Genomic DNA, 68,845 nt, shown 5'->3' on the forward strand with positions numbered 1-68,845 from the left:
CCCAACACACACACAAAAGCCAACTTTAGTTGTGTCTTCGCTAGTTCTCCATCCGTCTCGTCTCCCTCCCTCTTTTCTTCGCTATTACCTTCCAGTTCTCCTTTCCTCCTCCTCTCTCACTTCTCCACTGCGCCTTTCTCTGTGTCTTTGCTCCTCTGAATCTCTCCCTTTTCAGAGCCATTGTCTGAAGAGGAAATTTCCCGTCTCTTATTTACTCTGAATAGTGATTTTTGAAAAGTCTCTCAGTACCCGGATCTCCCCGCTTCAGCCCCCTTGCCTCCTCAAATGCACCCTTTCTTTTCAATCTTTCCTTCTCCTCAGAACACCTTTTTGGCTCCCTCAGTCTTTTCTCCTCAGCCTTCCTTTTTTTCCCTGTCACCCTTTTCGCCTCCTCAGTTTCCCCTTTGCTCTTCAGTTCAGTATTCTCTCTCCCTCTCCAATCTTCTCCACCTCCACCCCTCAGATTCCTCCGCCCATCTTTACCCCCGCAGACCCCATCCTCTGCTTCAGTTCCCACCACCACCACACCCCATTTTCCCCTCCCGCTAGATGAAAGAGAAAGGAGGAGGGGGCTTGAGGAACAGGTAGAGGGAGTGTGGTTCCTTGAGGGGAGGGAAAGGGTAAAAAAGCCGGGGAGAGGGAGACGGAAGCGGAGGCGAGGGGAGGGGCATCCTCACTCCCCAGCTGCGCCCCCCTTCCCCGCAGCCACGGAGCAATAAATCAGGGCCAAAGCGGTTTGGCCAATGGTAGAATGACTCGTAAATCGGCCTGTCAAGCTCAGCCAATGAGAGGCGGCGTTAAATCAAGTCCTGTCAGCGCTTGGCCAATGAAAGGCCCTGGGCTGACCATAAATCTGCCTGTAAGAGACAGCGAAAGAGAGAGAGAGTGCGAGCGAGCAAGAGCGGCGGGGGCGGGGGACTAGAGTGGGGGCGCGGGGAGAGCGGAGCAGGGGAGGAGGGAGAGAAGGAGCTTGGGAGAAAAAAGGCAATAACAGAGGTACAAGAGATGAAGACAGCCTACAGGAGAGACGGACAGATGGAGTGAGACAAAGAGAAGCCTTGAGAGATAGCGTCAGAAAGTCAGCGATAGAGCTTGGGCTCCCGCGCGAGACTGACAGAGATTAAAGAGACAAGGAGACAGACAGTGACTCACACTCAGGAGGGCTTCCAAATGCACATACTCCCTCGAGACAGGCGTGGGCTTCGCATCGTGAGGGACTTCATGCGTGGACACGCGCGCCATGCACACTCACAAGAGAGAAAGCCTGAGAGAGAATCTTAAATGCCTCTTTTCCCAAACTCAGCCCTTATCGAAATTAGGAGCCCGGGTGGATGTGTGGGCTGTAGAGGGTGAGAGAGGAGGAGGTTGCTTTCTCGCTAAGATCTGTCCTCTTAGGTCTCAGACTCCAGGGTTTCCTCCTGTGTCCCCTGAGTCATTTTTTCCAGTGATTGATAATTGGGAAGTCCCTCCTGAGGTCTAACCTCAATCCCTATTGTTGTTCATTTCTACTTGCTAAAGCTTTTGAATTGCCTTCAAGGAATATGAAAAGTAAGCCCTTTTATAACCCTTCAGAGAATTGTCAACTTTCAGAATTTAGAAGGTCTGAACAGGAAGGACTTTTAGGGATCATCTGGTCACTTGATTCTAGTTTTAGAAAGGCTGCTGTCCTACAGTAATTAGACATGTGGGCTGGTACTGAAGTCAGACTTTGCCCTCAAATCATGGTCATACACTTACTAGCCCTTCGACTTTAGATAAATTGCTGAACTCAAATTGTGCTTCAATTTTTTTTTTTTTTGTAAGCAAGAGAAGAGATAATAATAGATACCTCATGGTAAATTTTGTGGGGATTACACAAAATAATACATTTACAGGATTTCGGACAGCACTGGGACATATAAGAGTTCACTCTGCCCCTATCTTTGTACAGATAATAAAATCTGAAGCCCTGCTCAGGTTCACAGAGCTAATTATCAGAGAACCTTGACTGTAACCCTGATCTCTGTAGTTCTAGGTTGATGCTGTTTATTGGTCCTTTATTGTTCACCCTACTTGTCTGGGCCCTGCCTTGGTTGTCTGAATTTGATTCAGTTTAGGCTGCTGTGATTTTTGTAGAAGGACATGTTCCAGATTAGGAGGCAGGATTCCTGGGCCCTGGAGTGTGTTGAATGTGAGGATATAGATCTTTCCATCCCCACTGTAGTTTTGTGTCCTTGTCTGAATCTCTGTGGACTTCACTTTGTTCTCTCAAACCGTGGACTTCGGGGCAGGGAGGGGACAGCATGCAGCCAGAGCAGCATGGCTGTCAGCAGGACTCTCGCATTGCATCCCAGTGCCAGCACAGTGTCCACCCTGCTCCACTACCCTAACCAAGTAGACAATAAATACCTTCTGAATAATAAAGGCCTAATGCTTCACTTTTCTTCCTAAGCTTGATGTAAAGGGAACGGTACAGATCCCTGGGTCTCCACCCCTGCTGGACAGGAGGGGAGGGCGTCTGCTCCCAGTTCCTCTGACACCTTCTGTCTTCAACAGGGAAGCCAGAAAGGAAACACAGAGAACCAGCGTCACCTGGTGGCCACAGGTGCTTTAAGTTCAGGCTTGCGCGTGCACAGGGTGACAGGATGTTGCCAGACTAGAGGAAGGGAATAGTGTGATCTCCCCTCAGCCCGGCCCTGAGCCCTCTTCACTAGAGTCTCGGTTGTGCTTTCATAACCCAGGACGACAAGAGCAAGTCTGGGAGAAGTGACGGGTCACATGAATTAGTTCCAACCAGCATGACCGTGCTAGGGCAGCTACAATGCCTGCCTGCCCTTACCTCAGCTAAGCTCAGTTCCATTTCCACAGAGCAAGAGTCCTCTCCCACGACCATTCTCTTTGGATAAGGTAGGGGCCAGGGGGCTAGCTTCACCAAAGTGGCTATCAAAGCTGGTCTAAGAAAAATTTTTGAGCGGAAAAACACCTGTTTGTAGGGATGGGGTGATCCTGGCAGCAGTAGTTAGGGGTTGAGGACCACTTCTGGGAAGTTAAACAAAAAGACAGGCTAATCCTCTTAAAGTCACATGTTTTATAGATGAAGACTATGTCCCACACCCACTTTTTCTTGCCCCTGTTCTGACCTGTTTCCCCCCAAATCCTCCGCTATTAAGTTTCAGCAGCAAACCAACACTGGCCTATTTCCTTCTTCCCCCAAAGACCATACCTGAGCATTAAAAGGATGGAATTCATTTATTAATAACTAACAGTGCACCTTGGGCAGCCTAGGGCTGAAACATTAAGCAAGGGATGAAAAGGCCTCGTTTCAGGGTTGGGGAGAAGTTGTCTGTGAAAATGCCCACAGGTCTTACTTTCATCTACTGTCATACCAGCTGGCCACTCTAGTTCTGGAAGAAACAGTCCCAGACTCTGATGAGTGGGGAGACAGTTCTAACGGAATCTTCGGAAACTCTGGAGCCTGCGGAAACTCTGGGGCCCTCGTTTTAGGATGGAGCCATAAGCTTGGCGGAACTGGCGGTTCATGGCTGCATAGAGCACAGGGTTGATGCAACCATTGAGCCAGGTGAAGTTGGCAGCAAGCATGTGGACGACCCGTGGAGCCTGGAGCTTGGCATCCAGGATGTTGAGCAGCAAGAAAGGGATGTAGCTTAGGGCAAAGCAGAGGAACACAGCAAAGCACATCCGAGTCACCTTCCCAAAATCTGAGGGAGAATTCTGAGCTTTTGGGGCTCCTTTAGTTGGCCTGGCCTTGGCAGGTGCTTCTGGAGGGCTTTTCTCTGCCGTCTGCTTAGGTACCTTGCTGTCCCCCACTTCTGATGAGTCTCCTTCCAGGGTCTGGGTGGTGGCAGCACTGACTGGTTCAGACGAAATCCCCTCACTGGGCCCTCCTGATGCCATCCCGCTGTCCAGCTCCCTTAAACAACCAGGCATGGCCTCATCTGTCCCAGCCACGTGGTTGGAGGGGACACTTGCATGGTGCAGCTTGTACTGATCCATCGCCTGTGCTGCTCGCTTCACCTGGCGGTGGATGAGGCAATAGAAGATGCCAACACTGCTGAGCCCCAGCACAAAGAAGATGCCCATGAGGATGGTGGTGTAGGGCCGGCCTCGGATTCGGTCAAAGCTGCAGGTACATACTACGGGCACCAAGATATAGACAGGCCAGAGGGGGGCAAAGCTGGCCAAAGCTACCACCCAAGTGCCCACCAGTGCCAGCACTACCCCCTTGGCACTGAACACTTGGGGAAAGAGCTTAGGGTAGGCAATGAGGAGGTAGCGTCCCAGGGCGATGAGGCAGAGGGTGAGGATGGAGACAGCATTGGATGCAAAGAGGAGGAGCCCAAAAACCCTGCAGAAAGTGGCGCCGGTTCTCCAGTGCAGGTGGAGGTAGGTGTCCACAGAGAAGGGCTGAAGAATGGTGCAGTAAAGCAGGTCGGCCACTGTGAGGTTGGCGATGAGCAGGTTGAAGCGGGTACGGAGCTTGGGCTGGATGGCCAAGGCCAGCAGGGTGAGCACATTGCCCACGGTGCCTGTCACAGCCACCACAATCCCCCAAGTAACTGCAATGTAACGATAGGTCAGCACAGACTCATGGTAGCAGGAAAAGTTGGCATCAGAGGTGTTCCACATGATGGAGGCTGAAGGTGACGGGTAGAAGGAGAAGAGGGAGTCAGAACCTGACTCTGAACTTAGCTCTCTTGAACAACTCTGGGCTCCTGGACAACTGAAATGGTCTGGGAGCTCACCAGCCTCCTGAGCCACTCCCAGTCCCCTTCATCCCAAGATCCCTAACCCTCTTCTTAGGCTCCCTTAGTTCTTTCCCATTCTCAAAGATTTCCCCAAATTCTTATCTAAGTATCTCTTAGTCTCTGTCCACTCCAAGTTCCAAGCCTCATTCAGTATCCATCCATATACTCTCAGTAATCCCAGCACCCTCCAACATTTCTAATTCCTTTCCTGTCCTCTAAGACCACCCAGGAGTCCCCTCTCTATATTTAGGATACTGCTATATCGTCCCTTCTGCCCCTCTTCACTATACATGCATACAGGCCTCAGTTGTTTTTTTTTTCCCCTCTTTTTACAACCTTGGGAGATGAGGAGACAGAGAAAGCAAAAGTACATCCACCACAGAATTACTCACTTGAATCTCCCAGCCTTCAATTCTCTCTCCAGTGGAAGAAGAAATCGAATTCACTCAAAGGGCAGTCCTTTCTGGTAGGCAGTGAGGCTTCAAACAGGACATACCCTGCTTTCATATCTCCTATTACACTAACCTGAAAGAATAAGAAACTCCCCAGTTACTCAATCTTAGCCACATCCTTCCCGCCTCTGGTCCTACGCATTCTGCTTTGGCTGGTGAAAACTGGGCTTCTCTGTTGAAATTCTCCCGCTACTTACCCCAAAGCTGTCTCATTCCTTCCTGAGACCCAAGCTCTGTTTCCTTCCTCTCTTTGCATGGCAGAACACCTACCTATAAGATCATTGCCAAGAATTGTTGAGACATGGAGACAGACTATCTGGGCCACTTCTCAAGGGGCCAAAGGACAAGACCAAGTTCCAGGAACAACTCTAGGCACTCCAGAAGCCTTGGCTTTGTTTTGGGGGAGCGCTGTCTTTCCTCTCTCCAGAACTTGGAGATGGTTCAAGTTAGAGGGTCCCATGTTATATCCTAGCACATCTGAGAAAAGGAGTCAAGATGAAGAAAGCAGGGAAACGGAGCAGCCAGGATTCTGGCTTCATTCCCCACAGGGCTCATCCATTCACTCAACAAATGTGTATTTAATGCCTACTATTCACTGGACCTGACCTAGACACTGGGGATACAAAACGTACATGAGCTTGTGACTAGTCTAGTAGAGGAGACAGACTCGTAAATACATAAATGCTTAATTGGTTCTCTAAAGCAAGGGTGGGCCAACTTTGGCCTATGGGCCAAATCTAGCCTGCCATCTGTTTTTGTGTGGGCCATGAGCCGGCAATGTTTTTTCCGTTTTAAAATGGTTACATTTTTGAATAGTTATATAAATACCTACACTATATCCTCAATTTTGCCTCTTGGCCAGCACAACCTTAAATATTTACTATCTGGCCCTTTAAGAAAAAGTGGTAACTCTTGCTTTAAAGTGTATGGGGCTTAGAGAAAAGGAGCTAGCTGTTAAGGAGGAGGTCAGGAAAGGGTCCACAGAGAGATACCGGTGCTGGATTTTGAATGATGAGCAGGGGTTTTGGGAGAGATAAGTAGGACATTCTAGACAAAGGGAACAGGATGCATAGAGTCACAGAAGTTTAGGTAGAGGTGAACAAAGAGCGTGAGGTAGGGAGCAACAAAGATCCTAGAGAGGTGAGCAAGGCTGAGAACAAGGAAGGTCTTGTGTATCATGCTGAGGAGCTGGGAAGGTGATGGGGAGATTGGCACTGAGAGAACACGGGTGGCCGTTTGGCTCAGTTGGTTAGAACATGGTGCTAAAAATACCAAGGTTCCCAGATCGATCCCCACGTGGGCCACTTGCGGCCTCCTTTAAAAAAAAAAAAAAAGAGAGAGAGCGAGAGAGCAGTAAAGAGGCACCAGTTCAGATAAGAGTCAGGCAGGGCCAGAGTTAGGGCCAGGGCCAGTTTCATGGACATGCCACCTGTGTACTCGCACAGAAGCTTGGTTTAATGCTCTGTAGTCACTGTCTTGAGATCCTTTTTGAACAAGGGGCCCTGCTTTTTCATTTTGCACTGGGCTTCACAAATTATATAGCCAGTCCTGGTTAGGGCACTGATTGTGGGGATAAAGAACAGTGATAAGGATCTATAACAGGTTGTTAAGAGGTCAAACAGGATTTATTTAACGACTCATTGGATGAGGGATTAGAAAGAGGGAAGACTAGGATGAATCCCAGTTTTCCAGGTGGATGGTGGTATTAAGATAGGGAATGTGGGGAGCACAGCAAGTTGAGGGAAGAGGTAAATCATGAATTCAGTTTTAGACTAGATTTGAGGTACTTGTGGGACATACTAGTATCCTAGCCCCTCTCATCTTAATTCTTTCGAGCCCCTGTCTCTCTCCCTACATGTGGGCCAGCCCCTGCTTTTTCCCCACCTATTCTATAGGGCCAGTCTTGCCCCTCAGATTTCTGGATTTCCAGTCTCTGCTTTTTATTTTCAGCTAGATGGATGGGGTAGAGGGGTGGGAAAACTCAAAACTCCTTGTTGGGTTCCATTTCTCAACCCACAGTGAACTCCTACCACCAACTTCATAGGTGACACACTATGAAGTTGTCATAGGAGGCCCCTATTCCCCTCTCCTTCCTCTTTAACAGCCATCATCTTCCCTCCTCCTTTCTTCTGTAAAACTGGGAAGTGGGTAGAAAGGGGAAAGTGAACAAAGATGCACCTCAGGAGGACCCCATAGAGATTCTGGATTCTGGGCTGGCCTTTTTTGTTTGACTTTCTTGCCACCCAGCAGGGCTAGAGGGAGGGGTCAGAGTCACTGGCTCTCTTGGGAGTGTATGGATGAACTGAATTCTGGAGATAAAGAGGAGACCTCCCTCCCCTTGGGCCCCCCCTCTCCCCCCCCCCCCCGCTCTTATTTGAGAGAGGAGTGTGCTCTCCTGTCCCACAGACCATTAAGGGGACCAGATGAGAAAGTGTTCTAGCATGTCTGTAAGTAGCATGGTCCCAGTTTTTTGGTCTTGGATACATGAAATCTCAATGAACTTTTAAGAGACCCAAACCTGCTTATTTTGCAGGTGGGGAAACAGGTGGAGAGGGGAAGGACTAACGCAAGGACACTATATGGGGTGGAGCAGAGCCTAGAGCTCAGATTCCCAGCCCCTGTCCCCACTTCTTCCCATGACTTGCGTGTCGCTGGCGTGGGTTTCCCACCAGAAGCACTAAAGCCTTGATTCTTTCTTTTGTCTGAGACTGGGTCTAGACCTGTCTCCCTAGAATCAGAGACACACCGCAGGAGTCTTAGCGTCTCCTTTTTCATGTCCTTGGCGCCGCCTGGTGGAGTTGCGGGGAATTCTCAACATCCGTGGCTGCAATCCGAGACCTGGACTCAGAATGATTCACCAAGGCCAAGTTTACACTGGCGCTGGACGAGTGTGGGTGAGTGGGATGAGGAGCCTCTGCTCGCTTTGCTCAAGCTTCGGATCTTGCCCCTTCCTAACCCCCTCCTTCTTCTGGCCCCCTTTCCTGTGTGCCGGGCCCCCTCACCATACAGATACATATCCTGATGGAATTGCTCCCAAAAAAGGCGTATAAAAAATGAGAGTCTGAGTCTGGGAGACGGAGGGCAATGAATTCAGACTTTATTGTCAGGGAGCGGGAAAAGGGTAAGACGTGGGTGGGGGCCAGGGTTGCTACATCGTCAAGCAGAAAGAGTTGATGGGGAGGGGAAGGCCAGTGGGGGCCGGTCCCCATCCCGGGTTGGTGGCTGGAAGGACTGACGATACGGAAACCACGGGGGAGGGGGAGGTCACGCCCCCGCCCGGGTTGTACAGTGGTGTCTGATAGGAGGGGACAGCCATGAGGTCTAGGAGCTGGGATAGGATAGGGGAGGCTACAGACTCTGCGAATCCTGCGGAAAGGGGAGGGGCGGGGGCGAGGCTTCTATTGCTTTTTGCTCACAGTTTTGCGGAAGGCGAGGAGGGGGTGGGCTTGGACTGGACACCCCTTGCCCCCCTCGGTACCCCTTGGGCGATGGGTGCTGGTGAAAAGAATGGAATCCGGACTGGGGAGGATGAAGGCGAGGGAAAGGTCTGTAGGGGCATCTACTTGGTCCCACCAAAGTGCCAGAGATGCCCCCAAGTGCTGCCCCTGCGAAGGGCCCGGCTAGACCAGGGGCGGGGGCATGGAGCGGGGCGGGCACAGTGAGGTTGCAGGCGGTAAAACCAAAGTGCTTATGAGGGACCAAGGATCCCGCCTGCTCCCCTCCCCCTGTGGAGGATGGGGGTGTTCACGGAAGCGCTTCAGTTTGGGGGTAGGGGGCCGGAGTCCCAGAGTCCGCTTATTGCCAAGAAAATCCATTTCTGTCCCCCCGGACCCCGACCATGGCTTGTGAACCCCGTTTTGTGCTAGGTTTGGGGGGGAAGGGCTAGATGGACATGGCTTTTGGGGGGGTGTCTCCAAGGGGGCTCGGGGTGAGACGGCCCCCCCTTTTCTAGGGGAGAGAGAAGGGCAGGGGGCGGGGTTCCCTGAGATCTGGGGTATTCCCCCCCTTCTGAAGCCCCCCTCCCCCACTACCCCTCCCCTTTCCTGGAACCCCGTACCTCGGGGTGGGGGGGAAGGAGAGAGATCATTCAGGGAGTGCCGGGAGGAGGGGCGGGCTGGGAGCCCGGAGGCCTGGGTCCCGGCTGGAGGTGGGGGCGTTGAATGGAGGGGGTTCAGGGTTCAGGTCAGTAGGGGGAAAAAAGGATGGGTCCGTGCGCCGTTCGGATGGGCCCGGGGGCCGGATGGAGCAGGGGGTGGGTGATCGGCGGCCCCTGGAGAAGAGGTGCGGCTGGAGCCGGGCGCAGGGACAGCGGTGAGCCTGCTGCCGCTGCCATCACCGCAGCCACCGCTAGGGGGCTAGGGAGCAGGCCGCCGGCCAGGGACTTGGGCAGCTCCTTGGAGAAAGTCAGCGTGCCCTACAGCAGGGAGAGGCGCGAGAAGAAAGAAGGAGAAGTCATTCTTTGGCCTTGCAAACCTCACCTCTTGCCGGGCCGGCCCACGTCCCCTTCTCATCCCCGCTCCGGTCACCCCATCACCGAATTCTCCAGCTCCCAGGCCTCACCGCCAGCTCCGCAGCGCCCCTAGGCTTCTTGTGACGGCTCAGTAGTGGGTTGGGCTTCCCAGCCACTCCATCTCGGTGCCGCCGGCTGGAAATGTGCTGCGGAAGCCAATAGGTAGGAGGCTGTGAGCCACCAGGAAAAGAGCAATTGCCAGGAGGAGGTAGGGCTATGTGGCCGGTAATCAGACCCCAAGCAATTGGTCCCGCCCCTTCTGTGGCACCAAGGGCTGACCCTGAAAAAAAGCCCTCATCCAAACTCACTGTTCTCCCTCCCCACTTAGCAGGTGGAACTCCCCAGAATTCCTGGGAAGGGCTTTGACCCACCTGTTTCAGTTGGACCTCCGAGTTGACTTTGACGTTGCAGATCTCACAGTGGAAGGTTCGGTCCTGGGCAGGGGCCTCTGGTTCCCCCGGAGTGGGAGGCCCCAGCCTAGGGTAAGCTTTGATGGGGCCCAGGCCACTTCGGGCCTCCAGAATTGTCTTGTGCTTAGTACCTGGAACCCACAGAGGTCAGGAGGTAAGGAGTGGAGGAAAAATTCCCCAAGCCTACTAGGCTTCAAATACCCACATTCCCAGTTACAATTTGGGAGGGCATCAAGTGTGGGGTTTTCCCACAGGCCGCTTGGGACCCTCCCAGCCAAACACAGGGTGGGTCAGGGGACAGTCATAGGTCAAAGAAGTAAGATGGGGAGGGGGCCGAGGAAGTAAGGGCTAAGGAATGAGGGAAATGATTCGGGAGGGAGATAGGCTGGTAGCTCTGAGAGGGCACAGGGATAGGAGAAGCAGGGGAGTTAGGAGGTAGGGACAGGAGTGGGCTAAGCACAGGGGAGGACGGGGGCCAGGAGGGGAGTCCATACCTTTGTTATGCGCCTCAAGCTGGGACAGGGAGTTCACTGCCACCTTGCACAGAGCACAGTAGAGCAGCCGCTTGGCCTTTTCCTCCTCTTCCTTGCTACCCCCAGGCAGGGAAGCTGGGGCTGGAGTCCCCCCTTCACCCTTGGTGGCACCCTGACCAGTCTCCAGAATGCTGGGAGAGGATGGGGAGCCAGGCTGTTTCTCTGGGGATCCTGGGGCTGGACCCAGTCCATTCTCCATGGAAACTGTTGTTGGGGGAGAAACATAGGGGTCACCCCAGATGACTTTTGGAGAAGATTCTTTATGTGGAGGAGACCCACCCCCACTTCCTGGAGGGCAAGAGCCCAGGAGTCCCCACCCTGTGACAACATGCATGCTCTCATGCCCTGGGCCAGAGCCAGATGTGGTCCAGCTGCTGCAGGCTGGGTGTGAGAGTGCAATGCCTGGCTCATTCTGTATAAGCTGGGAATGGCTGAGTGGTCCAGCCCCACTGGCCTCCCCTTCAGGGTGAAGCTGGCAGCCAACCTAGCTGGGGGAGAGGCATGGAACAAGGATTCACCCCTCAATGGCCTGCCAGCTGGCCTGGGCTTCCTGCCCAGCCAGCCCCTTCCCAGAGTCCTGCCCAGTCCTCAGGGAGACATGCCAAAGAATTCTAGGAAGCGACAGAGGCAGGGCGAGTGAAGAGAGGTCGGAATAGACAGACACAGACATGGCAAAAGGGAAACAGAAACAGCAGAACCGGAGAGGGAAGAGACAGGGATGCGGGCTGCTCTATAATTCATGGCTCGATTAAAGATACACAGGCCCTAGGCCTCAGCGCTGGGTTCTGGCCTCTGTACAGGGGAAACTCTAGTACTCCCATTCTTGCTCCAGCAGCCGATCCAGTATCCGGGTCATGAGGAGGCTGGTGATGGGGGCAGGGAGCTGGTGGAAGGGGCCCTCCTGACCCCTGCTTGTCTATAGTGTGATCTTTCCCTTTATTTTATTTATTCATTTCTGACATCCTTTATGTCCGTTCCAATCCAGACAGCATACTCACATCTCAGTCTGGACAGGACTTCATAGCTTACAAAAGCAGGACAGGTATCATTATCTCCTTAGAGACATCTAGGAACTAAATGAGGTTAATATGCATAAAACATCTAGAATGGTGCTATTCAAGAAATGTTATCTACCTACCACCACCATCATCATCACCATCATCCCCATTTGACAAGAGAGATTATCAAATGAACCCAAGATGGTGAGGCTAAGACGCAGCCAGAGCAGTTAGAACCCAGCTCACCTGCCCACCCGATCTGTGCATCCTGGAGGGATGCAGGGTGTGTGTGTGTGTGTGTGTGTGGGTGTGTGTGTGTGTGTGTGTGGTGTGATGTGAGAGTAGGGCCTGGTTCCCAAGCTGGGGGTGCAGATGTTTGGTTCGCATTCTGCTTAGGGTGGCGCAGGAAGGACAGACAAGGATAAAGAGGAAATGGGTGTTGGGTCCCTTCGGAGTTGGCCATGACTGACATAGGATGTGGTAATTCCATAGTGGGGGTGGCTCATATCTTACTGTCTTGATATTCCTTCTTTCTAGTTTCTGGGCTGGGAGTATGGTTGAAAATGGCCACTAGCCATGAGAGAAAAAGAATTTCAGAGTTGCCTTTTGTAAACCTGGAAGAGACCGCTAAGATTTTAAAGTCTCATTCCTCTATTTCCCAGGAAAGAAAACTCTGGCCCAGAGAGGTGAAAAGATCTACCCCAGATCACCCAGAGAGTAGCCTGGGTTTCCTGGACTCTCAGTCTTCCCTGAGGGGAGCCCCAGTGGGCAGGCCTCAGGCATCCTGACTCTCCTCTGTCCCTCTTCCCAAGATGAAGGGGCCTCTCCCTGGATTTGATGGTTTTCTTTTTCTTGAGGAAGTTTGCCAGGTGGCCTCACCCTAGCCCCTCACTGAGTCACTGGGCGGTGGGGAGGACAGACAGGAGGGACTCTGTTGAGAGGAGCTGGGAGGAGGGGGGAGGTGACAGGATGGAAATTTTTCATCTCTGTGCCTGGCTCCAGGACTCACCTTGGCTGGGGGTGGGGGTGAGGTGGGGGCTGAGGAAGAGAAAAATGAAAGCAGAGGAGAATTCTGGGAAGTGGGGAAGAACAGAGGAGACCAGATCAGTTGAAGAATGTGGAGGAGTCAGACACACCTGGATGGGGGGCTGCACCATCCCCATTTGGAGGGGTGCTGCCCGGGGGAGCTGGGTCTCCCGGTTCCCGGATGCCAGGCTCCCTGCCTCGGGTCTTGGCAGCCTCAATGCCTTTGACTCTTCGGGCATGGCGATTACCCTTGTAGTGCGCCTCAGCCTGGCTCTTTAGGGATGGAGAAGAAATGGAAACTGAGATCACTTTTCATCTGACCCTTTTCCCCACAGAACTCCTTTAGGCCCTGGGGCGGTCTCAGCAGGCTGCAGTGAGTCTCTCCCTACACCAGTGAGATGTAAAGCCCCACACTGAGGAGCCATGCTTATTCTTGAGGCTCGGAATAGCTTCTCAAGTTTGAGTCACTGGGAACCTGGATCCCTACCTAGCCCAGGCTCCACCCCACTACCACACCCAGGGCGGGCCTGGTTGCTGATTCAGGCTTCCCACCTAATCCTGAGGTGAGGGAGAAGGATCCCACACCTACAGAATCCTAAATGGGAGGGCCTAGCAATCCAGCAAGCTAGCATCTCTTAGACTCTGCTCCTGTGTCCCCTGGCCCTGGGATCCAGGCTTTGCTGCTTGCACCCTCAGTCTGGGAGTCCCAGGAGCTCCGAGGCCTGGGATCTATACTGACTACTCCCCCCTGGGTTTCATTTTTCCTGAAACTTCTGCAGACACCCTGGAGGACCCTGGCCCCAAGCCCAGCTCTGGAGACAGAGACAGCAGCAAAGACAGCTGTCAAAACAGAACTGCTTGGTTGGGGAGGGAAGGGGAGGGAAAAAATAGGGGAGGGCTGCCTGCTATTGGCCCCCCCTGCCCCACCCTTCCCACTTCTACCCTCCACCAGTGAGTGGAGCCAGGGTTGGGAAATGGTATGCCTATGGCTGAGGTGAACGGGAGGCCTAACGCTGGGTTGCTCCTGGCTCCACCCCCCACCATGTGCACCCCCTGCTAAGAACATACAATCCTAGAACCACAAAGTCACCAAGACAGGAATAGAATAGAAATAAAAGGTGTGGATAGACAGAAAAAGAAGACTGACAGTCCAAGGATGGCGCGGTGGTGTGCAAAGCCTGGCAGCATGGTGTGTACATGTGTGGACTGGGTAGAAAAACAGAACATTCTTTATTTTCCCCTACTCAGCAGAATGAGGCTCTGCTGTTTTTCTCCGGACGCTCTTGGAAACTGCACCTCACAAAGCCCCCTCTAGACCCAAACAGAAGTCCCAAGGGAGCCTTGGAGGGAGGAAATCTGGGAGGCCAGACACCTAGGTTCTGAGTTTTGGGTGGCTTCTCCCCAAGGGAAAGTCCCATGGGAGGAAGTGGGGGCCAGGCCTTGTGTGTGATTTGGAAGGAGGAGGGTGGAGAGAGGAGGAAGCCAGGGGGCTAGAGGGAAGTGGGTGGGCCAGGGGAGGAGTTTAGCAGAGGCCAAGGAGGGCACAGGCTCTGGAGGGGACCCAATGAGCTAACTCAGCCCTGCACCCAAGGACCAGTAGGCCAGAGGCCACACTCCCACCCAGACACTTATGGTCACCTATGTTCCAAGAAGTTCTGTGCCAGGGATGCTCAGTCCCCAAGGGAGGGAGTGATCATCCTTAGTGGACTGGACTACCTCATGTGGAAATACACAGCCATCTCTTATCCTTTTCAAGTGCCTTCTAGTATCCCCTGCCCCTCCTGTGGTATCCTATGCCCTGCTCTCCCCCTGATATCCCCTGAATCCCTGCCTCTCACCCAGAGTTCCCAGCCTCTGTCCTCTCCCAAGACACCCTGGCTGCCCATGCTCCACTCATGGGGTGGGAGAGTGGCTGGGCTTCTTACCTGAGAATTGAAGCGGATCTGACAGACATTACAGGAAATGATGGGCCGCTTGGTCTTGAGCAAGGGTCCCCCAAAAGTGTGAGAGAGCACAGCCTTCTGCACAGGGTCCATCTGTGGAGGCAGGCTGGGGTGAGCCAGGAGCCCCAGCATAAACTCATGTCCATCATCCCCCCAGTGGCAGCAGCTGGGTTGAACGAAAGTCCCCAGAGCCTCCTCCCTGTCCCTCACTCGGAGCCTGTCATCCCTCATCCCCCCGCAGCCCAATCTTCACAGCCCTACAATGGACCTGAGGGATTGGCTGGCCCAGTGCTCCCATTTGACAGAAAGTAGAAGTGGTTTGCCTAAGGTCACACCATGAGTTCACAGCAGAGCTGGAACTTGAACCTGGACCCTGTCTCGGTCTATAATACCATGAAGATCCAACTGTCACCTTGACCTGTCTCCTACAGCCAGGCGGATCTTCCGAGGCCGACTGACAGGAAGTCTCAAAGCACCCCATATCCGAGGGCCTTCAGCTAAGGCCTTTTTTATCCTCCCCTCTCGAGCGAGACTGTCCACTAAGCCAAACTTCTGGTCCCAGGAGACACATTTCTCATTTTCCCATCTTTGGGCTCCAGGTTACCGTCACAAACTCATTCCCTGGACCTCTGTAAGGCACCAGCTTCTAGAGGAAGTAAAAGCACTCAGGAGAGAGAAGATGGCTCTAGCGAATGATGGGGCATAAGTGGGGGAACCTAAGAAGCTGGGCTGGCCCGAGGCAGCCTAGAGATCTTCTGAACTCTATCTCCCAGATCACAGGGCTTCTGACCCAGAGCTCCCAGGGGCAGGGCTATGGGGCTTGGTGGGATTAGGAACAGTCTCTGCCCCCACCCTGGGTCAGCAGATAGCTTTGCATTCTCCTGCCAAGAGTTCACACAAGGAGGGGAGAGGATGGGAGTTTCTGTCGGAGGCCTTCTGCTATCAGGGGATGAAGCCAGGGGCCTAGAAGCCTAAGCACTGCCTCACTGTGCAGTCCTCCTCCCTTCTGGCCCCGAAGGCAGTCAGGGAGAGGCAAGACTGGAATGCAGCTGAGGCTGAGCAGGGTTGCGTGCGCCTCTTGGACCTCTCATAAAAATGGAACCAAATTAGACCTGAAACCTTATCTTCCAGGTAGAAGGATCAAGTAAAAACATAGTTGTCGGGAACTTGGGGGTCCTTAGCTCTTCTGCTGAGTCCCCCCCTGTGCCCAGGACTTCATGGTTCCCAATGAGACAGTGGTGAGAGACAGGAACATGAACCAGGGGGAGGAGGGTGTTTCAAGTCTGGAAAACCCACACGTCCTGGTTCCCTTCTGCTCTCCCCAGTAGTCTCACTGGCTGGTTGGGGGTAATGTCAGGAAAGAAGCTTTAGCATCCCTGTGAAATGGGCTGCCCCATTTGGTAGTGGCAGAGGCAGGAACCATGACCAGGTTCAGATAATTGGTCTGACTGACAAGTGTCAATGTCTTGGCCTGTCCTTGCCTGGAAGCAGCCCCTCTCAGGGGCTCACTTTTCACCTTCTGGAAGTCTAGGACTATTCAAAGAAAAGCCAAACAGAGGAAGAAATGGGTGTGTCCGTGTGTGTGTCTGGGCAGGCTGTGATCAATCTGTGCATGGGTGGAGTGTGAAGGAGTGTCATGGGCTGTGTGTCTATCACTTATGTATCAACAATTCTGTGTCGGGGGTTCTGCCGACGCAATGAATGGTCAGGTTGTGTAATCTTCAGCTGTGTGTTTTTCTGTGTGAACGTATGATGTGTTTGGCAGAAAGAAAAACAGACCAAGTTGGAGACAGGCTTTAATCAGAAAAAGCCTGATGACTGTTCTCAGCTCCTGGTCTCCAGGTATCAGTCCTTCCTATCCAGAGACCCCCACAACTCTGTCCCAGGGTTCTCCTCAGTCCCTGGGCTTCCTCACATGCTGGGTGGGAAATGGAATTCAGCCCAAACAGAAACCCAATCTGGGCCAGGAAACCTAAGTAGATTCAGACAGTAGGGAGAGAAGAGTGGGATGAAGGGGGGAGACAGAGGCCCTTGGTTCTGTCTGTGTCCCACCCCAACGCCCCATCTGCTCCCCTGAGTGGCTGAGGACCCAGTGCCCCGAGGACGACCTGTGGGCTGACCATCCTAACATCCGCCCCCTGAGAATGGTCCTTATTCCACTTGAGTCCTTTCTCCAGAGTTAGAACCTTTTCTCTTGTACAACCAACCCCCTCCTCAGGTTTAAGTCCATAAATACCAACCGGGGGTGGGAGTGGGCAGAGAAGAGGGAAGCAACCCAGTCAGGTTGGTCCTTGCCACCCTCTGCTCCAGGAACTGAGGAAACACCAGGCCGAAGATGAGGGCTCCTGGGCCCAATCCCTGCGCAGGTGGAATGTGAGCCACTGAAGTGCTGCTTCAGGCCAAGGTCAAGAGGCCCTGGTGACCTAGATGAGGGCTCTCTGGGGAGGGGAGGAGGCCAGCATCTCCCAGAGCCCATTCCACTCCAGAGCCCCTTCCCTAGGAGTTTGGCCTAGACACTGCCTGGAAAAGTCCACAAAACGATCCCCTCCCACCTGCCCTCCAACAGCAGACACGAAGGGGAATTGCTCCCTGAAGCTGGGGCAAAATGAATTAGGAAGGGCAAGGGGGAGGGCAGGGGGGAAACCAGATCAGGAACGGGGGGGTAGGGGGGCTATGATTATATTTCCTTCCATTGCCCTTTATCTGATGGCACCTGCTGCCCCTTGTTTGACCACCCCATTTCCCCATCCCCCCCAAATAAAGGTGAAATGGGAAGGGGGTGGAATCTTAGGGATGGGAAGACCTGAGAGACAGGATAAATAGAAATAGGAAAGAGAGGGAGCGAGGGGTGTCCAAAGAGCAGGTGGAAGCTGGTGGGGGAGGGACGCTGGGAAGGAGAGAGGCTGGGATGGGGTCAGGGCTGGTTAAGAGGGATCTGAGCGGCTCGGTAATTTGAGGGTAGGTGTAGGATCTGACTGGAAGCCTGAAGACTTGGGGGACTCCAAGGATCTGAGAAGCAGAGACCGGGGTACCCAGTATAGTGGCAGCAGTCTGGGGGCGCCAGCTGGGATCCAGAGATTGGTTGGGGCCGTGCCGGTTGTGGGGGATGGGCCGGGTAACCCGAAGACTAGACGAAGGGAGAGGTAGCTAGCCCCGCAGGGGCGGGCGGAGATGTAGTGGGGGTGGGGGGCGCTGCGGCAGCGGCGGGAGCCAGGGAGAGAGGAGGGGCCGGGTGGCTTACCCTGCGGGACCCGGGGGGCCGCGGCTCCATGGCCCGGGGTGGCGGTCCCGGGCGGGGGACCCGAGCCTGGCCGGGCCGGGCAGGCCAGGGACGCGGCTCTTGTTGCCCGGGTGGCTTGGGGCTGTGCGGCCGGGCCAGCCCGGAGAAGGGGAGGCGGCACCGGCCGGGACCGGACCCGCCCTGGAGGCGGGGCCGAGGGCGGGCAGAGGGAGGGGGCGGGGATAGAGAGTCTAAGAGGGGATGAAGGGGGCTAGGGGGAAAAGAGGAGAGGAGGGGATGTCCATGTCCAGGCACTCATTCCAGGCAAGCCCTAGTCCTGGCGAGGGGCCACCTCGGCCTGGCGATGGGGCATTGACCAGATGACTTCAGTTCTCCTTCACTAGGGACCCTTGCTGGGTCTAGTGTCCCCACCTATACTATGGACGACCCTGTTTCTCTACATTTCAGGGTCGACCCTGTTTCTCTACATTGGACATTTCTCCTTTCTTTCATCCCTACCTCCTTGACCCTCTGTGCTCTACTGACAGCCTCTCTTCCTAGTCACCAGACCATCATTTCCCTGCTTCTTCTGGACACAGGCCCTTTGACATGTCACTTCCTCTACTAGGGATGGGAAACCAAGCCCAGGTACGCAGGTGTCAGGCACTGCTCTCTCAGTGACTCCTCTGAACGTTTGGAGCCTAGGGTAACACCGACCTCAGACTGGGGACATCGTTCGTTCCCAACCATTCCCCAGATCCTCCTCTCGCCCGCCACCTGCTGGAGAACCAGGCTCCCTAAGAATTTATGCTTCGTGCACTTGCTGCCCTCTGGCGGTCCAATGGGGGCAGCACTGGGGCACGAGAGGCAGGAGGACAGAGTAGCCCTCTCATCCTCTCTAGACAGGTCCTAAGATTCCCTGTCTCATCTCTGGATCTCATCCCCTCCCATTCCATCTAGGGCAGAGAGATAAGTGAAGCAGGGGCCTGGATATAGACAGAGGCTGTCTTTGGGAGACAGTGAGGGATGTCCAAGGGCAGAAGGACACACAATGCAGGGAGGGGTGTAAGGGGTAGGAACTGCCCAATTAGGAGAGAGATCTGGAGGCGCTAGTCCAGGGAGAGACTCTGCCATAAATAATACCACCACCACCACCTAATGTTGGTTGAGCCCTTAGAAAGTGCCAGCCTCTGTACTGAACTCTTTGCATGGATTATCTAATTTAATCTTCAAACCACTATTCGAAGTACTATTATTATCTTCATTTTATAGATGAGAGAATTGAGGTTAAATAATTTGCCCAAGGTCATAAGCTAGGAAGTGGCTGAACTGGGATTTGAATTTAAACCTGGGCAGCCTGACTCCAAAGCCATGTTCTTAACTGCTGCACAGGACTGCCAAAGGCCTGTCTGCAGCTTTTCTGCAGTCCTCATTCCCCTGCAGAATTTGACACTATTGATGCAGCCCGCCACACTCTCTCGCTTGGCTTCTCCAACTCTACAGGAACCCAGTTCTGTCCCCTCCCCCTCCATCTCCTTTGCTGCAGCTTCCTCCTGGTTCCCACTAATTCTGCTTATTCCCCAAGGCTGAGGCCTTGGCCATATTACCTTTCTCACTCTGATCCACCCTTAAGTTAAAATAATAGCAATAACATAATAATCATAACATCTAACACTGATTGAAGATTTTACTTTGTGCTAGGCAGTATGATTTTGCAATATGATTCTCACAACTTTGTGAGTTGGTACTATTACTCTTATTTAACAATGGGTAAAATTGAGGTTCAGAGTGATTAAGTAATTCGCCTAAGGTCACACAACCAGTACTTTTAGGATGTCAGTTCATATCCTGACAGATGCCAAAGTTGGTGCTGCTCAACACGCTGCTGCATTCTCCAGGCTTTAGATTAGGTCCTCTTCACTAGAAGCAGTGGAGCCATGAACCTTAGGGGAGTCAGGAACCCTGAATTATCCCTGTGAGGACAAAGGAGCTTTGTGACCTTGGGCAAATCAGTTAACTTCTCTGGGTCATGGTTTCCTTATCTATAAAATGGGGGAAATGATGGGAGACCAAAGGGTAAGTGTAAATCAGTTATTTACATGGGAACAAGGTAGTCCCAGCACCTTCTGTTCCAGTTACACGCAATCAATTGCACTTTCTCAAGTGCTCTTTCCTACCTCTTGTTCATGCTATTTGCTTCAGTCTGGAATGTTCTCTAAGGCTCCTTTTAGAATGCTGCTACTAATTCTTCAAAGCCCAAATCATGTCATCTGTTGCAGGTTCAACCCCTTTTTCCTTTCCTCTCTCTCTTGCTGTAGGGACCACCACATCCAGCAAGTCTTTCTTGACCCCCTCTTGGACTCCCATACAAGCTAAATGCCTCTGACACCTCTCTTCTCACACTATAGGGAAATGGTGAACTTGTTATATGTCCTACTAAACCGTGAACTCCCCAAGGGCATGGACTGAATCTTGTGTCCTTGACACCAGGTACAATGCGTGGCACATAGTAGGTGCTCAAAATATATATTTTTTTGTTCGCTTGAATCATTGTTAGTGTCTCTGTCACAATTTTATTAACTCTTCCTCTATTTTGCTTTGCAGATCACTGCATACGTATCTATATTTGTCCCTTGAATATAAGCTCCTTCAAGATTGGACTATATCATATTCACCCTCATGTCTCCATCGGATCTAGAACAGTACCTTGCTTATAGTCAGTACTCAATTTTCTCACCTGTAAAACAAGGACAAAATCACAGCTACCTCATAGGGTTGCTGTAAAGATTGAAGTATGAAAATCACTTTGTAAACTTCAAAGTGAAATGCAAATGTTGGTTTGGATTCTTTGGGAGGGATTTGGAGGAAGCAGCTGTAGTATCAAGAGAACCCTATTTGGAGTCAGAGGCTATGGGTTCAAATCATAGCTTAGGCACATACTGTGTCAATTTAGATAAATTACTAAAACTTTCTGAGCCTTAGCTCTTGTCTTCCCATTTATCAATCAGGAATAATAATGTCTACCTTTTTGGGTTGTGGTGAAGATTACATGAGATCATGCATAGAAACATCTACTGCAGTGCCTGGTGCATAGTTGACGCTCAGTACATGTTTGTAGCTGAATATGGTTCGACAGTGGGTTATTTGAGTTGAATAAGGCTGACTTCCTCCAAGCCTTTAGCTCTAGCCCAGTCTCCGGGCCCCAAGTTCCAACTTCTGTTAGACATACTTGCCTCCATATCCCAGTGGTGCACCAACTCACCATGTCCTACGGGGAGTTCAGCAGCTTCCCCCCAGGTCAGCTTCCTCCTGCAGCCCTCTGCCCCTGTCAAGGTGACTTCTTCCTCCCAATCACAGAGGCCTGAAGCCTGAAGTCATTCTTGATTCATCCTCTCTCTTCTCCCCAACCCCCAAACAGGAGCTGGTCTCCATGGTCTGTCAATATTTCCTTGGAAACACCTCAGCCATCTTCCTTTCCTCTCCATTCACACTGCCACTGTCACCACCACTGGCCCAGTCTGGCACCCAGGCTTTCCCGTAGGCCCACATGATTGGAACAGCCTCCTAATTGGCTACCCTCCTCCAGCCTCTGCTCCCTTTCATCCAGCTGCCCCACTCACCTTCAGCGAACACTGCTTTTACCAAGTCGCTCTTCTGCTCAAGCATGGATAATGGCTCTCTATTTCATATTGTATTAAGTCTAGACAACTTTACCAGCCCTCCAAGCCCTACCCCACTGACCCTACGCACCCAACTGTGAACTGCAGAGAGCTGGAACTTACAAACAGGCATGCGTACGCCCCTGCTGATGCCCTCTTTCTTGCTATCACTATATTTCTGGATATCCTATCATCCTATCCATCTCTACTCACTATCACCAATTTAGGTCTGGTTACTTCTTTAGATGGTGGACTAAATGAGATGATTCATAGAAAACACCTAGCAGTGTCTAGCCCATAGCAAGACCTCAGCAAATATTAACTATTATTATTGTTATCCATAGTACACCAGATCGCCAACAATACTTGTAATTGACTAGAAGTAAGGGAGATGGGTTTCTAAGATGAGATAAGGAATTAGATACAAGGAGAAGAGGGCAAGGATGGGCCTGAGAAAGAGCTGGGGTCACAGAAGGGTGGGGAAGACGCAGGCTGCTACTCACAGTGCTGTAGTTGCTGAAGAGGCCCAGGGTGGGGGCCGGCTCCAGTGGGAAAGGCAGGATTTGCTTGAGGTCCAGCGGGGGCTGCATGATTGGGGGCTGCCGTAGCAGAGGGAGGGGCCCTGCCCGGCTCAGGCTGCCTGAAAGGCAGAGAAAACATGATGTGGGGCAGGAAGATTGAAGTTCAGGAGCACCACCCAAGCCCATATGTCCCACTCCCCAGCTGGGCCCCCAACTCAGAAGCGTGACACCTCCTTCCCTCCCCACCGCCCCAAGCACACACACTTCCCCTGCTTGTTGGCTCCAGAGCAATGGAGCAAGGCGCCCTGTGGGTCTGGGGGAGGGCGCAGGCCAGTCCTTCCCTTCTGGGTGGTTTTCACTTCCCCTTTCTCCAGCCTCCCTCCTGTAAGACCTTTAGGCATTTTACAGACCCAGGAAGAGCACAGACCTCTGCAGGCCAACAGCAGGACTTGGGAACGCTGAGTCCCTGGCCACTCCCTTCTTTTGGTTTTGCTTTCCCCCCAGGGAATCCCAATAGCTAGGTTTCACCCCAGGGAGAACAGAGTCAGGTGGGTGATTAATCCCACTGCCCAGAGGGGAATACTGAGGCCTAAATTTGCAGGAGGGCTACTGAATCTTTCAGGCTCCCCAAAGAGTTCTGATTTTGTCCCATCATAATTCTTAATCAACTGTCCATATCTCTGGGTGTGGGTAGCAGGTGAGCGGCGTTCGCTCTGGGAGGTGGACTGCCTTCGGCCTTTATCAAGGTCCCTTCTCCCAACCTTCCTGTCTCCCCCATGCTCCTCTCTGTAACAGGGAGTGTTCAGCTCCAGCTCAGCAGGAGGAACCAGGACCCGGCTTCTAGGAGGGGAATGCCTGGGTCTGACCCAAAGGGGAAATGAAAGTCCAGGCCAGCCACTCCACTATCCCCTCCCAACCTTCTTCTCCTCCCCGCAGAGTCACGGGAGGAACCCCACCAGGCTCCAAAGGTGGCCCAAAGGCTCTCAGGACCCCTCTGGGCTTCGGTTGGCTCAGCTCCCTTCTGTGACCTCCCTGTCCACCACTCGGGGAACTCTGGCTGCCCTCCACTGCTCCAAGCTCCTGCCAGCAACAGGGGTTCCCAGGAACAAAGGCAAACCCAGGAGCCTGCAAGCTTGGCCCTGTCCTCCTTTGACCTTACTGGGGCAGAGGGCCCCCCAGATCCTTTCCTGCTCGCTCCATAGAGACCGCCCCTTTTCATACCTTTAGTTTCTGGTGCCTGCTGCCCCCAGGCAGTGGCCTGGCCCTGGCCCCCCAGGGGCCTGGGCCTGACAGCGTCCCCTTCCCTTGGTTCTGCCCCCTGCCCCCTCCCTTGCTAGCACCCCCCCAGTCCAGTCAGTAGAATCAGCCAATCAGAGTCCTTCAAAAGTGGGGCAGAGGGGAGGGCGGGGGAACAGGGATTAGGGGAATCAGAGGCTAGAGGGAGGGGGTGGGGAGGGCTCAGGCACAGCTGGGGGCGGGGAGCTGGTCCAGAAAGGTCTGGAGGGGTATCTCTCTTCCACTCACTGCTAGGACTGGGTGGTCAGCCTGCCTGAGGCCCGGGGGTGGGGTGGGGGAGTGGGGGGGTGGGGGGAGGGGGGTGTCAAGGGTACGGGGAGATTGGACTCCAGATATCTAAGGGTTGAAGGAAAGGCAGGATGCTTGGCTTGGCCCTTGGGCATCTGGGGGTCTGTATACCCTGTGTCCTTTGTGTCCATTCCTTCAGAGCTGGGATGGGGTAGGGGGAGAGGAGGGAGAAAGGGAGGGAGGGAGGGAGAGAGAGGGAGAGAGAGAGAGAGAGAGAGAGAGAGAGAGAGAGAGAGAGAGAGAGGGAGAAGCATGAGAGAGAATGGGAAAGACGGACAGAAGCAGGAATAAGTGACTGAAAAGGGGACATAGACACAGACAGAAAAGGATAGAGAACAATGGAGAGATGGAAGAGAGTGAAATGAGAGGAAAAAAACAGACACTGGCGAAAAGCTGGACACAGAACAGGAGACTAGGGTAGAAAGACAAAATGACAGAACAGAGAGCAAGGCAGGGAGAGAGCAGAGAGGGACGGACAGAAGGATGGGGCAATCCGACCATCATCCCTTCCTGGTCTGCCCCCTCATGGCTTCTCCTGTCTGTGCCCCACCCCCCTCCTGCCTGGCACACAAGACCAGGGCAGCCTTAATGAGCCCCGGGTGGCATCAGGAATGGTGAGAGAAACCTGAGCGCTCCCAGAGTCCCCAGCACCCAGCAGCCACCTTTAGCAGCTGGTTTGAGGCTGGCACTTGCTCCGCCCCAGAGCGCCAGAGAACTCAGTTCCTTGACCCTTTCTGGGGCTCTAGATTATCTAGGCCCCCGTCTTTCAAACACCCACCTCAGAGGAGAGAACCAAGTTCCAGAAAAGGCAATGTATTGAGGAGCTGTTACGTGCCAGGTAATGAATTCTGAGTATTATCACATTTAACCTCTGAGGTGGTGACGATTCTATGGGGTAGCTAACACTATTTTTTCTATTTGACATGTGACGAGACTGAGGTTCAGAGAAGTTGAATAACTTGACTGATGTCACACAGCTTGTAAGTATCAGAGCTGGGATTTAAATCAAGATCTGTTACACTCTGTAGCAAATTCTTTCTCCACTGCATAAACCCAAAGGGCTCTAGTCTAACTGTGAAGCAGAGATCTGAGCGCAGGCTTCCATCTTGTTCAAGGATCGGAAAGGAAGAGCAAGTTCCATGCATTTCCTGGGACTAGAGGAAAACAGGGAGCAGTCACTTAGTTTCGACTGGCAGCAACTCATCTTTTCCACTGACTGAGCCCTGGAAGGATGGGGGGAGGGCAGAGGGAGGGAAGAGGAAGTGGAAGGAAGGGGTGAAATGAGGATAAAGTAAGGGAAGCAAGCAAGGTGGGCAACTGGAGATTCACTTGTCTCCTTAGATTCCTGGGTCCATTCCACTTTGAGATCTAAGGTGGGGAGAGGGGCAGATAGCAGCTTATAGGACGAGTGGGCAAAAGCAGGGCTCTTGGTTTCAGGTAGCCCGAGCCTCAGTTACCTCCCTACCCCTTTCTGAGAATAGTAATAGTTGCCACTTTTTGAGGGCTTACGATATGCCAGGCACTTTACATCGTCTCAATGTGGATGGCACCACTGCTCACTAGCTGGGTGACTACTACTTAGTTTCTCGGACTCTCAGTCTCATTTGTCATTTGTCAAATGAGAACAACAGTACCTGCCTCATGGAGTTGTTGAGAGGATTGAACGAATCCATGTACAGTGCCGGCATGCCAAAGGGAGCTCAATAAATATTTGCTAAATAAATTAATCTTCATCTTACAGGTGATGGCGATCAACTCAGAGAGGGAGAGTTACTTGACTAAGATCACACAGCTAGTGAAGGATTTGAACCTGTCTGTCTGGCTCCAGAGATAGGGCTTTCAAGCACTACACATTTCTGGGTAGACTAACAAGGAGAGGGGGAAAAGGAGGACTATAGTAAGGTCTGGGAAAGCAGGAAATGAGGTAGGAAATCCAGAGCTTCTGACATTTGGCTAGGTGAGGGCTTCAGGTGGGTTTGGAGGAGGGGGTGGGGAGCAAACTGGAGTGCATGTGTGCAAGTGCGTCACACGTCTGTCGGGCAGGGCAGGGAGGAGCTGGGGCCTGGCTGGGGCAGGCCACTCCAGAGGGTAGGTAGCTCATTAGAGTAATTACCTTCGACAGATAGAGCCCCACCCAGCTCTGTGGGGAACTGCCAAATCCTTTATTAAAGACAGTTCCCAATGAACTTTAGAGGGGTGAACTCAGACCCTTGGATGGATGTCCGTCTGTCCATTTCTGTGCCCCACCGAGCGCTAGGCACTTTGATCCTGCTCAGGTTTCCCCTCCAGCACCAAGCCACAGCTGACTCCTTTCATCCCACTTTTCCTTCCTCTCTTCCCCAGAAATTCTGGCCTGGTCAGAGTCCCAGCCTCTTGGCTATCTTAGGTTGGGTCTGGGGCTTCAAGCCCTTGTGATAAAGAATGGGAGAGTCTGCTGTGAGCTGGCTCAGGGAGTGGCCCAGTCTGGGTAGGAACAGGAACCACGAAAGGTGTTAGGGTAGGGCTGTGAGTTAGTGTTGGTCTGGAGAATGGGCCAGGATGAAATTCAGATTAGAGAGAAGCATCAGGATTAGGGTTACAAGTTGTGTTAGAGCCCAAGGTGGTGAAAAGCACGGTCAGACCCGGGTTAAAATGGGAATTAGACTCTGGGGCCAAGGGAGAAATTGGATTGGAGTCGGGACTTGAATCTCATCTCTAATTCATCTCTTTTTACCTTCAGGCCTTTTGGCCTCTTCTCCCTCTCAAGAAATGACCAATATTGGGGGTTGAGGAGAGAGCCTTGAATCAACCCCTGGGTCTTGCTTTCTTGACCAAATTCCATGTAAATGTCCCCTTTTGCCTCAATTTCCCCCATCTTGGCAAGAGGCAGGCTGAGGGCTGGAAAGGCTTTGAAGTCAAAGATGAAAGCAAGCAGGGGGTGATTATGAACAACTACTCAAAACCTCATTCCTAACAACCCCTGGGGGTAGATGTGGGTGGGGACAGGGCCAAAGGGAGGAGGTGGCCAGGAAGGGAAGGGAGGAAAAACTCCTGGGACATCTTCACAATCTGACAGGAAAGGGCTCTCTCCCTTTACCATGCTAGGGACCCAGTTGGAGAGGACAGTAAGAAAGACCTGGACCAGGGAACCTGAGCCCAGAACCACCACCCTTAAACCTGGGCCCACAGTCTAGATCTTGAGCAGACAGGTTGAGCCTCACCTGCTGGGCAGGGCCATTATGCAAATGGGACTCAATAGACCTCAGCTTTAATAACCTGAAAACCTTAGTATGGGCCCTGAGGGTGGGGTCTAAGCCCAGGCCGGCAGTTTCCTCTGTCTCTCCTTTCCTCAAAGAGGGCTAAGGTAGGTGGGTCAACAGGCTTCCCGCCCTCTGTGGGCTGGGTACAGGGGGGAGTTAATTACAGTGTCCTCTGGGGAGATATGGTGAGGGTCCAGTTGGTGGATCCAGGCATTCTTCCTGCGGTGGGTGGGATGTTTGTCGGGCTGGAGCAGGTCCCTGGGCTCCTCTTTAGGGCCTGCTGAGCAGGGGACATGAGGCTCACACTGGCCTATTCTGGACAAGCATGGCTGCCTCTGGGGCCCGGAGCCAGGATGGGGCCTGCGCCCAGGGTGGGGCCAGCAAATAGGGATTGCACAGGTTGGAGGAATGTGGAGCCTGTGCTCCAGGGACCTGAGTCCAAGGTGTGTTGGTGAGGGTCACTCTAGGGTAGACTTTGTAGAAGGGTGAGAGTCTCTTCCCTGCTAGAGATACCCTTGAGAAGGAGGCAGGCAACCAGTCAGTCATGCCTCCCTTCCCTCATTCATTTAGTAGATATGACGGAGTGCCGGGGGGAAGGTCAGATGTAAAGTGATGAAAATGAGGAAATACAGGAGGGGATGAGAAAGAGATGGAGGAAGGCTCGAAGACAGGGAGAAAGACAGTTAGTGGGAAGTCGGCAGGGGTCAAATGAAAGAAGAAAAGCAAAAGAGCCAAAGAGGCAAACAGCAGAGGGCTGAAGCAGGAAAGAGCCAGGCAAGCCCTGGGGCACCAGCATGGAGCCAGGTGTCCCCAGTGGGGGGTGGGGCGACCACAGGTGTCTGAGCCTGGTTGGGAGGGGGGGCTCCCAACATAAACAGGGCCCGGGAACCAACCCAGCCAGCGCAGAGTTCAGAGGTCAGAGGACAGAACAGGCCTGCGGACTATTTGGAGGTAGGAGCCTGGAGCCCAGCTGATGAGGAGTCCAGCACACAGCTCATCTGTCCCTCTCCTCCCCCACCCTGGGGCTCCCATTCGATGTAGGTCATGAGGATGGGTGGCTGTGGCTGAAGGGCTGTCAGAGCCCTGCGGGAGTTCCCTTCCCCCTTCCTCCTCTGGTGCCCCCCACCCAAGGCAGGGGTGGGGATGAGGGTGGGGATGGGGGTGGGGAAAGAAGGAAGAAGAAGGAAGCCGGGAAGGGCCCAGGCAGCCAGAGCAGGGAGAGAGGGGCAGGTCCCGGCGTGTTTGGGCAGGATGGCTGCGGAGACAGGATCCGAACCGCAGGGGCTCTGGGATGGACAGTTTCCCACCCTTTCTTCTCCCCAGCCCCCTTATCTCCAGCATTCAGGTTCCCACCTCCCACCACACACACCTCGAAGCTACACCCACCATCTTCTCCCCCGGCCCGCCCCCCACTTCCTCCTTTCCCTCTTATCCTGGGCCCAGAAGGATGTCGGAGAGTCAGAGCTAAGGGTGGGGGAAGGAGCTGGGGGTGGGGGGGGAGACGGGTCAGAACCTTTCCCTCAACTCCACCAGGCCAGGACCAGACCCCTCCCCCAGCCTCTCGTAGACTGTCATATAATATTCATGAGCCTCATGAATACGCAATGTTCTCATTATGGGGCGGGGGTCTCACTTGGCTCTGCCTGCCCCTTGACCACTCCCTAGATTACCGGGAGGAGCTGCAGCTTGGGTAAGAGGGGACCCCAAATGTGGAGCCAGATGAAGGGGGAGGGGAAACCGGTCGCTGACGGGCGGCAGCAGTCACCGCGGTGCCAGGAGGTTGGGGGTGGTTACCTACTGAGGGACCCTGGAGCCTGGAGTCGTAGAACCCACTCACCGAGGATCATGTTGGGGACCCAGGAGCCCAGGGTTCCGCGTCGCTCTGTCCCGGGGGCCGTTCTGGTCGGGCTGGGGGTACGGGGGGAGGAGTCGGGGGTGGAGCAGAGGCCGGCCTAGGCGGAGCGGGGGCGGAGCCCGCAGCAGGTGAAGGCGGGAGGAGGGGGGACCCGGGCACCCGGGGCTGGTTCCGTAAGGGGGCGTCCTGGCGACTCCTCGTCACCTCCAGCTTTCTCTTCTACTTGATGGCCCTGGATCTCCTGGATTTACGCTGTCCTTCCTGCCAGGGCTGGGAAACAAGACATCTAGAAAACGGTGCGAGGTGATGGAGGAAGCTGGAAACTGAGATGCTTGGGTTCCTGGGAAGGGCTGAGTCTGAGGGCGGGAAGTCTGGTCAAATGGGCTGATGTGGGGTGGGGGATGCCTAAGTACTCTGGAGAGGAACGGGGCCTGGGTTGGGTGGGTCACCTGGGTGCTTTCCAAAGTGATGGGCTGAGTGAGAGCCAGGGTGGGGGTGGTGCACGCAGAAAACGTTTGGGTTCTAGTTTGTTTCTCTCATTTTGGAGCGGGATGCCTGGGGGCTGGGTCTCAGGTGAAATGTAGGGTTGAAAATTGATGCCAGGTTGATCTATGGCTGAGGTCCGAATGCCTAGGTCCGTAGGGAAGAGCTGAGTGAAGACATTGCAATCAATGGACCCAAAGAGGTGGAAATGGAACCTTGCAACTGAGATCATTAGGGCAGCCAGAAGATAACAGAAAATTCAGAACTGAGGCTCAACCTTGTAGTGGTAACCAGGATTGGGGTGGGGACAGGAGTATCTATACAGGGCCTAACCCAGTGCACTCCCTACTAAGGGGAAATGTGATTGAAGAGGGCTGGTGGGAGGTATTTGGGGAGGGGAGGGGAGGATGGAGGATAGGACAGAATGTATGAGCTGGGGAGAATGTTGGGGGTTGGGGGCATCGGGAGGAAGAGTACAGGACACTGGATGTGTTCTAAGGACCAACAAAAGGACTTGGCTGGAGACATGCAACTGGGACGCAAGTGCAAAGCTGGAGTCTGCGAGTCTGTGAGGTATCTGGGGAAGATGCAGCTGCTATAGCCTGGACCTGTCTGTACCTGCCCCAAGAGGGAGGGTGGCAGGAAGACTTCCCAGAATGCCAAGCAGCCAGCATCAGGCCAACCCCAATCAGAGGGAAAGGAGGTGTGACTGGTAACTAGAACACTTGGGATTTAGGGAGGGTGGCAGCGTGGCAGGAGTGGAATCTTGGAATAGTCTAGGAAGGGGAAGGGACTGGGGACTGGGATTCCTGGGTTCTGCATGGAAGTTGGGACAAGCTGGCTAATGAAGATACAGGAAGTTCAAGTTCCTGGTTCTGGGCCTCAGCAGTCTCTTGACTTCACCCACTGATCGTTTGAAGAAAAGATCTGTTTCTGTAGCTGCAAAGATGTTCCAGCTCAAGGGCAAAAGAATGCTGGAGGTGCCAATGCCTTGGTCTTGTTCTGATCTAGAGACCAGTGATCTCAGGGGACAGTGGCCTTGTTGCCCGACTCTGGCCTTGGTGGAGACTATGGGGTCTCCGAGCCCATCACAGGAGGACCTCTTGCTCCAGATTCGATCTACCACCATGCCATCCAACCCTAGCATCACAAAACCTGCTTCTCCCCAGATCTTGTTCCCCACCCCCACATATACTCCTTGCCTCTTCCTATTCTTTCTCTTCCTGGGTGGACTCCAAACAAACAAGAGTCCGCATCAGGCGTGGCTGATCGGTGATAGCGACGCCTTTGCCTTCAGCCTTGTCTACCCTCACACTTGCCCCAGGGACTCTGAGTTAGGGAGGTCTCAGAAGAGGGGTTGCTTAGCTTACCAAGGGGAGGCAGCTGGCTGGAGGGCGGGGTGACCTTGCAGGCAGCTGGGGGGGTGGTTAGTATGGGGGGTGAATTCATTATTGATGAGCCCTGCACCCCAGGTTACTAATGAGCCCAGGCCGGCTGCTCTAATTGATGTCAAGAAACTTGAGACCCCCAGATCAGCTTGCCGCCTGCCAGCTGCCTCTCCTGAGCCCCCTCCCTCTCCCCGCACCCCCAGCTGCTCTGTTCCCTTTCCAGGGCCTCTTTTCCATCTCCAGCAACACAGATAAGGATAGGGCTCAAGCCTCCTAGACTCCCACTCTCACGTCCCTCTGGGTCACTCAAATCTCGAAGATGGGAGGCAGACATGCTTTGGAGGGACTGGGGGATTTGGAAGGGGAAACAGACCAGAGCCTGAGGATTACAGTTCAGGGACAGAGAGGCTGGTGCTAGATTACATCTTTGGCATTTCTGAGAGCAAAGAATTCCTTTCTTATATTGTGCATCCTCAGGAGACCTTGCCACGCTGAGACTCCAAGGTACAGGCACTAGACACACCCATGATACTGAGCCCACTTCCCCTCCTCATTTCCTCCTCACTATACTGTAAGAAATCTCTGATCTGGTCCCTGCAGTTTGGCTGATGCCGCTCCCATCCCTCCCCTAAGAGGAGGATACAGGATTTCCTGCCTTGAGAATTCCCACTGCCTCCTCATGCTATAGCTGTCATCCTTGGAAATACCGGTGGTTCTTTGCCTATCAGGTCTCTTCCTCCACCCCCATCAGTCCATCTTCATTGATACATTCTGGGAAGAAGTCCATGAGGTACAGAATTATCAAGAAATCAGATTGGTGTGTGGAGCAGAGATATTTTGAGGGGATGCAGGCACTGCTAGGCAGGAGCCTAAGTTAGTAAGAATAGTCCTTGTGATGGGAGAAGAGGGTGAAGTGGACCTCACATCTCCTTGCCCCCAATTCCCATAAATTTGTGGCTATGCTACCCTCTGGTGGCTGAATTCTGGTCTAGCGTACACGGACATCTTTACCTTCAACAATCCCGTTAGAATTTTAGCACCTCGCTCCTTCCTCTCACAGTACACTAGGACAGGCCTGGAGGAGACAAAGGACCCCGAGGGGCTCCCTCACTTTGATTTCTCTTCAAAGGCCTGAATCTTACGGAATGGCATGTTGGTTAAGGAGGGCTTTCAGTCAGACGAGGCTGAATCTGACTCTGCTGGGACACTCGTTGTGTGACCTTGGGCAAGTTACATAACCCTTGGATCTCAATTTCCCTTTGTGTAAATAGGGCTAATTGTACCCACTTCATAGGATTATTGATAGAAATTAAATGAGATAACGTATGCCTACTATTTAACGTGCCCTCTACCCACCAGCACACAAAAAGAATAAAAACCAAACCAAACCCGGATTTCATTCTGTGGCTTTTTGTCGCAACCCATTTCATTATTCTGATTTAGGGAAGCCCAGGTGAGTCTTCCCCCTTTGCATTCTTCCCTAATCCTCAGAGAAAAGGGATTTCTTTTCCTTCTCTCTTGGAGGTGTTGGGGACCAGATCTGGTGGGGCTGGGTGTCGGACAAAGGAGTCAAGCCCTCTTTTCACTCCTTTGATCATCTCTTTCACCTAAGACAAGGGAACCCAAAACGAGTTCCACAGTTCCTGGGGTTCATAATCCTGGCTCCCAGTGGGAAGAAGCTACAAGAAACACAGGCTTTTCCTATCCACCAAGCCGTCTGGTTCCAGGATGGGTTTGGAAAGAGTGGGGTAGGACAGATTCCAGCTCTGGTCAGTGGGGGCACCGGGCCGGGTTTATTGCACTTGCAACAGAGTTTAAATAAGTCCCGGGTGTCCGGAGCCAAGGGGAAGGGAGGGTTGGGCAGGGAGAGGAGGGGCAGCGTCAGTGCAGCTGGTGGGCAGAACCCAAATCCTGCAGGCCAAGGACAGTGGGCTCCCCTTTCTCTGGGGGACTAGGAGGGCCTGCGTTTGGCCAGGCTGAGGTTCCAGATCTGTTGCCATCACGGCCCCTTCAGGGTCCTGGGCAATTCCTGACTTCTCCCGAGTCAGGTGGATTGGACCTCCAGGCCCAGGTCTGGAGCAGGCTCAAATGTAGTCCTGGTTACGACTGGTTACATTACCAACGTCTGAGTCTGGGTCCCAGATCAACCCCAGGCCTCAGGTTCGATCTGGCCCCATTAGAGTTCTGATTCAACCTTGGAGCTGGTTCTGGGCCAGCATGGATCCTTGTTTGGGATCTGTCCTGAGCTGGTCCTGGGGCACCATCCACGGTTAGTGTTCCTTGTTGGCCCACCAGGGTGGGGGCTGTCCAGAGCTGCCAGGCCTCGCTCTTCAGGTTCCAGGTTCTTAATTGGGGGCTTCCTGTGGTCTCTGGCAAAGCTGAGGACACATCTTTGCAGGCTGGAACTGGACAGGAAGTCCTGGTGGCAAGTCTGGCCCAGGGAACTGGGATTGGATCCCCCAGGTCTGGTTCCAAGTTGTTTTCAGGAAATGCAAAGGCTGCAGGGAGGCTGGGGCTCCTGTCCCTGGATATGAGTTCCCCCATCCATGAGGAGGGCATGTGTAAACGAGGGTCCTTCACAGTGCATGGGGGTGGGGATCCCCAGCCCCTCACCTCCCGGCTCTGGCCCTTCAAGTATGTCTCTGGGCTGGGGAGAGGAGCTTCTCCCTGGCCCTCAGCACCTTCAGGAAGCACCCAGCTCCCTCCCTGTCAGTAGACTGAGGGTGGGGGCACTGGGCCTTCAGGATTGGGAGTCTGGGATCTGGAGGAGTCAGGCATCAGAGGTGGCTGGAGGCTTGAGCTGAGCTTTTTCCATGGCGGTGCCATATGGGAGGGAGCGTTTGAAGAATCCGAGCTAATGAGAAGGGAAGGAAGGAGAGTTTAGAAACTCTTGCTCCCATTTCTCCCCAGATCTTATCCCGAGAGGGAATGAAGAAGCCTCTAGTGCTTCCTATCTCCCCATCTTGCAAAAGTGGCCTAAATTCAGGCTGTTAAGTCTACCTCTACAAGAGGTCTAATGGGCCAGGAGGGCTCAAGCTGGGGGTGGTACTTTGGTATAAGGGGGTCTTTCATCAGTGCCGTAAAGATGTCCCCAGTTAAGCCAGGAATAGCAAATAGGTTTGAACTCAAGTTCCAAGCCTATTGGCTGCCTCTTAAGGAGGATTCTGAGTCCACTTCTAGGGTATGATCCATTAGTGATGGCTGCCATGGGTTTTTGGCCATATATTTGCCACCTGTGAGTAACACTGATTTTGCAAGTACAGGAAACTTGTGAGCTTGAGTCAAGAGACTCTAAGATCTGGGCTGTAGAATGAAGGGAAGGATCCTATAGGCAGAGTAACGAGTTGCACGTGGCCAGGACACAGGTGGGGGCACATGGCCGGACAATTGGTCTGGAGGTAGATGCTTGGGATTGTGCTGGGTCAAAGGGCAGACCCTGCTGAGAGGGTGGCCGAGTCACGGGAAGGATGGTGCTGACCTTGTAGAGGATGTAGATGAGGAGCCCTAGGAGCAGGAGACCGATCAGGATGGCCAGGATAATAATCCATAGTGGGACACCATGGCTGCCTTCTGCCTTGGTCCACTGCACAGCTGTGGCCACCTAGGGAGCAAGTCAGGACAGGTCACTGAAAAACCATTAGTTCTTCCCATCTACACTTGTCATTGGACCTAGACCCATCTCTCACCTCCCATCTTGGGCTGAGAGAAATCTGAACTTCAATATTTAAATTCTTAAAAGGTGCATTATTGTCTCTTACTTTTGGGCCTTCACATCTTCTAATTCCCTCTCCCCAGAGAGTATTCTTTACTGACTAGTTAGCCTGGTAGTTCAGGTCTCAATTTAAACGTCACTTCTTCCAGGAAGCCTTTTCTGATCCTGCAAGACTATGTTCAAGTGTCCCTATGATGTGTTCCCATAAATATCCTGGCATGTGTCACATTGTGTTCTCATTGCTCAGTAGACCACGGACTCTAGAAGTGAAAACGCCCTGTCTATCTTGCTTATCATTATATCCCCAGGACCTAGCACAGCACCTGGCACATAGTGGGTGCTCAGTAAATATTTGTTACAATAACAAGGCCAGCCTCCACCTCATCCCAGCCGTGCCAGGCCCAGCATTCTCAGCCGTATCTTCCCTGGCCCAGACCCCTCGCCCTGGACTTACCTGAAGTTCCTTTCGGGGCAGTCGCTGAGGCAGGATTCGGTAAGGCATCTTCAGGGCTTCGTACACAGCTTCACACTGCAGGCTAAATGGCTGGTGCTCCCGCTGTGGGTGGAGGAAAGGTGTTTAGGGCCTCTCCCCTCGGGATCTAGAGGACATGGCTCAGGTGGTGATCTTTCCCTATTTTCCTGAATCTCTATGTCCCTTCTATGAGATAATAAACGTAATTGAGTAGTTATAACTAAACAATGCATAATTAGATGACTGCATGTTCAAAAAAATATTTTTAAAAATCATTAAGGTGGGTTAAGCACCTAGGACAACGCCTGGCCCATAATGTACACTTAAGAAATGACTGTTCTTCAGTGTTCTTACGTCTGCTTGCCTCTCCACTATGAATTCATCTTCCATCTCTGTCTTTCTATCAGTCTGCACACCTGTCTCTCTCAGTGTGCCCACTAGGTGGCGCCAAGGACACACAGCCCCGTCTAAACAAGGTCAGGAGGGGAGCTGGAGTGCCTGGGTCCCATTCCGCAAAGGAGGTGGGAAAGGGACGCCCAAAGTTCGGGGGTCGTCAGGATGAGGTAAAGCTCCCTTACCTGCAGGAAGGTCTTGGCACCAACTCGGAAATGCAGCTGCAGACTCCGGCTCTCCTGCCGGTGGAGTGGCCCAAGCTCACAGCGCAGCTTGAAACACTCCACCTCCGGGCATTTCTGGGAAGAAAGAGGAAGCCTGAGCCTAGAGATCTGCCCTTCTGGTGGTTGTTTCTGGAACCCAAACAGGTACTCAACGCTTGGGCCCAGACCTCATTCGCAGGAGACTTACCAGGATCTGAGGCCATGAGGAGGTTGGGCTCTGGCCTGGAGCTTGCCGTCTTTGCAGCCTGTGGTTCTGGGAACTCTCGGGATCCAACTGGAAGTAGAAAGAGACTGTTAGCTGCCTCTTCCAACTCATTTCAGTGTCTAAGCCAGCCTGCACCTGGGTTCCCGAGCAGCTTCAACCTCTTCTTTTATCCATGCAACTGACCACCTCCAATGGCAAAGCAACAAGCTCAGTGTTGAAATATAGAAACAAATAAGACGGGGTCCTTGGAGTTTCCAAGGAAGAGATGTGTAAATAGATAATTAGGTCCCTGCCTTTGCCCCTGCCCCTGCCTTAGGGCCTTTGCATCGGCTGTTCCCTCCTCTTGGAATGCCCAGGTCTTCACAGGCAAGTTCATCCTGATCTTTCAGGACTCAGTTCAACGGTTGACCTCAAGAGGTTTTTCCTGATGACCCAAACAGTCTCCAGCCTCCCCACACCCTAACATCTTATCACTGCACTTTTATCACTTTGAAGTACCTGTTCATCTCTCTTTTTAAACTTTTATTGTCTATTACCCACCACTAAAGTGTGGGGACATAGCCCCAAAAAGCAGTTTCCAGGCTCTCGGCCTCACATAGAAAGGTGCTGGCTCAGGTAGTAAATGGCCATCGACTGTGATCAAATGGCCATCAGCTGTGGCTAGTTGGCCGTCAGCTGTAACCCGTGAGCCATTGGGCACTAATATAACTGCCGTGGCTACACCAGCAGAAAAATGGGGGCTAGCAAGAAGATGGTGGTTGAGCCTGCAAGCGGCGCAGTGAGGGTTGAGAATTGTGTTGCTCCTGTTTCCTGTGTCTCCAACCCAGCCGCCAGTGAGAATATAGTGGTGTGACTCCCCTACCTATGGTTCCGTGGGTGTTCCTTTTTGGCCTCACCATGTCCTGCGTTCTTATGTGGGGAGCGGGACCAGAGACCCCGCACGACACCCTACGTGACACATGTCGTAGTCGGCAGGATCCTCCGCACGACAAAAGTATAAGCTCAATGAGAGTGGGGACCTCGTTAGTTTTGTTCAGTGAGATATTTCCTCAGCCTCTAACAGCATTCAGTGCAGACATTCATTTAATTAAATGTTAATGAGTAAACAGGCACTGGGGTCCAGGGGAACAGGTCTGAAGAAGACTTCCAAGAGGAGGTGGTGCAAAGCTGGGTTCTTGGAGTATGCCAGGGCAAAAAATAAGGGAAGGATATTTTAGGCAGAAAGATAGAAGCACAGTGCATAAAACTCTTTTTCCTTCTTAGGGCCTCAAGGTGTCTGTGGGCCTTCTGACCCCCTTCCAGTGGCCTAAGTACTAGCTTCAGGCACATCCTCATTGGCTCTTTCAGGCTGCCAGCATCCTTCCCCCACCTCCTCAGCCTTGGTCCCACCACCACATGCCAATCTCCAGGCCCCTCACCTCCAGGTGCTCTGAGTTGGGGAGGTGACTGGTGGTACAGTTGCTGAGTCCTGTAAACTTGGTTACGTAGAGGAGCTGCTGACCTTCCAGAGTGTGGGGGCAGCTGAGCTCCAGCACGCCATGGCTAATGGAGCTGGGGCCCAGGTTGATGAGCTGAGGAGAGAAGAGCACCATCATCGGGAGAAGGAAGGGAATGATTCTACCCTGTTGAGACCCTGGGTCACCATGGCCCACTCTACCCTGCTGCGTCTCCTATCCCAGGGGTGAAAGAGGAAATCAATGGGCAGAGACACAATTCTCTCCAGCCAACACTCTTGGAGGGGACTCCATCTTCCCTTCCAAGTCACTCAACTGGCCTGTCTCTCCTCTGGCTGTCTCTCATACTGAGCCTGACCGGTCCTTTACATATCACCGCCCCTCCCTCCTCTCTTCCTCTCAGTTCCTCATTCTGGTCCCAGCCCCCTGTCGCTCATACTAGTTCCTCCTTCTCTGTCTTTCATTCTAGCACCGCCCCTCCACTTCCAGTCACCTGCCCTGGACCTAGCCCTCCTCACCTCATAGACGTGGTGGACAGGAGGGCCTACATCTCCTTCCTTCTGAGGCTTGTCTCGGGGATGCCAGTCGCTCACTGGGAATAGCACTGCTTCAGGCTTGGAGACACTAAGAAAGAGGGTGGTTTAGAGGACAGTGGAAGGGACCCCATATGCATCCTTTCTTAGAAGTCTGTCTCCCCTCCCAGCAAGGACCCATTTCGCCTGGACACTAACCCATTAAGGGAGACCTGGGCCTGAGCCTCCACTGAGAGACGGAAGGAAACCACTTCGCTTTGAGAATTGTTGAGATTCTTGCTGTGGAATGGAGGAGAGAATGAGATGGTGCCGGAGTCCAGCCAGAGGATTCCCATGGCACAGACCCCGCCCCCTGTCCGGCCCTCCTTGGCCCCGCCTCCAACTCAGCAGCAGCCTGGCCCCTCCTACTCCCTACCTGAGAATCTGGAAGTCAAACTGGATCGTTTTCTTCACGTCTCGGAGGTGAGGGACTGTGAACCGAAGGCCACCCCTGAGCTGCGGGACATGGAGGGAGGACAGGGGGGCTGTTATATTGGCATATTTGCTTTACGCCATCTCCAGCCCTCCTTCCCTCTCCCACAGCTCTGCTCTGGACCAGCTGGTCACTGTCCTCTCAGATCTTCTCTCCAGTCCCAGACTTACACTGGCTCCTGCCTTCATGGGGTTGCCCAGGTCACACACCAGTAGGCGGCTCTGGTTCACGGAAAAGTAGTCACAGCTCAGGCTGGAGAAGTTCTGGAAGTGAGGGTGGTGCAGGTAAGGTTTTGGTGCCCCTCTGGCAGAGCTTCCTCCCAAGCCCCACTGGAGAGTCCCCTCTTACTCCTGGGTGTCTGACGAGTCCCGAGTACTCAGCTTCCGGAGGAGCCGTGACCCAAAGCTCAGCCTCATAGGCGCCACCCTCACCCACATTCTGGGCATGGAAAGTTAGGTTCAGAGAGTTCTTGTCACCCAAGTACACGTGGTCCGGCTCCCTGGAGGTGGCACACAAGGTAAGAGACACTGGAATTAATCCCTAAACCAGGACAATGGGTCATAACAACAACAACAATAATAATAATAATAATAAATACCATTTACTGAATTCCAACTCCATGGCAGCAATTAGGCTAGATGCTTTATGTAAATTATGTCATTTAATTCTTCCAAAAAGCCAGAGAAATAGATGCCACTATTCCCACTATCCAGGTGAAGAAGCTGAAGCTCAGAGTAGCTGAGTAACTTCCTAAGGTCACACAGCTAGCTAGTATGTCCCTGTTGTACTTTTTCAGGTGCCAGGTACTTTCAAGTTCCAAGTGTCCTGATACAGACCTTGGCATCTGGAACCCCCCAGCCTGATGTTAGCCTTCACTTACCCAGACACTTCCAGCTGTAGGTCCGGCACACAGATGTTGTCTTCTCCACAGTCCAGCAAGATCTGAGCCTGAGGAGCAGGGCAGACTTGAGAGGGGGAGTTTAGCCCCCCTCCTGGGTTATAGGCTCCCTCCTCCAGGGCTCTGCCCCCAGGTGCCCAGACCCCTCTCCTCCTGGGTCCCTTCTCCACCCCTGTCCTCACCTTGTCTTCTATGCGGTTCTTGCTCTGGTAATGTAAGACTGGCCGGAGGCCATGGCTGTCCACAGGGGCTTGGGGGTCCAAGGAGAAGTTGAGGGCGATGTGAATTGGGGAGAGTTTGTCTCGGAACTCTGACTCATTCTGGGGCAAAGGAGAGGGTTCACAGACTCAGGGGACACTGGAGATGTGGTAGTCCTGATCCTCAGCCTCTCATCTCCTTTTGGCCACTCAGGGCCGTCAAGAATCCAGGTGTCTAAACTTGACCGTATTCCCTACTTGAGAGGCCCTGGGAGCCTGGTTCCCAGCTCCTCTGACAGAAGGGCCCCCTTCCTTAGTCCTGCAAAGTCCCAAGCCCTTCACTGGAATCTCCCCATGTCTTTCCTTCCAGGAGGACCCCAGTTGCCACCCTCTGCAGGCCGCTGCACGCCCTGCCTTCGGGACCATACCCTGAGGTAGATCTTCATGTCTCTGCAATCCTCCCGAGCCCCATTCAGGATGAGCAGTGTCTGCGTCAGGGTCGCTTGTCTGGAGGCGAGGAACAGTGCTCTCCGTACTCCTCCCTTCTGTTTCTGCCAGTCCAGCTGCAGCTCCACCGTGAAGCCTGCAGCCAGGGGTGTATGTTAAGGAGGATCTGTCTCTCCCTCCTAATCTACTCAAAGAGACGGGTGGTGCCCAGGTCCCCAGCCCCTCCATCCCCTGTCCCAGTGTCTGATAGATTCAGGCAGTCTCCTTTACCGATAGAGTCAGGAACGTGTTTTCCAGAAGCATTGAGGCAGAAGCTAAGGTTGATGCTGGAGGAAGACCAAGAGGAAAGCTGGTGTATCCAACTGGAACAGGCATCCTATCCTCCACCTATCTCTCGGACAGACCCTCACTAGGACACCCCCATTTGTCCCCTTCTGCAGACCTGGTCTCCCTACCCACGCCCAGGCACAGACTGAGGTATCCCAGACTTGGTCCTGCAATCTTCTGGGCCCCAGCTCACCAAGCCACAGGGTTCCCCTCCAAGCTGCAGCTGCGTTCCTCTGGGTTGAACATGGCAGGGAAGATGGTGAGGGAGGCACTGGCAGACACAATGGGGCGACCCCTGCCAAGAGTGGATGTGGGGGTCAATAGAACTAAGACTCCTCTGGAACCTGGGCACAGGAAGCTGATGTCCAAGCCCCAGGAACCCAGTGTGCATTGTATACTTTCCCAACCTCAGCCCTGTTGAGGAATTCCCCCGATCCCACTTCTCCCAGGCTGCCCGCCCTGGACTTCATACCTGTACACCACAGCCTTGTCCACACCAAAGGACCCCACAATCAGATCTGCAAGAAGCCAAGAAAGTACCCCTTTCAGCAAACCCCAAATCAGGAGTCTTCCTTCCTGGCCTCCTTGTAGTTTCATTGCTCAAGGAGACGGAAAGTGAGGGGATAGCACTGTCTGGTGGCAGTATCCAGAACTGCAACCATGACCTTAGGAAAGTGCAGAAGAGGGACTGGGGGTCTGTGATCAGGAAATTCTAAGGTGACAGGGGCCTCCGGCACACTCACCAGGGTATCCGTTGCCATCCAGGTCTCGGCCTCCTCGAAGGGCAGAGCCAAAGAAGTCTGGTGTGTGACCAGCTGCCCACAGGGGTAGCAGAACCTGGGAAGGCTTAGAGCCCAGCCCCCTTGGGCCCCCAGGGAATACAAACACCACTCCCTGCTGGGTCTCCCCACCAAAGGGAGCCCCAATAGCCACATCTGCAAGATACACAAGACACACCAGTCAGTGGGTCAGGAATCCAGGACTCCAAATCTTTACCACCAGACCCCAGGACACAGGATCCTATTTTTCCCACCTGTCATTCCCTTCTATTCTAATCTCTTCAAAGCCCCAAGACCAAGACTTTGGGATTGAAGCCTACACACCTCCTTAGGAAGTCACTGGGAGTCTGGGTATCTTAGTCACCAAATCCCCAATCCCTTCTGACTCAGGCCCCTGACTCCTCTTCAGCTCCTTGGGTCCATGGTACTTACCATTGTAACCATCCTGGTCCAGGTCCCCCAGGGGGGTCAAGGAGCTTCCAAATCGGCCAAACTCATCATGGCCAGTGAGGGTAAGGGTGGGGGTGGGCTCCATGCCTGCGGGCTGCTGCAGGTAGATGTAGACCCTGCCTACCTCCTGAGGCCGCCCGTCGGCTGTCCGTTCCATGAGCAGGGGTGCCCCCACCAGCAAGTCAGCCAGCCTGGGGGCAGGGGAAAAATCCAAACATCCTGACACTCTGCCTTGCTACCTCCCCTCCCCAACCTAGTCCAGGAAATCTCAGGCGTCCTGGATCTTGGGCTCCCTCCCTCCCACTCAAGTGAGAAGACCTGAGGTCTTCTGGTCTTAGCCGTCAGCTCTCTCTTTGCCCCTGAGCAAGGGGAATGCAGGCACAAGTGAACAGCAGGGGGAAAAGCCTGAAGAAAAACTCTCCTTGCGCTTTTCTGTCCCTCCCCACTCTTCCCTCCTGGGAAGGGTATCACGGTGTGCCTTTTCTCACTACTCACCCGTCCCCATTGATGTCTGAAACAGCCACTGCATAGCCAAAGTAGGAGGCCATCTGTGGAGGACAGAGGGGCAGCTCTGAGTCAGAGAGGTGGGTCAAACAACAGGATCAGTAGGGGCTATGGGGAGAGGTCAGAGACTCCAGAGAGCCCGAGAAATCAGGCTGAGCTTATTGGGTCAGGACTGGGGTTTGGTTGGCAGAGGGCCAAGCTGGGTTGGGGGTATGGATGTCCTCACCTGTTCCCCTGAGAAGTTGTAGAGGGATCGAATGTCTGAGCCATTAAGGATGGTGACCTGGGGATGAGGAGATATGCCTATTGGCCTTGGACTCCCAGACCATCCCATGGATGGAGGGCAGATGGGTACAGGCTACCCAGGGGCAGGCATTCCTTAGAGACACAGATCACTTGTCCCCTCCCAAGCTTTGCCCTTCCATTCCCGTGTTTATACCAATAGCTTGGTCCCACAGCTACTTCATTATTTTTTCCATATCACTTATCCATTACTGTCAGATTTCATATTTATCTGTCTGTTGTCCATCTCTACCCAATAGAATGGAAAATCAATGGGAGCAGGAACTTGGTTTGTTCTTTGCTTTCTCCCTAGAGCCTAAAATAGTGCTTGGTGAGCAGTAGACACTCAGTAATTATTAGCTGAATGACTGACTGACTGCACACTGAGGCCTCAGTCATTCCTGATTCTCCAGCCCTCCCAAACCACAAACACTCACGTCTCCCCTAAGTCCACCATTAGTGGCTGGCCCCGTCAGTCCCCAAGTCTTTTGACTCCTGGCTCTCTTCCCCACTCTCACTGCTGTTACTCTGGCGGGATCCCTGTCACAGGACTGCTGGAGAGCCCCCTGGCCACCTCCCTGCCTCCGGCTGTCCCTTCCTCCACTGCAGCCCTCAAGAAGATGCAGGAGAGACACCTCTGGCTTGGAAACCCATGGTGGTTCCCTGAGCCACTGCCAAAGTCTCACTTTCTTGGCTGGTCCTCTGAGTCGCGGGATAACTTGCCCCAACCTATCTGCTTTTGCTCAACCTTTCCTTATTCTCCTCACCCTCAATCAGCCCACGAGTCTGCTAAACTGGCTGAATTTTTTTTTTCTTTCCTTCCATGCCTTTTTTCATGCTTCTGCCTAAGATGCCCTCTATCTCATCTCCACTGATCTTTCATAGAACCTTCTCTGATCCATCCCTGCCCTGGAAAGGAGGTTATTCCTTCCCCTAAACTGCTATACCATCTTAATCACTTTTCTGAAATTATTAGAGTACAGAAAGAATGCTGACTTTGGAGTAAGATAGATCTGGTTTCAAATCTCTATGCAGCCACTTACTAATGGGATGATCTTAAACAACTTACTTGGTCTCTTAGATCCTCAGCTTTTTCATGTGTCAAACGTGCATGGTAATATCTACCCCCATCAGCTCGTTGTGAAGAACAGAAACCATGAGGACAGTGCCCGATGCACTGAGGTTGTATGTGTCTTATCTTACATACTTGATTAGAAACACCTTATGAGATGGGTATGATGTCTTATTCATCTTATCTCTTACCTTGCCTTAATAAATGTTAATTGAATGAACTCCTATGGCATTCTTATCTGTATTCTTTTTAAAGCACTTGTCATGGTCTAATAATAACAGCTACCAGCTGTACACTGCCTAACAGTTCACTAAGTACTTTCACATGCATTATCTTGTTTTATCCTTACAAGAGCCTTGTGAGGTCAGAACTATTATTATCCCATTATACAGAGAAGAATGAGGCTCAGCGAGGTAAAGCAGGCTCAAGTTTTTTACGGAATGAAGTGGGATATGAATAAATAACAGAATGATTCATCCAGAGTAAGTGCTAGAACTTGAACCCAGGTCTGACTCCGGAGCCCATGTTCTGATCCACTTTTTGAATTCTCACAAATTGCCTGCATGTTTTTTTGTGATTAGTCAGGGGAGGGGATGGGAGGGGAAAAGGGGAGGGTCAGCCTGGGTCTTACATAACCATAGGTGAGGTTCCCTTTGGGCACACCAGCAACAAAATCTGCAAAGAGAAGAGAAAGTTGTGGGCTAACAGTGGTGAAAGGCGTCAGACAAGAATGGTACGCACCCCAGGCCCTGGGTCTCCACCCACCCCCTCCCTTGGCCGCAGCCTGGGGACACACTCACCTTCTGTGTCATCGCCACTGAATTCACCCACAGCCACAGAGTAACCTGGGGGAGAGGGTGGGTGGGTGTTATTATTCCTGCTTTGGGGACCAGTCTGCCCTGGCCCATCTTCCAATCCTTTCCCCACCACTTCATAGTCAGCTTACACAGAAGTATGGCAGAGTGGGAGAAGGGAGGCCAGGGGGTGAGCGAGGACAGGAGCACCTGAGGGTCGCCCCTGCAGTTTCCTCCCCATTGTGCACTCACCCAGGTAGCTGTCATCGTAGATGGAACTGGCCTGACGGGTCTGCAGCTGCCCCTGGACCAGGTTGATCAAGTACTCGGGGTAATAGGATTCTGCAATCTGCTCCTGGGTGGCCGACAGGATCTGGCCTGGGGAAGGGGATGAGGAAAGGATGGACGGAGGAGGAGTGGCAGGGAGGGGGACACGGGGCTGACTGGGTAGGATTTCAGAAGTCTGGTTCAAGGCAGGGAAGCTTGTGGAGGGTGGTAGAAGAGGACATGTAAGGCTCAAGAAGGGAGAGGAGAACTGGGACGGCGGCAGAGGAGGGAAGAATGATGACCTCGGGCTGGGAACGGGGAAGAAGCCTTGTGCCAGGGGATGAAGGGGCAGCGGAGGAAGGACTTACCTTGCCAGAAATAGCTCCCTGGTCCTCCCAGGACCACACGCCCAGTCTGTGGGGGGAAGGCACTGAGTCTACATCTGGTCCTGACTCCCGTGCCCACCGCCCACTGCCACTTCCCTCCCAGATCACCCTCTCACCTTGGTAAACTCAGCACTGAAGCCCCCTTGGCAGTAACCTTGTCCTGCTGCCCAGCTGAAGTCTGTGAGAGGAGAAGGTGGTGGGAGGGACGCCCGCACAGATGGGTCATGTAGGAAAGGAGAGAGAGATTGGGGAAGGAGGTGGGAGAGGGAACCAGAGGGCCTCCCTGGACCACACGGTGAGCCTAAGGCTAACGGGGGTGGGGGCTGTGGGGACTCACATAGAGAAGGCAGACACAAGCACATGCCCCCTCTTGCCCTACCTGAGCGGCAAGGTGCATATTCTAGAATTCGGGTGAAGTTGTCTGTGGAGAGGTAGCAGGTGCCCACGGGATCGTTCAGCGGTTCCTTCTCTGTGCGCCAGCTGTACAGCGGGGCACAGGCCTGGGCAGGCCCAGGAGGAGGGGGCTTCAGGTTTAGTCCAACAGGAACCCTCCTCCCTCCCTCCAGGCCTACGCGCCACTGCTCATCTCCTAGCCCCCAGCCCCCTGAGCCTGCTGGCTCCTCACCAAGATGGAGGAGCCATGGGCTCGAACCGTTGCTCCGAACCACTGCAAGGACTTGTACTCCACAGGCTCCTCTCCCTCTGGGATGGACAGTGAGGACTCCAGGATCCGAGAGCCTTGGGAAGTGAGAAAGGGGCGTCATGCAGGCAGTGGGCAACTGAGACCTAGCACAGCCCCCATTTTCAGTCTGGGGGTACCCAAGCACTTGCAAGCCCTGAACACCATGACTCACTGGTGGGAATGGGGGTCTTTAGATTCTGCTTTGTGTAGCCTGACTCTCCCCTCCTGTGTACACACACACACACACACACACACACACACACACACGCAAGCACGTGCACACATGCGCACACAGAAACTGGCGCTCCTAGAGTTGACTTCCCTTGTTCTAGCTGGGCCACAGATGCTTGCGGTGAGTTGGGGGCAGGAGGGTAAGAATGTCTATTTCCTGAGTGGGTAGCACTCTGGCTGCATTTCTCTGTTTGACCCTGGGCCTGTGTCTCTAAGCACCTTTCTAAGGACCTTTCCAAGGTCCTTTCTTGACTTTTCTCACATTTCTCGATCGGGGTCTCTCTCTCTCTCTCTCTCTCTCTCTCTCTCTCTGTATCTGTCTGTCTTTTTCCAAGTCTTAGCTCTGCCCTCTATAGGACACCCTTTTTAATTCCTCTGATTCTCATCTCTTTCCGGTTTAAAAAAAAAAAAAAAAATCAATCTGTTTCATGATGGTCTCCCCCACCCCATTGTCTCCATCTTTTTCTGCACTCCTCTTTTTGTTCCCTCACCCTAGTCTTTACCTCTGGAGCCAGACTGCTCAAGTTCATGTCCTTGCTCCACCATTTAGTAGCTGTGTGGCTATGGACAAGTTACTTAACCTCTATTTCCTCTCCTATAAAATGGGGATAATTATACCTCATGCAGTTTTTGAAAGGATTAAGTGAGCTAATACGCATCAAGTGCTTACAACAGTGCTGGGCACAGAGCAAGTGCTCTTCAAGTGTTAACTGTTATTATGGTTTAGCTCTTGTCTCCTTCTCCTCATCTCTGCATCTGTTCCGAACTTGGAGCTCCTTGCGGGCAGTGGTTAAATCATGTTTCCATCCCCTGCCGTCCCGTCACTGTGCCTGGCGTGCACTATCACTTAGTCAGTGCTTAGTTAAATAAATCCAATAGTCTGTGTGACTCTCCCTGTCTTTGTCTCTGTTACTGCCCTGGCCTCCCTGAGTTGTGGGTGATTCAGGGGAAATGAGAGCCACATGTTTCTGAATCATGCCCGCCCTCCTTGGGCTGGGCTGGACTGGTAACGTGGTGTGAGTGCCACGGGGAGCCGCTGCACGGCTGCACAGAGCTGAAGCACAACCAGTGCATCAGTGCTGGGAGGGCACGTGGCCAAGGAGCTGGGCAGACTCTCCCCGTGGCTCCAAGCCCCACCGGGGGCCCGCCCCAAAGCCACAGCCCCACCCCCCAATCCCTCCCTGAACTTCCCAGGCCTACCAAGAGGGCTGGTTACCTTTGCTGTCAAACTCAATAGGGCTGCACTGTGCCAGGCTGGTGCCCCAGGGACAGAGGTAAACAGCACCGCCCTGCAGCACTCCTGGCTGGCTGGTGTTAGCCTTGGGTGCTCCCACCAGCACGCTGACCCTGTGAAGGGGAAAGGAGAGGCAGTTCAGGGTGGCTTCTAGCTCTTCTCCAGTCCTCCAAGGCAGGAAGGACCCAGGCCTCTGGGCCAGGGTCTGGCTGGGGGTGGGGTAGATGCCCCCTTGGTTGTATTTATATCTCAGAAGATGCCACAGATGCCAGAGGCACAGGCTGGAGTCAGGCGGTCCCCATGTGCCGCTGTCACTAACACAACCCCTCCCCTCCTCCCACCACTCTTTCTCCTCTCCTACCTTCCCCTGTTATTAAAAAGAGAAGGAGCCAGAGGCAGTTCTGGGAAGGGGAAGAGAGGCCAGAGGTTCTGGCCCCAGCTTCTCCATCTCCCCTATGGAACTGCCAAAATTGGATGTGCAGCCCCTGGAACCCAGGGTCCTCTCACCTAGCCTGTACCCTTGTCCCAAGCCAAAGGCCTTCTCTGGGCTAAGACCCAGGAGTCCAGCTGCCCAGCCCAGGGGCGTGTAGGAGGAAAATGTGAGTCTTGGAAATCAGGCAGTAGAAGTGGCGAGAGGAACTGGAGGATGGTGAAAACAGATCGTTCGCCCTGGGCTCTGGTGTGGCCTTCCGCATCCTGGCTGAGTCTCTGTGTCAGCCCCCGAACCCCTTCCCAGATACCATCTCTAGGAGTCTAAATTCAGATCCTGCTCTACTGGGGTCTTAATTCTGGACACGGTGCCTCAGTTCCTCCTGAGACGACCAGGAGAGGGTTGCCTTTGCTGGGGGTTCTGTGTCATGGGGGTGGGCATAGTGAGGATCCTGGCCCATCTTCCTGTCTGTGGCTCTGCATCTTCCATTCCTGGATCCCTTGCCGCTGAGGCCTCTGCACGGCTGTTAGCCCTTTAGCCTTCTCCTCCACATCTCCCAAGAAGACAGCATCTGGCAGCTGGGGCGACCCAACCCGGCTCCTGGGCTCGTGTCCCTGCCAGCCGTGGCCTCCGCGCTACTCCCATACCTGCCTCTGGCACCGCTTCTCAAATCTCTCTGTTCCTCTGTCCCTATGACTGCTTGCTCTCTTGGTTTCAGTTTTTGAACTCTCTCTCTCTCTCTCTCTTTCTCTCTCCCAGATCTTGGGCTTCTACATCTTTATTGATTTCTGTCCCCTTTCAGTTTTCAGCATTCCCAATACCCACCCCTTCTTCCCCTGATATTACGATTCCTTCTTCAGCCTTTCTTACCAGGAAAGACTGCCTAAGTTGGGGATTATGGTAGAGGTCACAAAAGCTGGGGGGTGTGGTCCCAGAGGAAGAGGGGATGGGAACACCAGAGTTAGCAGCTCCAAGAGACTGAAATGGGGAGTGAGAAGTGGTCTACGAGGGCCAGAGGATGAGAATGAAGGAGGGAGAAGGCAAGGTCCCCAGGACTAGGAGGGGGCAGTCCGAGAGTGAGAGTTTCTAGAGTGATGGGGGTGGGGTGCTAGCCTCAGTTACCCCGGAAAGGAAATGTTTACTGCCTGTGACTTCCTGTCTGTTTCCAACCTCTCACTTCTCCGTTTGTCTCCCAGAACAGGGCCCCACCCTCCATCACTCAATACATCTAGTTGGGGGTAGGAGCTGACATAGTGACCTGGTCAGTTGCCAGGCCCAGTAGTTGAGGTTGGTGGTGGGGAGACGTTGCATTTACCCAGGGCTGGGTGAGGAGACAGTGGCGCAACCCTCCCTTAGCAGGGGCAGCCCCAGAAAACAGCTGTAGTCCAGGAGGCAGTGAAAAGAGCACTGGACCAGGAGTCAGCACTGGACAAGTCATGCACTAGCTCAGTGTGGACTTGGGCCATACTCTTTCCCTCTTTCTCTGGAAGAAGAGGTTGAACAGGTTATCTCAAAGTCTCTGGGAGCTGTGATATTCTATTTCCAGGAGAACACAGGGCTGTGGCCAAGGTATACTCCCAATGTTTCCAACATTGCCTTCTCTTGCGGAGGAGCTGAACCTGAGTGCTTCTGGGATGGCCAGAAGAAGTCTGGAGTTTGACAGGGCTGGAAGGTGAAAGAGAGGCCTTACAAAGCTTGTAAAAGCCCACAAGCCCATCGGCCAGGGGCATATGCATTGTGGCTGTGTGAAGTTTCAGCAGATCTGACATGCCGGCAAGGGACACAGACCCATCGCTCATGGCTTCTATCCGAGGGTTCAGTGGCCCTTCCATCCCAGCTCTCAAGTTAGTCCAATAAATAGTGCCCTCCCCCATGTGCCAGGTGAGGCACCTGGTGTCAGGGATGGCACGTCACATAGTTCATCCTTATTCTTCCACTCTTAGTTCCTGTTTCATAAATCCTGCAGCAGTTTGGTCCTCTTAGGGGTCCAAGAAAGTAACAATGGAGAGTCCTTGGGCTATTTTCAATATTGCAGAAAACCTAACGGAAAACATGCATTTACCTGATAAGTCAGTCTGGGCTAATTAAAACCTCAAGTATATTTGCTTTTGGTTGGAATTGTATCAACTCATGTAGGGAAACTGGCTATCTCACATTCATCAAAAGCTCTGATTGGCAGCTATAGATGTCTTCTTGTTCTGACTTCTAGTTGATAAAAAATGGGAGGAAGGAATTAATTATTCCTTATTAAATGCAGTTTGGCAGATAAACTCTTCCAAAATATACAGTCCAGGGGAAGAAATAATTGCTAGAATTTATATGGAAGCCTCAGAACCTTGAAACTCTAGAGTTGGTTTTCGGAGACACAGGATGCCACAGCTGGAAGGCACCGTAGAGAGCATCCACTGGTTTGAAGACTTTCTTGTAGATGCCTCAGGGCTGCCACGTGGAGTAAGGAAAGGCTAGTTTGGTCCTGACACTCCTCCTCATCTTCTTTTAGAGCAACCTTTTTTCCCTGTTTTATATGTAATGTCCTGATAAGATATCATTTGAATTTTAGAAAAAGGAAATAAAGAAAAAACTTTAGTTAAAAAAAACCTGCTGACTGAGTCCCATGTCCATATTTTACAGATGGGAAAACTAAGTCCCAGAGAAATTAAGTAACATGTCCAAGGTCACTCAGAATCCTTCCTAATATAAGAACCGGAAGCCGGGAATGCTGATTCCTAGGCCAGTGTTCTGGTCTACCCTCTTGCCAATTTATCCCCTCCTCTCCTGTCCACTATCTCCCCAGCTAGGTTTCTGATTAACCAGGATCCTGTTCAATACATGGTTACTGTTTGACTCTGTTGGCCTGATAAGGTCGGGAGTGGAGAACAGCAAGTGGACCAGGGCCCAGTTCCTCCAGGTCCTCCAGGTCCTGACCAGGCCAGAGGAAGACACTTAGTTCTGGTTCCCCTACTTTATTCTCAAAGGAAGTGCCTGGCTGGCTGGGGAGGAAGAATTGCCTCCACTTGTGACAGTACCAGAAGGAAACAAGGTGTTGGGCTAAGGCTGATGCACCTTTTAAGCTGGTGTCAGAGGCCAAGTCACTTCCCCTCTCCAAGCCTTGGATTCTCAACCCACAAAATGATGGGTTGCCCTTGAATTGTCGCTAAACTAACTTCTAGTTCTAAATTTCTATGATTCTTAAAGCTTCAGAGTGTGTGTGTGTGTGTGTGTGTGTGTGTGCCCCATATGGGGCAATAATGCTTCCTGTGCCTAACGCAAGGACTTGTAATGATTCAATGGAAAAATTGATATGAAAGTGCTAAGGAACGTGAGGGACTATTACTACTATCATTACTATAAGCAGACGATAAAAGCAAATAAGAAATGGGGGAAAAGTCAGACAAAGAACTAGGTGGTATCTAGGGAGGCGAGAAGCAGAGACAGAAAACAGCTACCTCATAAAAATCATGCCTACCATGTACTGTTCACCCTTTACGGACCAGATGCCTTTTATATGTATTGTCTCATTTAGCCCTCAAAACAGCCTCATAAATTAGGTGTCTGATTTTCACGAGAAGACCAAGCTCCAAGAGCTTAAGTGACTGGCCTCAGGTCACACAAAGAACAAGTAAGTGGGGAGGACAGGTCACACACCCAGCTTTGCCTGACTTAAGAGCTTGGCCCTTTCCTGCCATGCAAACTCTCTTGTGCTAACCCTGTCCTGTGATGCTGTGTTGCTGTCCACAGTGAGAGGTGATGCAGAGGGACCAAGAACCCTGAAGCCCTCTCCAGCGATGGCCCAAGTGAGGGGCTCTGTTTGTCCCCTCAGGGCAGGACGTGGTTGAAGGCCCAGCTGTGATGGGAGGAGGAAGGTCACTGAGGAGGTGGAATGTTGTGTCCTACTCTAAGAGTGTATTGTAAAGAGAAAATGAGACGGGGAGGAGTGCAAGCTGGACACCTGGGTTCTCTTGGGAGGAGAGATGAGCAGAAGGGGAGAGGGGAGGGATGAGAATGCAGGGTCCTATTTTAGAAGAGGGCTTTAGGGACTTTGGGATCAGGCCAGGAGCCAGACAGACACCTAGGGAACCGGAATTGTGTGAAAGTCCAGATGTTTTACACGAGTGTTTTAAAAGGGAGATGACACCCTTGTTAGGTGGGGGGTGGGGTACAAGGAAGGTTACCCAGATATGGGGGAGGATTCCATCCCCTCCCTCCCTCCCTCTTCTCTACTCCATTAGGGTTGTGGTAAGCAGTTTGAGGGGGCCTTGGGGAGGCCAGACCTGGCAGAGGCTCCAGGCCAGGGTGATGCAATGGGGTTTGGGCACGAGGCCAGGGGGGTGGGGTGGGGGTTGGGTGGGGACCTTGAATAGCCCAGAATCAACAGCTGGAGCCTAACCATCTTTCTTTTTCCCATCCCCTAGTCCTCCAGACAATGGAGAAATTTACCCCCCCCACCAGATTAGGGGTGAATTAGGTAAATTAACCCCTTTTCTCCAAAAATTAAAGAACATGAGGAGAGATCAGTTAACTGTATCAGGTGTAAAAGCAGCTCACCTCTGAGAGGTCCTATCAAACCCTGAGATACTAGGGGTCGGGGTGCTGGTGGTGATGGGGAGCAGTGGGAAGCTCAGAGCCCAAAGATGTAGGAGAAACGATAACTCCAGTTATTGTGAAGGATCAGGAATCTGGCATTTGGGAATCCCCATACCAGACTAGAGTAGCTACCTTCCCCTCTTACTTCCCAACCTCACCCCCACATTTAAATAAATACCCCAGTTCTAATGTTGCCTCAGCTCTAACTCCGGTTTCCCCACGCCTATGGGCTCCCCATTTTCCAGGTACTCAGGGTCCGGTCTGCTTGTCACCCTGCTGAGCTGGGAATGAGGGTCCTCCTTGGAGCCTTCCCCCATCTCTGATGTCCTGTGTTCTGACGCTCTTGAGCCCAGTGAACGCACGTCTCCCCAGCTTCCGACCCCAGCCCTAGAAGTCCCGGTCTCAGTTCAGCTCCAGCCCACAAGCTACAGGAAATCAGCTTTTCCCTTCCTCCCCAGAGCTAAAGGAAGAGGGAAACCGCCCACCCCCCTTCACGCGCGCACACACACCCCTCCCGACACATCCGAGCACCCGCCCTCGGCGAAGCCCACCCCCAGCCCCGGCGCCCTCAGTGTCAGGGTCCCGGGACTCTCCCCAGGTTCCCGGTTCCCCTCGTCTCAACAGAGATTAGGGGTGTAGGGCGGAATACCAGACCGAGGAGAAAGGGGAGGGAGTCGCCGTCCCCCTCCCGGGTCTTTCCCAGAGTTGAGGGGGGAGGGGAAGATGAAGCTGGCCCCCGTTTAACCTCTGGGCCCCCTCAGTCTCCGACTCCGCTCTTACTACACACACACAATTCATTCTGCTTCGACCAGTTCTCTGTCTGCACAATGGCCCTCCGGGGTCCTGAGGTCTCCCAGTGCTCCAAAAAGCCCTTCCCGGCCTCCGCGCCCCCTCTCCGCCCCCATCCGTCTGGGTCCCGGCAGCTCACAGATCTCAGCCGGAGACCCTCTGCTGTCTCCATTCACGCGCCCTCCTCTCCCTTGGCCCTAAGACCCATGCCCAGACTTCAGGTTCCAGCTTCGTGTCCTCTCTCCACCCCACACAAGCCTCCCCACTGATCTCTCTCAAACTCAAGGCCCCCCTCCACGCCGGCCAGTCCCCTCCTTACTCCAGCGCGGGCCCCCAACTCTAGCGTGGGCCCCCAACTCCAGCCTTAGTCCTTCCAAACTCCGCCTCTCAAACTCAAGCCTTGGTCCCCTCCAGACTCCAGCCGCGCCCCCACTTTCCAGGCGTCCCCACCCCCCTCCATCCCGCCGCTAACTCTCCTCACTCACCGGTCTGGCCTCGGCCGGTAAAACTCCACCGAGAAGCCGAAGAAGGAGCCCGGGGGCCCAGAGAGCACTGCTGGGGCCTCCGCGTCTAAGTTGAAGCCCCCGACCCCGGGTGGCGGCGGCAGCAGTAGCAGCAGCAACAGCAACGGCAGCAGCAGCGGCAGCGGCAGCAGCGGGGGTCGGGGCCGGAGGCCCCAGAGCGGCTGCACGGCGTGGAGAGGGGACCCTGGAGTCCGGCTCCCCATAGCGCCCGCTCCTCCCTGTCCTGGGGCCACCGACCCGGAGCCGCTTCCTAAACCTCCCAGAGGCGAATGACTCAACGCGGGGAGGAGTTTGCCAAACTCCCGGCTGAGCCCTCCCCCCGCCTGCCGGGGGGGTGGGCGGGGGGGCATTCCTGGGTCCTTGGAACGCTGAGCCCGCGCCCCCCACCCCGAAGGGGCATGGGGGGGCCGCACCTCTCCACTCCCCTCTCTCCAGCCCCAGCTGGAGACCGGTAGTTTGTACTGGGTCAGACTGGGCGGGTTTGAGCTCTTCCCCCTCCTTCTTTCTGCTTCCCCCACCTTCCTCCCCCCTCCTTTCCAGATGTACAACGTAAACGCTCGGAAAAGGAGTAGGAAAAAGGGAGCGGAGAATTTCCTAATGAGGAAAGGAATCACCTCTGGAAGGCGAGGGAGTCAGTATATGTGTGTGGGGGCTCCCTCACTTCTTCAGGGAGGAGACTTTTGGGTAGAAAGAGACAGGAGACACCTCTGGCATCTGGCCAACTGGGATTCCCCCTTGCCTTCCGGTGCCACTGGGTGCCTGGGTTCCTGCCAGCTGGATTTGGGACTCAGGACTTGAGGTACAGCGTGCTCCTAGTCAGCCTGATCTGATGGAGGACCTCCATGGGATCCTGGGGTTCCCTCCGCTGTTCACCACCCCACGCTGCTAGAATTGAAAACCCAGGAGTTTGGGGTCATTCACCAGGAGGATTCTGTTCCAGTCACCCCCTTCTTGGTTGTGGGTTATGGGAACCTCTGTTGAGCCCCTTCCTAGAATTTGGCAGTTGACCAAGAGCCTGGAAGAGGGGTGCTTTGGCCCCTCAGTGCCTTCTTGATCAAAACAAAACCGGTGTGATTCCTACAAACCTGGAGAATTGTACTGTGGGGTGGGGTGGTGGTGGTGTCTTGCATAGAGGCCACCCCATTCTCATCAGATCCCCAGTGGATGCAGAAGAAGGGGCTCTGTAGAAAGGGAAGGCAGTGACCCCCTGCCTACCCCTTCCTCCAGCCCTGGCTCTGTGTAATGAGATCACCTTTCAGGATTCTAGTCTTTATCTTAGTCTGGGGGAGGGGGAACTAGGGGCCTAGATTCTCTCCTAACCTCCTCTCCTTTCCAGCCCCCTTTCTGCCTTTTTCCTCCAGGACTCCTTTCCTTCCAGAATAACAATTCCCCAAATTAAACCCTGCCCCCTCTCTTCCCCAGTCCCCTGCCCCATTCTGGCCTCAGGGACTTAGAATAAAAGTGCCCAGACAATGCTTTTTCCTTCACCATGAGTTTCCTACTCATTCTGTTACTCTGCTTCCTGTCCCAAATCACCCAGCTGTTTTTTTCAAAGCCCCTCTCCATAGCCAGCTGCAGGCCAAGGAAAAGCCAGCTGGTCAGACTGTGGGGTGATGCTGGCCTCCATCCCGCTCACATCTGTAGGTCCTGACCCTTTCTTAGGTGAGGAACCCGAGGCATCTCTGGGTCAGGATCCTAAGCACAACACTGCTGCAGAGGTAACCTCTAGGTGAAAATTACTCAAGCCAAGGGCTGAGAACCCCCCTTTGGGAAGAGAGGGGCTGAGGGCCTGCCTGCTGTATAACCCAGCAAAACACATGTGTGTAAACCCAGCTCTCTCCTTTTTCAGCCCAGGCACAAGCTCTTCTGATTTTCCCAGGATTTAGGAGTTTGGGGTGGGGTGGGGAGGGGTACAGAGAGGGAGGTGAGTGACTCAGCTCCTCCCAGGAGCCTTGGTGGGGGACAGGGGACAAAACGTCCTGTCCCAATCCTCCTCCTCACTCCACCCCCCCACCCCACCCCAGCCTTGGCCAACTCAAACAGGCCCCCTCCCTGTCCATTCCCTGCTCCTGTTTATACCGGGAGCCCCTTAGTCATTCTCTGGCTGGCTTTTCTACTCTCCCCAATATCCCTCCTCTCTTGGTTTTCTCTGCCCTTATAAGTCCTCTGCCAGTGGCCCCGACACCTCCCGTCTTCCTCTCACCATGTCTGCCTGTGTCTGGCCCTCACTTCCTCTGCTCCAGGTCAGGCCTGAACTTGGGGTTCCCTCCTATTTGGAACTGCTTCAGCATAGCCCTCCAGGTCTGGAAGCTGTCTTAGAAAGGGCAGCCAGTAGGAGTCCCTAGAGGTCATCAGCCCAACTATCTTCTTCAGAAGAAATGGCTGTAGAGAGTTTTGTCCAAGGTCATGTAGCTAGCCAGTTAGTGGTGAGTCTAGAACCTAGTAAGAGTTTTGACTCTAAACCCAATGCCTTCTCTCAGCCCATTGAGCTTGAAATGCTGTTCCCTCTTAGCTTTTTCTCTGTCTTGTGTCTCTCTCAGCTTGTCTCTGGCTCAGCCTGTGTGTCTCCAAGTGTCTCTCTGTTTCCTCTCTCAGATCTGACCTCACTGGTACCTTCTGTCCCTTCATCGCTCAGTAGGAATGATTTGCTGTGATGACGGACTATTATTAATCACGGTCTGCTTGACAGAGAGGCAGAAGGGGTGAAGGGCAAGGGCAGGACATTCACCAGGCTCCTGCTGTACCAGCCTGCTTTTCCAGAAGACTGGAGCTTTAAAACCAGAAGAGTGAATTTCTATAGAGATGGACAGGATAGAGGTGCAAGTTCTAAAGCCAGGAGCCATGCTGAGAAATTCAACATGGTGGGGGAGGGTTGGGGGAGAATTAATACTGGCTTATTTAGCATATGCTATATTCCTGGCCCTAGGCTTGACATTTAACCTGTCTTTATCCCATTTAATCTTCCCAACTATCCAGAACTGAAGGTATTATAATCCTCACTTTCCTGTCAGGAAACTGAGGCCCAGAGAGTGAAGTGACTCAGCCAAGATCAACAGAAACAAAGGGGCAGAGGTGGAATCCAAATTCAATCCCAACGGATTCCAAAGCCTGTTGCTTTTCCCACTGCACTGTTAGTTTAGCCCTCTAAACTGCGCTTGCTTTCTACAGGGGGAAGATTTTGGAACAGGGATCTTTCACCCAGGTCCATTGTCCCCAGGGTGGGGTGGAGGGAAGATTGGATGCACAGTCCACTAATCCTCTGAAACTGGGTGGAAGTTTTTTTGTGTATGTATGTGATTTCTCTGCGGTGAGACTTGATTCTTTTAGATTCTTAAATGTCTGGAAATTCTGAGAGCACTGAGGCTGGATGTCTTGATTTCAAGGAATAGATTTGAGCTACATGAGGCCTATAAAAAGCCTGGTTGGGTGGCTTGGGCTGAGTGAAATCTTTATGAAATAAAACTTCCCAGCTGAGACCGTATCAATCTCCTCAACTCTTGTAACCTGGAGCAATCTGGGATAGCGAGAGACCCCAAGTAGGTGGCTTTTGGTCACAGCGACCCTGCTTGCTCACTCTGGGGGATTGTTCAAATATAACACTGTCAATGTGATATGATGCAAAAAAGATTGGGAAGAGTTCGCTGGACAATGGGGCCAGAGGAGCTTGTTGGCTTGCGGCTCCTGGCTTTGGCCCTGAGGCCCCACTCCTGCCCTGTGGTGGGTGATGAATGGAAAGGGGAAGGTAGGAGGGATACTAATGAAGACTATGGAGATGCAAGTGGATCTCTGGAAGGTGAATAGGGGCCCAGTTATCCCAGGAGTCTGGGTCCAGAGCCTGCTAAAGTTGGGGCATTGGTCTGGGTGTGTGCGTCCAAGAGAGGAGTTGGAAAGTACAGGAGCAGGCCATCTGAACCCTCAGGCTCTGTCACTGCCCTGACTCAAGGTCTCAGCCAAGGGGAACTGATGGCTCCATCATCTGTGAGTCAGCACCCACCACGCCACCCCCACTCCCTGTCTGACCCAGGAGAAACCCCTCCCCCATGTCCTAGACCTAAAATACACCCGGACTCTCCTCCCCTTTCCACCCCCACTTTGCTCAGAGTGCAGGAGGGGTGGATGAAGGATGTTTGCTAGGATGACAAAACCAGGCCTGGTAGATAAGATGCTTGGGTTCTCTTGGTGCTCTGGGACTCTGAACCTAGGGATTGAGACTTGTGACCAGATATTTCTGTAGGGACCAAACTGGGAGTTTTTTCAGGCTAGGCTAGGCTCAGGAGGAACAGAGGAACAGATTAGGGGAAGGGCACTAACGGGAGAGAGGCGGGCCTAAAAAATACAAGACCCAAAATATGAGGTCTAAAACAAGTAGATCCATGAGAAAGAATTTCCCCTACCCCAGGTAGGGTCTTCTCTTCCAAAACCTCTTCAATTTTTCTATTCTTTTTTTTTTTTTTGGTAAAAGAATTCTATAGCAAAATGTAACAATCCAGATAGGAAGTTAAAAGGGAAATAAGATTCTCTGGGGTGTCCTAAACATCGACCTCATTTAATTTGCTCATCCATCCCACCCCCCCATTACTTTCTGTTCTTTTTCTCCCCTTCGCTGCCATGAACCTATATTTGTTGAGGAAAGGAGTGCCTGAAACTTCTGAGATCAAGGACCTGGAAGCTAGAGAAGAGATGCATCCGGGGTGGGAGCTGAGGGCGGGAGCATCAGTTTCCTGGGATGGCCTTCCCAGATGTAAGCACATCTGGAGCCCATCAGGGAGGGACCTGGAGCACCAGGATTCTCAATACACATCAGATTGGGGCTGTGAAGCTCTAAGGATGAGCCAGGCGTTCCCTCCCACCCCCACTAGTTTGTCTGCCATTTCTAGCCCTCTCCTGGGAAGGATTACCAGTCCCAGACAGGAAGTTGGGGCATTGGAAGGGGCTTGGAGGAGGGCAGGAGGGCCAGGGATTGCACCCAAACCCAGACATACTTTTTCCCTAGCTTCATCTCTTTTTGGCTCTATAGAGGTGACAGCATCTCTGATAAGGTAGGAATCAGTGTGTGTGTGTGTGTGTGTGTGTGTGTGTGTGTGTGTGTGTACAGCATAGATATGCCAGTTGTCCTTAACACAATAATATATTTGCTGTGGCATCAGGTTGGGAATAGGGGCCAGCATGTCCCTCTCCTTGCTTTTCATGAAAAGGCATCAGTCCTCCCCATGAGTTCTCTGGACAGTTGGCACTTCTCACCCCTCCACACACACACACACACACGCACACACACACACTCACACGCACGCACACGCCTTCCTTGGCTGGAAATTCCTCCCTATCTATCATCACCTTGTAATGAGCACATTTGTTTTCCAGGGGTCACGTCCAAGGCTAAGAATAGGTCCATCCCCTTGCCCTATCCCTCAGGGAGATCTAACCTATTGGGGGGTACATGGGTATACAGTGATCCCCGCAAGGGATCCAGGTGTCCCCAGCAGCCAGTCTCTAAGGGTAAAATGGAAAGTCCCTGGGGCTGAGAATCAGGCTCAGTGATATGGAGAACTTCTGGGATGCAGAGCTCCCTCTCTTTCTTCCAACAGCTATAGCTTGAGAGGAGAATTGAGCCTTAAAAGGTTCTTAAAGAACTCCTGGACTCCAACGTTGTGACTTACTGAGTTGAGATAATATAATAGAAGGTAGTGTTGTATATAATTTACAAGTGGTTTATTTCTGGGTCTAATTTACAAAAATATATTGATTGGGCTTCCCTCCTTACCTGCAGCAAAAGGTGAGTCTCCACATCTTTTCACCTCTGGACTCAACACTTGATTGGACTTCAAAGCCCGAGGGAAGAAGCCAAGGGGAGGAGCTTCCTGACCTTTTGGCTTAGAGCCCTTTCAATAGCTGTGCAATAGCTCAAAGGCCAGAGACCACCCTGTGGCAGTCTCTGCTATAGGCTTGGCTCGAGGCCCCAGATGACAGAACTGTGTGGCTGCGTAGTAGGGCTAGGGCTCTCAGGTCTCTAAGATAGAGGAGGGATGTGTGATAGAGATTGACCTGGGAAGAAAGGAAGTTTGGGGTTTGGGTGGAAAGCTAAGAGGCTGGGGGAGGGAAAGGTAGGATGTAGCTGTAAGCTTTCACTTCGGTGAGATCCGCAATTCCTTCAGGCCACGCCCTCACACCCAGCTTTCAGTGGCTGGCCACACCTCCACAGCTGGCTGGGAAGAGATCTCAACCCTGCTCCCCATCCCCAAACCGATTGCTTACAGATGGTCTAGGAAATGGGGTGGAGGTTGAAAGGAGAAAGGGAAGATAAGGGGTGCAGTGAAGGAAAACTGAAGGAAGGAGGGGGAGATTCATGGAAGGGAGAGAGAAGTTGTGGTCAGGTGGGGAAGCCTGTGAAGATGAGGAAGAATTGGAAACAGTTGGAAAGGGAGAAGGGAAATGAAAAAGAGGGTCACACTCCCTCTGCAATTCGTCCTACTCACTGCAGGCAAATTCATCTTCTTACACCAAGTCTCAGATGATGTGACTTCTCAGCTCAAAACCTTCCATGGCTCCAATCTTTTAACCAATAGGGATCTGCCTACTCTAAAGTGCCTAGAACGGCAAGGGCACATGGTCAGGGCCACTGACCCAATTTGGCGTACATTTTTGAGTGCTAATTATGTTTAAAGCTCAATGGGCTCTGCTGGGGTGAATAAAAAGGGAGAAGAAGGGGAGGGAATTGGGCTAGCATGGAGACACAAATAAGATCAAAGAGGTGGACAGAGAGATGCCTCAGAAAGAGAGAAAAGGCAGAGTGACTAGGCTGGGAGAGCCAGGAGTGACGAGTGGAGAATGAAAGAGAAGGGGGTGGAGGAAGCAGGAAGGAGGACCCAGGAAAGATGGTAGGAGAGAGGGAAGGGGAAAGGAAAGGAGAAGGAAATAAAAGGGGGAGGGATAGAGGGAGAGGAATGTGGAGAGAGGGAGGCAGGGGTGTGGAGTGTGAAGAGTGGGAGACAGAAATGGGAGGACAATCCTTTCTTCCTGCTGGGTCAGGAACTCGCTGCTGGCCAATGAGAGGCTGTTTGGAGTGGCCAGGAAGCCTGTAGGCCATCTGGTCTGCTCCCCACCCCCTTCCCACTTAGGACCCAGCTTTCTATGTCCTTTGCCATTTTTGGGTCCTTGAATCCACTCTCTTCCTTCTCTGGTTCTCTGCCCTCCCTATCCTCACCTCTATGTACGGATTTCTGAAGTCAACTTCCTCCTCACTCATCACACTGCAGGCCCTTCTTCCTTGTTGCTCTTTTCTAGGTTTCTTTCCCTGTAGTGGGTGGACAGGGATGAAACAGACCAGAGGAGTTTCCAACTCTGGTTTGCTCTCCACTCAGTGTCCCCCCTCCTCCACCAAACTGGTCCAGGGCTGAGATATTTGCGTCAGAAGTCTCTTTGGCCTCTTTCCTGCTCCTGAATCCCTGGGGTGGTATTTGGGGGTAGGAGGAGGGATAAGGTCCGAGGTGGAAAGTCTGACGCTGAGTCCAGGCCCCCAGCCCCACTCAGACTGGCTGAGCTCATCTCTCCAAGCAACCACAGCTGGACATTTTCCATGTGATCACCTCGGGCGGGGGATGGGAGGGATGGGGCTGTGTGTGGGGGGTGGGGTCTGGGATCCAGAAACCCAGACAGAGCTGAGTTTCACAACCCTTAGGTGCTGCCACCCTACCTCTGCTGTGCTCTGTAAGGAAAGCCCTGGAATAGAAGCAAGGGCAGAAGAGACACAGGCCTGGAGAAGAGCCAAAGTTGGAATAGATTTTGGGCCTAAGTTGGCCTGGGTTTCTCTATCCCTGCACATGAATGTTCACCATTTGTGCTGGCCAGGCTGGGACAAGATCCTGTGTGATGTGAATGTTTACGTGAGGCGGAAACCTGTGTGAGTGTGTGTGTGTGTGTGTGTGTGTGTGTGTGTGTGTGGTCTGAACACCTGAACATACTTGCGTCAGTGTGAATGCATGTATGGGTGGAGGCACCTGTGTCTACTGCGTCTAGAGTGGTCCATAGGCCAAATTTTTGTGTGTGTGTGAGCGTGTCATTGCCTTCCTCTCTTCCCAGCGCAGAGGAAGGTGAGACAGCTGCCTGGGGGATGAGGGTTTCCCACTCTCCCCACCACTCTATCCCTTCTTTAACCCATGCCTTCTTTAAACCACAGATAACTGGAGGGCCAGAGAAAGCAAGTCACGGAACAGAGAGAGAAACAGGTCACTATCCTCCCCAGCAGAAGAAACTGGGGCAAGGGGCTTCCGAGACTCGCTGAGATAGGAGTGACCCCCGCCCCCAGCAGTGGATGCAGGGGTTGCTGTCAGAGTAGCCCGTGGCCCCCTGTCACCAAGGTAGCTGGGCTGAAAGCATTACAGGGTGTCCGGCATGGATGTCTGCTCTCCTTTCCTCTCATGGATGTCTGTTCTCCTTTCCTCTCGCTCCCCCAGGCCCTGAGATATTGGGACAGACTAGAGGAGGCTGGTGGGGAGTATTAGGTGGGGAGGCAGGGGAGGGGGTGGGCAGGAAGCACTTGGCTGTTTATTCCTTCTCTTTCCTGACTTCTTTGTGGCAGCAGACTGGCTTCCTTCCTCCCTACAGCACCTTGGCTCCCAGCTCATTTCCGCTCTAATGCCCTTAGCACAGCTCCTAGTCTGGCACAGAGGAAAATTTTCCAAGCTGGTTTTGGGGGAATGGGGACCCCTAGATGAGTGGGAATAGGGGCTGAGGAAACAAATGAGATGCCAGTGTGCCCCTCCTCAACCCATCCATGTCAGTAGCTCAGGCTTGAATACGCTATGGGAGGGGCTCAGAGGATGGGACAGAGAACAAAGCAGGGACCCAGGTGTTTGGGTACCTGGGGCCTGCCTCTCCTTCGGCCTGGGTGTGGGGAGAGCAGGCCTGCAGACACCCCCCCACCCCGCCTCACTTCTTGGCTGTCCCTACTTGGCTGTCCTCGCCTCAGTTCTGCCCCTGCCCCACCTCCCACCTCTATCCACTGCCCTACAAGTCAAGGAATGTAAGTTTCCTCTCTCACTCGCTCATTGATTAGTCATGGGCACCCCAATCCCCAGGGAACCGTTACTCACCCATGCTCCCCTCCCCCCGGGACAGTCGTCTCCCCAGAACTGGCTGAATTCCTGTAGGAGGAGATCACAGTGTTGGACATGGGTGGGAGGGTGTGGGGATTGTGGGTGGCGGGCAGTATCTTAGAGACAGACAGCCAAAGCAGGAGCCCCTTCTCTTCCACACACACATACATGAGGAGGTTATATGCCCGGTTGTAGCCACTTTAATGGCCGCAGAAGTTTAGGCAGAAGGGGTGGGGCTGGGGTAGAGGACTGTGTGCTGTGACTGTAGAGAGAAGGGCCCAAAACAACTGAGCATCTAGTCCCTTCACCGGTGCTGGCTCTGGGGCCAGGATGAGGGCCTGGGGCCCGCTCTTTGGACTTGGCTGAGTGCCCAGGTCTGGCCTCTGTCTACAGAATCAGACAGGGGCCTTTCCCAATAAGGAGCCTCCCAACTCTGGGTCCAGTCCCCTGCTGCCCCCACTCCCTCTCCCCTCTAACAGCTCTTCTGCCCTAAAATGGCCACATTTTCCTTCCCTTCCTCCTTCCCTCCCCCACACCTAGGTTTGGGCCCCAGGAGAGACAAGGGGGCTGGGTAAGGGTAAGACTGCACAGGGGCCAGATGGGCTGGTTTGGAGAAGGGTAATGGGATCTCAGGAGGAGAGGGGAATACGGCCACATGACCCAGGTATATATTGGGGGGGAGGATGGAGGCACAGCTTCCTGGAGCTATTGTCTTTCTAATAATAATAATAGCTTATGCTATTATTATACATACTATATAATATAAATATACTATTATACATATTACAATACATACTGTGACTTCTAAGAGCTTTACATGTACTAACTCATTTAACCGGAACTGCCACTCTACGAGGGAGGTACTGTTCACCTATCTGGTAAGATGAGGAAACTGAGAGGTTAAGTAACTTGCCCAGGGTGAATGGAAGAGCTGGGATTCAAACCCAGGCTATGTGGCTTTGCTCTAGGAAAAACCAACTCCTTCACTTTATCTATGGAATACTTGCGCCTCATTGTCAGAGGCCTAAGGAATGCCCAAGTGGCTTATGGGATGGTGATGCTCACAGAAGCTGCCAGTCAAATGTGACCCTTGGGTGTTTGCATGGATTCAGACTAAACATTCCTAGACAGCCACTGACCCAATTATAAACAAAAAAACAAAAAAATTAAAACAAATCTATTGTTGAGTGACATGCAAATGATACGCAGGTTAGCACAGAAGCCAAATAAGTGTGACTGGAGGGGAAAAGGGTGGAGTGGTGCAAGAAGAGGCCAAAATAAGTTAGGGAAGAACTGGGAGAATGAAGAAGAAACCACAGGGAGTATGTGGAAGGACTTTCTTGAGCCCCTTTCCAGCCTTTTCTTATGTTCTAGGGAGTTAAAAATACTGATTTATTCTACCCAGTGAAGGAGAGAAAGAAAGAAGGGGTTGAGAATTCTTCCATCCCTGACGACAGACAGGGATCCCCGGGGATGAATCCAGGTACTTGACTTGGAAGTTCCGGCTTGAGCAAGACTGCCCTTTTTTGGCTTTCAATTTTGTCTTTCCTAAACCAAAGGAATTGAACTAGAAAATCCCTAAGGTTCCATCTCCAACACGTTCAGATTCCTATATAGGAACTCAGCGGGGAAAAAGCACCGTGGGGGCTGGAGCCCATGTGTGGGGCCAGGACTAAACAAACACTTGGTAACTAGGATGAGCTCAGGACTCTGGGGGAAAGGCTTTGCAGGGGGTGATGGGAAGGAAGCCAGGTCAGGCAAGGCCTGACCCAAAAAAATGAATGGATGGACCCATGCATGCATTCATTCATTCATTCATTCATTCAACTGTGTATCTTTAGAAACTAAATCCTAGGGGGGAAAAAGAAATTTAATCCTAGGAATCTGAGCTTCTCATTCAGGAAAAGGCTCTAATGAGAGTGTGAGTTCTAGATGTCTAGGAAGGGCAAACTCTCAGGTCCCTCCTTAATTTTTGAGGTATTATGGGAAAAATTAACATTTAAAGATATGTACCAAGGTGCCTGAGAAGTACCAGGTACAGATCTGAGCATTTTACAAATTTTACCTCATTTAACGTCAAAATAATTCTGAGACAGCATTTTGTATATCTTTTATGTCAACTTCCCTATTTAATCTTCCCAACAACCCTCTACAATTAATGAGGCCATTTGATTGATGAGGAACCTGAAAAAGGAGGAAAAGGGGAAATTAGATTTTTAATAGGACATTTTGATTGCTAAAGGTGGGAGGCCTTGGAAGGAGTTAGGGGATTCTCACTTCCCAGGAAAATCTTTTCTGGCTCTGGGTTCAGGATTGGCTTCGCTGAAGGGAGGGTAGGTGCGTGTTCCAGCCCTTGACAGATGGACATGAAGATATACACAAATATCACCAGACATGTTACAAAATCAGGAGAAAATGGCACTCTGTTATCTTTGAGAATGTTTCTGAGAAGTCTTTGAGATAGAAACAATCATAGGGTTGGGGGTTACTTTAAATCTGCAAAAGGATCTGGAGAGGCCAGAGGCAGAATTCTGAGTGAACAAGCTGCCATTTGTTTCCACTAACTACTGGCCCAACAGCAGGCGATAAGGAAATTAGATATGTAGTGGGACTTCCCTATTGTTTGGTACTGATAGGAGACGCCTGCCTCCTGTTGGTGATTGTCAAGTTAATGCATTCTTCCATTACCAGTTCACAAGAGGTGGAGGTGTGAGTGGTAGCGATGGTGGAGGGGGGATGGTAGTGGAGGTAGGGTGGTTCACCTGCTTGACCTCTAACCAGCTAGAAGAGCCTGAGATTTCTGAGGAGGAAATTTGCCACATGGGCACTTCGGGGGAGGGTCCATGAGTTTGGGCTCCAGCCTGGGGTGAAGTCAGAGACATAAATCACACCTCCTAACTGCCCATTTCCGTTTTGAGCTCAGTTCCCTGCCAAAAGCCCAGCGATTCTGCCAGAGGAGTGAGTGTGGGGATGGGGGAGAGACCAAGGAGTTGGAACCGGGGTGGTTGGGAACTGGAATTAAAAGGAATTAGTTGGGAATACAAATCTGGTCTCATTAGCGTCATGAAATGGGCTCAGGGTCAGGGCTGGTAGGGCAGGGAGCCCGGAGATCTTAACAGAGCTGTGTTGTAGACTTCTCATCCCACTCGGGACACACCCACAGCCACACCCAGTCTGCTGAATTCTCTTCTCCCACAAATAAAATAGCTGGGACTTGCCTAAAGGCACAGACACCTACAGAGACACACTCCCTACTCTTCCCTCATCTAATCCCAGATATTCCAGGGCAACAAGCAAGCAGCGCTACGTAGGAGAAAGGGGTGGGGTGGGGGGTTGAGAGAGGTAAGAGTATCCTGGATCTTCGTTAAGAAACACCCTCTGCTAGTGATCTCATAGGCCTGCACTCTGTCATCTCTTTTGCCCTTCCCCACTGGGGAGAGGTCTGGATGATCTTCCCTGTCACTTTCCGAGAAGCTTGGGGGTCTGTTGTCTTTCTGGTGTGCAGTACCACAGTGATGGAGGAGGTGAAGCAGGAGGCATGAGATGGATTATGCATGTTGGGTGGGGTAGGTGTTTGAGGGCAGGAAGCCGAGAAAGCAACTCAGACAATGGTGTTTTCCGCTGGCTTGGGTCCAGGTTGCTGGGTCCTGTCTGACCCTAAGAGCACCTCCTACATCCTCCTTTGGTCAATTTTCCACTCAACGCTCATTTGAGGGGAAAGACAGGAGAGGCAGGGCTCCTCTGGAGGAAAGGTACTCCTTCCATCAGCCCTTTTCCAGGTAACTGTTCTGGGTTTTTTGCAGGGACTTGGGGGCATAACTAACCTCATCCAGACTGGAACCATCCCACCCAGGCCTAGTGTTCTCTTCTATGTAAAGGAGTTTGTCATGGTCCCATCATGGTGTAACTATAAGCACTTAGACATCTAACAGGAACCATGATGCTTCTATTTGGGGCTAAATTTGCCTCATTCTGTTCTCTGAATTGTCTATTTGCATCCCCATTAGTCTGGAAGCTTTAATGGAACAAGAATTGTGTGTCAGTTGATACATCCAGCCCTCAGGCCAGCATTAAGAAAATAATATATGTTTTTTGATATGCAAAGTGACAATATAATAATACTGAAGGAGGGGAGAGCTTGAGAAAGCTGAAATAGCTTTTTTCCCCTAAGAAAATGGGAGGGGGTAGGGCCACTTCACTGAGGGTAAACTGGCATCAAGTCTTCCCTGCTCTCCCACCTCTGAAAACCAGAAAAAGTGTCTTTTTAACATACCCTCTATTGCAGTCGAGTCTCAATGTTTCAGTATTGTCTCACCGATGTGCTCAGTTTAGCTTGGCTCCTGTGATTCCAGCATCTGGCGGAATGCACTGTCCTCTGTATCATTCAAGGCCCACCCAAGCCCTGCAGAAGGTTCCCCAGTTCATTCTAACTCTCAGTAATGTCCCACTCTTCTAAATTCCTGCACTCACAGTCTGGACTCTACAGTCTAACACTTAATTATACAGGGTATTTATAAAGTCCTTGTGCAATTTAGAGATTGACTACATTTGGATGTACACATGATGGAAGCAACTATAAATATTGTATGAAAGCATATTCCATAGAATTTTTCATGCTAACGTTTGCTTTTTGTTAATGTGCTTTTAATTTGCAGAGGAAGGGTGTATGTTATACTGGAAAGAAGACATAGCTTTGTTTGAATGCTGCCTCCTTCACTTAATAGATATGTGACCTTGGCAAGTTACTTAACCTTCCTGTATTTTCATCTGTAAAATGGAGATAATACCCTCCTCGTAGATTTGTTGGGAGAAATAAACTAACATATGTACAATTACCTACCACAGTGCAAATATTAAAGCCTCATTCAGTCTGTCTGATGAATCTGAAATCTATTCGAAGTCTAATGTGTTCTCTGAATGGAATGGAATGTATTTTATAGGTCAATTTTCAGCACAGACATTACTTCCTCCAAGAAGCCTTCCTTTTTTTTTTTTTTTAATTAAAATGTCACCCTGTCACTGGGGTGACAATGGCCAACAAAACTACATAAGTTTCAGGAGTACAATTCTGTAATATATCATCTATATATTGCATTACGTGTTTACCATCCAGAGTCAATTCTCCTTCCATCCCCATATATTTGACCCAAGAAGCCTCCCTTGGGTCCCCACCCAGTCCCCCGGTTCTCACTTCTCATAGCATTGACCCCGCTGCATTGTATCTCCTTGTTTAATGGTCTTCCCCACCAGATTCAGTTCCGTGAGGTAAGGATCTCGTTGGCTTCTGTTTTTCCATTGACTAGCACCTTGCCTAGATCAGTAAATATTATTTGAATAAATTGAGCCTTTTTTAAAAAAGCAATGGTAAACATAACCTAGTGATTTCTGAACTGTGTACCAAATAATGGTGTTTTTTTAAAAAATAAGATAGTCCTCTAGCAAGATAGCATTTCTTGCTATCTTGCTTTTAATGTACATTCAATTCTTGAAATGTATCTGGAAATGTGATCCAATTACTTAACCTTTGTCACCTAACCTGTCCTCACAGAACTATATTTTGTAGGTATGGCAGAGATCACTGTCTCCCAGCATCCAGTCTCCTCTTCTTCCATTTAATAATATGACCCCCTCTACCCTGCCACCCACTCACTGAGTTTCAGCAGGGTACACGGCTGCCAGCTGACTACTACTCTGCCTAGCCTCTCTTGCAGTAGTGGGTGGCCACATAACTAAGTTCCGGTCTTTGGGATGTGAGTGAAGCAGTGTGTGTAACTTCTGGGTCATGTTACTAAAAAGGAAAGCTGATTGACCCCCACTACTTCCTCTTTCTTCCTTCTGCTTGCTGGGACATGGGGACAAACTAAGCAAGTCTTCTCTATCAGCTGCCGACTGTCTACCCCATCTACTTCTTTATTTGAACCACTATTACTTTATTTGAACCACTTTATTTGTGGGTCTCTTTGTTATAGCAGCATGGACTACATTCTTTGAATAAAGATCACCATGCAGAGGGGGCCAGTGAGCTCAGTTGGTTAGAGCATGGTGCTCATAACACCAAGGTCATGGGTTCGATTCCCACATGGGCCATTGTGAGCTGCACCCTCCACAACTAGACTGAAACAACTACTTGACTTGGAGGGGATAGGTCCTGGAAAAACACACTTAAAAAAAAAAAAGAAAATCACCATGCAATTCATGAAATCTCTTAGCCTACTCTGAAGAATGTTTTCAAGGAGCTCAAAAATAAAATTGAACCAAGTTTCAATGAAAATAGAATCTGCTGAAGTCTAGTTTATTTAAGGGCATTTTGTGAAAAAGTATGAGATTTGTTCTCCCATGCGCATATTCAAATTTCTTGCAGGTTTATAAACATCACACCTCTTTTATTTAGCATAATATATTATTTATGATAACTTCGACATTCCAGAAGGATTATGTGGTAGCCAGTCTCCAAGGTGGCCAATGATTCCCATCTGGTATTCATTCCCTTTCTGTGGTCCCTTCCTACACTGAATCATGGCTGGCCTGTGTGATCGACACAATACCATGGAAGTGACACGTGTAACTTGCCAGGCTAAGTCATGAAAGATATTGCAGTTTCCACCTTGGTCTTTCTCTTAGATCTTTGGCTCTGCAAGAAGGTAGCTGCCATGTCATGGGGACCCTCAAGCAGCCCTATGGAGAGGCCCATGCGGAGAGGAACTGAGGCCTTCTACCAAAAGCCAGAAACAACTTGTTAGAATTTGAGTTCACTTATGTGAGTCATCTTGCAGTACAAGGCGGCCAAGTTTTCAGATAACTGCCGCCCCAGATGACATTTTCAGATAACTGCAGCCCTAGGTGAC

The 68,845-nt window shown here is 52.3% G+C and overlaps 3 protein-coding genes and 1 non-coding gene across 5 annotated transcripts; 1 reads left to right on the forward strand and 3 right to left on the reverse strand.

Annotated features, from left to right (window-relative positions):
- Positions 1-3,209: 3,209 nt before the first annotated feature.
- Positions 3,210-5,299, reverse strand: GPR84 (G protein-coupled receptor 84). The gene is made up of 2 exons (XM_033116177.1): positions 5,138-5,299; positions 3,210-4,634 (listed from the first exon to the last, which is right to left on the reverse strand). Exon 2 carries the CDS (start codon positions 4,624-4,626, stop codon positions 3,427-3,429), a length of 1,200 nt encoding a protein of 399 aa, XP_032972068.1. The 5' UTR covers positions 4,627-4,634; positions 5,138-5,299; the 3' UTR covers positions 3,210-3,426.
- Positions 5,300-8,270: 2,971 nt separating this feature from the next.
- Positions 8,271-28,789, reverse strand: ZNF385A (zinc finger protein 385A). 2 transcript variants are annotated; one of them, XM_033116802.1, is made up of 8 exons: positions 28,678-28,789; positions 22,000-22,136; positions 14,600-14,710; positions 12,785-12,947; positions 10,612-10,854; positions 10,079-10,248; positions 9,758-9,853; positions 8,271-9,611 (listed from the first exon to the last, which is right to left on the reverse strand). In XM_033116802.1, the coding sequence occupies exons 1-8, from the start codon at positions 28,685-28,687 to the stop codon at positions 9,381-9,383; spliced, it is 1,161 nt and encodes a 386-aa protein (XP_032972693.1). In that variant the 5' UTR covers positions 28,688-28,789; the 3' UTR covers positions 8,271-9,380. The 2 variants fall into 2 exon arrangements, with proteins under 2 accessions (XP_032972693.1, XP_032972694.1); XM_033116803.1 differs by lacking the exon at positions 28,678-28,789 and adding an exon at positions 23,239-23,315.
- Positions 28,790-32,333: 3,544 nt separating this feature from the next.
- Positions 32,334-53,187, reverse strand: ITGA5 (integrin subunit alpha 5). Its single transcript, XM_033116801.1, has 30 exons — positions 52,870-53,187; positions 46,564-46,694; positions 45,060-45,172; positions 44,814-44,934; positions 44,551-44,612; positions 44,417-44,462; positions 44,034-44,159; positions 43,788-43,832; positions 43,619-43,662; positions 41,860-41,916; positions 41,625-41,677; positions 41,112-41,320; positions 40,644-40,835; positions 40,373-40,418; positions 40,094-40,195; positions 39,844-39,899; positions 39,555-39,709; positions 39,112-39,249; positions 38,912-38,979; positions 38,380-38,530; positions 38,202-38,294; positions 37,975-38,054; positions 37,758-37,838; positions 37,545-37,650; positions 36,991-37,143; positions 35,555-35,641; positions 35,329-35,442; positions 34,733-34,834; positions 34,045-34,167; positions 32,334-33,420 (listed from the first exon to the last, which is right to left on the reverse strand). Exons 1-30 carry the CDS (start codon positions 53,109-53,111, stop codon positions 33,337-33,339), a joined length of 3,180 nt encoding a protein of 1,059 aa, XP_032972692.1. The 5' UTR covers positions 53,112-53,187; the 3' UTR covers positions 32,334-33,336.
- Positions 53,188-68,013: 14,826 nt separating this feature from the next.
- TRNAM-CAU (transfer RNA methionine (anticodon CAU)) lies at positions 68,014-68,087 on the forward strand. Its single transcript has one exon. It is a non-coding gene; the product is annotated as a tRNA-Met (tRNA).
- The last annotated feature ends 758 nt before the right edge of the window (positions 68,088-68,845 follow it).

Source organism: Rhinolophus ferrumequinum, chromosome 10 (assembly GCF_004115265.2).
Source record: "Rhinolophus ferrumequinum isolate MPI-CBG mRhiFer1 chromosome 10, mRhiFer1_v1.p, whole genome shotgun sequence".
NCBI classification, from domain to species: domain Eukaryota; kingdom Metazoa; phylum Chordata; class Mammalia; order Chiroptera; family Rhinolophidae; genus Rhinolophus; species Rhinolophus ferrumequinum.

Bases quoted from the DNA above. Each gene is read 5' to 3' on its own strand.
- GPR84 (XM_033116177.1), bottom strand. From the start codon at position 4,626: ATGTGGAACACCTCTGATGCCAACTTTTCCTGCTACCATGAGTCTGTG.
- ZNF385A (XM_033116802.1), bottom strand. The intron at 10,855-12,784 runs GTGTGTCTGACT...CCCCAACAACAG, and splicing joins TGGTGCAGCCCCCCATCCAG to TTTCCATGGAGAATGGACTG. The intron at 9,612-9,757 runs GTGAGGCCTGGG...TCCCTGCTGTAG, and splicing joins GGGGCGCTGCGGAGCTGGCG to GGCACGCTGACTTTCTCCAA.
- ITGA5 (XM_033116801.1), bottom strand. From the start codon at position 53,111: ATGGGGAGCCGGACTCCAGGGTCCCCTCTCCACGCCGTGCAGCCGCTC. The intron at 43,833-44,033 runs GTGAGTGCACAA...CCTCTCCCCCAG, and splicing joins CTACGATGACAGCTACCTGG to GTTACTCTGTGGCTGTGGGT. The intron at 41,678-41,859 runs GTGAGGACATCC...TGTCCTCCACAG, and splicing joins ACAACTTCTCAGGGGAACAG to ATGGCCTCCTACTTTGGCTA.